This window comes from Mesocricetus auratus, unplaced genomic scaffold, assembly GCF_017639785.1.
Source record: "Mesocricetus auratus isolate SY011 unplaced genomic scaffold, BCM_Maur_2.0 Super-Scaffold_100046, whole genome shotgun sequence".
NCBI lineage: Eukaryota > Metazoa > Chordata > Mammalia > Rodentia > Cricetidae > Mesocricetus > Mesocricetus auratus.
The window spans coordinates 2,037,584-2,107,163 of NW_024429223.1; the positions used below are offsets into that span (position 1 = coordinate 2,037,584).

Sequence of the window (69,580 nt, forward strand, 5' to 3'; positions counted from 1 at the left end):
TCGCCCGCTCCCGCCCGGCCAGGCCCGGCCCGGTCCGGCGGCGGAATCGTGGCTGCAGCCGCCGCCGCCGCCGCCGCTTTCTATCTTAACCACCCCCTTCTTTTTCTCTTTTTCCTTTTTTTTTTTTTCCCCTCTCCTCTCTCCCCCCCCCTTCTCCTCCTTTACGGGAGCTGCGCGCGCGCGGCGGTGGCGACGGCGCGGTCCCGGGGCGGACGCGCGCGCGGGGCGGGCGGGCGGGGGAGGGCAGGGCAGGCCCCGGGGAGCGCGCGCGCGCGCTGTCCGTCTCCGGTGGCGGCCGGGCCGGGGGGCGGGCGCGCTGGGGCCCGGTGGGGGCGCGTGGGAGGTGGTGGAGGACGCGGGTTTAGAGCTTAGAGCCCCGGCTACACCGACGCTGGGCTCACGCCGCCGCGGTCAAGCCGCAGGGCTCGGAGGCTACTGTAAAGTAGGTCGTCGGGGAGCCCGGCGGATTCGGCGCGGGCGGGCGCGCGGGATGGGGGGGGGGGGGGAGCCGGGAGGCAGGGGGCGCGCGCACACGCGCGCTCCCGGACGCAGGGGCGGCGCATGCGCACGCCGGGGCGGGGCAGGGCAGGGCGGAGGCGGCCCGGGGCACGTACTCCAGGCCGCAGGCCCAGGAGGAGGCAGAAGGTAGCAGGCCCGACTTGCTGTCCCGTCTCCCCCGCCTCCCTTGCCCCATGTCGCACAACACAACGGACGCTTAGAACTTGTGATCAGGTGTTTTATTAGGCTTGGTGAAGAAGAGTCTCATCGGGACTCCAATTTAAAGAAGAAGAAGAAAAAAGTATAAAACCTACATACAAAACGTGGGATCAGACGACTAAACTCTCCCGACTCAGGGCCAAATTCTGTAGGAGGAGGAGAGGAAAGGTGTGAGCCGGGCGGGTGGGCGGGCTGTGGGAGAAGGGTGCGGGGGGGGGGGGTCTCAGTCCCAGGCTCACCTTTTTTCATCCGCCGCTCCCTGGAGGCCTGCGAGTCGGTCTCCGAGTAGGGCGGAGGTGCTGGGGGATAGCGACCCTCCTCTTCCTCCTCCTCCCTGTAAAGTCTCCTCTCCCCAGACCCCTTTTTCTTTAAGGCCTCTTCTAACAGTCGCCCGTCGTAATGAGGGTCCCGAGACCTGGAGCCGGCATCCCGAGGATCCCGGGACCTCTGATGGGATCTGGGGTCAGCACGGCCGTCCCTGGACCTCGAGTCATCGTAATAGTGGGGATCTCGGGAATGTGGCGAGTCCCGAGGGTCGTGGGGGTCATAGAGGTCGTCCCGGCTGCGACTTCTGGGAGGTGCGTGGGCCCGGCCTCTCCTCCCATTACTCGGGGGAGAAGATCTTCCGGATTCGGCGGTGCCGGGCCTGTTGAAATCATCCAGGGCATCCACAGAGCGGGCCCGGGGCCGCCCGGATCCCCAGCCACCCCTTGGCTGTTCTCGGAGGGGTTCCTGCTCCCACATCCTGGGACTCCGAGGTGAGTGGTGACTCCACTCCTCATCCCGGATTGAGGGAAGGGCAGGAACCCTGGAAGGCCGAGATCTCCAGTCATCTTCGTGGAGGGAAGTGACTTCACTCATGGCTGCGGAGAAGGGAGATGTCACTGGTCCACCTTTGTCGCCCATGGGCTCACCCCCTTCCCTGGGAGCACGCCAGGTCAGGCGAGGCGTGCGGGATCAAGAGCGATTCTCAGATCTGTAGCTTACCCCGTTCCACTCGGCCATTGGGAGGCCCAGGCCGGGCAGGGTCGAAGTTGGCTAGCTCCTTCTCCATGTAGTACAGGACCCTCATGGAGTCGTCCTGCTGGCTAGCCTGTATCCTGTAGCCACTCCGTACCTCTGCGGAGAGGAACAGGGTAGATTGATTGGGGGCGTGGGGGCCAACTCTTCGGGCACATCCAGGCTCAAAACCACAGGTTCTTACCTGAAGATACACTGCCATCCACATCACGCAACAGAGGTACCTGGGAGCTGTGGCCACCGACTAGTAGAGACCGGCTGTCAGGGACTGGGCACTCCCAATCTCCCATGCTCCCTTCCAGCCCCACCCTGCCGCTCTGGCTCCCCCCAGGCCTTACCTGAACTATTCCTGTCAAAGTCTGCGGGGTACCTGCCGTAGGTCGGGCCCATGGGAATCATGGCAGGCGGCGGCGGCGGGGTCTTGGCAGGAGAGAGGTGGGTGTAGATGCTGGGGGCGTAGATGCTGGGGACACCAGAGGTGGCCGCTTTGCCGGCAGCATAAACTGCGAGGGCAGATCGCCATGAGAAAGGTGGCCGGAAGCTCTGCTGCCCCGTGCTGGGATGGGACTTTGGGGGAAGTCCCTGCTTCCTATCTGACTTCACATGGGGTTCTGAGAGTAGGGGTGCACACTGGTCGATCAGGGCCCCTATTATGGTTATTTGACAACAGCTGACCTTAAGGAGGACCTTAAACTCATTCTGTAGCCAAGACAGACCTTGAACTTGTGATCCTCCTGTCTCAGCTGTCACGGAACCTAGGACTAACAAGCTTACACCTAAGGCAATAGTAGACAAAGTCACCACCTCTAGAGAAATAAAGCCCCCCCTTTCTGGGCCCACTACTGTCTCCATAAGCGGGGGCAGCCTCCTTGGACAGCCAAGTCACCTGACTGTGGAGTCCAATGAAGGCGTCCACACAGGAGTCTCGGAAGTTTCCTTGCCTACACCCTGGAGTAACACATACCTCCATGGTTTCTGATTGCTGGCCACAGCCCACCCCCAACCTACCCAGCTGATTCTAGCTTTAAGCTCAGGGGTCCTGGTGGCAATTCCTAACTCAGGTCACTGGATCCGGCCCAGCTTGGTGTTGCAGGCAGGAGGATCGCAGCATGTTCAAGGCCTGTTGGAGCTGGAGGGTGTTTGGGCTGTTTATTGCAATCATCGTTTATTTTTTTATTTTTTATTTTTTTGGTTTTTCGAGACAGGGTTTCTCTGTAGCTTTGGAGGCTGTCCTGGAACTCACTTTGTAGACCAGGCTGGCCTCGAACTCACAGAATCATCGTTTACTTTTATCGTGTATGCCACAGCGTGTGTGTGGAAGTCAGAGGGCAATTTGAAGAAATCTGCTCTCTCCTACCACGTGGGTCCCAGGGCTTAGACTCCGGGTGTCACGATTGGCGGTAGGTGCCTTTACTAACTGAGCCATCTAACCTGCTCCGCACCCCTGGAGTGCTTTGGTTTGCTTTAAAGAGTTACTTCTACTGTTTTCTGCTTGTGTGTATGGTGGGAGATGGGTACGCACATTTGAGGGTAAGTGCCTATGGAGGCCAGAAGAATAAGATACCCTGCAGCTAGAGTTATAGGCAGTTGTGAGCAGCCTGATACAGACTAGGCTGGCCTCCAATTCACAGAGATCCTCCTGCCTCTTGGCCTACCCTCCTCCAGTGCTGAGATTAAAGGCGTGCACTACCACACTGGGCTAATCTCTCCAGTTTTAAAAGGCTACAGAGCTTTAAGGCCAGCCAGTTTGAGTAATTTAGGAAGATGCTGTCTCAAAGTAAGTCCCTTGCTCCTCTGGTTGGGAAGCAGAAAACTTAAGTGCTCAGCTCAAGTCCAGGTGACTGGCTGGGTTGTAATTAGCAGTAGGGGCTGGTACTTCCTCAGAGGACAAGAACCGCCCATGGGGAGATAAGTCCCTGGGCATGTGACTTGGAATCTAGATGGATGAAATGACGTCTTGGGACTCAGCCCAGTCCTAGTGGTCTCAGCTCTCGGGGCTCCCTCCACATCTGTAAAATGGACCAACAGCCAATGCTAGCAGTCAGTAAAACCCAAGGCTTCTCCTTGAGAGCCGTTCAAGCATACGGTTTAGCAGCCTCCTCCTGGGCCCCCCTTCATGGCAGTAGTCCCTTAATGGCTGTGCCCCGAAGGGGAACAGGCTCAGGTCACACGCAGTGCACAGCAGGCCCCCTAACCTGTGCACCAGCTCATGGCAATAGCTGACAGGAACAGGCGTGGAACATGCTGTGGGGGCCCCACCAAACGCTGTGCAGAGCTTTCCAAACAGCGCTCCCAGGGAAAACTAAACGGCCAGCAGCTTTGCCCCCTACGAGGCACAGGGGGTTGGAGTTACCGCTTTGTTCTCTTCCTTCACTTCTGGCTAAAAGGGTGCCTCCTACAAACCCTGCTTGGTTCCTTTCCTTTCCATTTGAGGTTTTCCCTTTGCTTGTTGAGACAGGCTCCTGTGTAGCCCAGGCTAGCCTTGGTCTTCAGATATTCCTGTCTCTACCCTCCCACAGTGCTGGGATCGCTTAGGACAACTGCCACACCCACCTGGATTTTGTTTTTAAAGGGAGTTTTACTTTCCTGTGAAAATTCTGTAATGTTGGGCACTGTGACTTTTGGTGGTCTTGTTTTTGAGCCACAGTCAGAAATTATCTTCTCGGGAGAGAAAACTCAAGAGTTGGGGCTGCAGTTCGGTGGCAGTGTTTGCCTGGTATGCACATGGCCCTCAAAATAAATGAAATTGGACGTGACTGAGAGTGGAGAGTATCAGAATCTGCGTGGCCCGCAGTATACACTGCCTCAGCCTCCAGACCCGGAGGGCAGGCTGATGTGCGCAGTTGAGTCCCAGTGGGAGAGGCAGGGAAGGGGCACTTACGGGCCTCGGGGCAGCAGCACTTGTCTGGACAGCAGGGACATCTGACATAGCAGCAGCAGGTGTGGGGACAGCACTGGCACCAGCAGATGCCCAGGAGGAGGAAGAGGAGAAGGCCCGCCAGGCAGACCACGACCACGAAGAGCCAATCTGCAGGGAAAGGAGACCAGGCCTGAGCTGGGAGCAGTAACGGATGGGCAGGGATGGGCAGGGCACCCAGGCTCCACAGAGTGGTGTGGAACCAGCTCTAGCTCCTCAGAGAACCGGCAACTACTGCTTGGTTCTCTGTACCCAAGACCAGGGCACAGCAACAGAGGGACACCACCCCACTACAGCCAAGCTAATCCCCACGAGAGAGACCTTGTCCTGAGTTCAGACAAAGCAGACAGCAAGAGGGAGCCTGGCTGGAGCAACACAAACAAAAAGTAGCTTTCAGGGAGGGAAAGAGCCCATGCCTGAACCCCAGAAGAACACAGCAGGCACCAGTCACTTGGGTCCCTTGCCTATGCCCCAGAACCTCTTCACCAGCCCAGGCCTCCCCAAGCCCACAGCCAGGCCACTAGGTGTCACAGAACGGGCAGGTTTAGTGGAGGTCCACAGCAAGAAGTGGTTAGGGGCAGGGGGAACACTAGAAACACAAGCAATCTATCAGGCCCCCAAGAGAAGCTCTACCAAGCGTTCCTCCCCCATACCTTCCAAGGGCCCCGCCCGAAAACCAGGTAGGAGCTCAGGGGCCTCTGAGGTCCTGCCTGGAGGGACAAAAGAGAAACACAATTATGTTGGCCATGGCCAGCCAAGGCCACCACCCTTAAGAACAATCAGCTTCAGCTTGTCAGGGGAGAAAGCATGGTCTGAGCAGAGACGGTGGTGACCTACAACGGTCCCCGCGGGAAGTATATGCCGCCTTCCACCCTGCCACACGGGCCCCACCTGAAAGGTTGACCTCAGTCGGGCACTCTCCTCTCCCACCTACACAGGTCCTGTCAGGCATGGTGAGTATACTCTAGACCACCAAAAACGGCTTATTGTTTGGTTTGAAACAAGGTCTCCAAGGTCTCACACGGTGGCTCAGGTTGGTCTTGAACTTGAAGCAATCTTGCTGCCTCTGCCTCCTGAGTTCCAGGATCACAGGCAGGAGCCGCCACCACTCAGGGCTCAAAATGAGGAACTTCTGACTTTTCTTTGGGGATGTGGTCAGAGGGTAGGTTTGACCATACACTTGTCATGTGCATACAGTCAACAACAGGACTCAGGGAGTTTTTTTTTTAAAGGTGACCTTGGGAGGGGGGAGTGTGCTGGGGTTATCTGGGGCAAATTGGAAGTGGGGTGTGGGCATGCATATAACCAAACATTATATACTTGTATGAAATTATCCGAGAATAAAGATTATGTAAGTTAAATTTTGAATAGTAAATATGAAGAAAAACTTATGATGCCAAGTGTATCGTAATGAATCATCTCTATAGCAACATAATTTGTGAAATATAACACATATATGAAGTGCTGGGTTGAACCCAGGACTACACTTTAGCCCACAATATTTCTTTCCAATGTAGTAAGGGTCCATGAGGACACATTAACATTATATATGGTCCCGAGTCTGTGACCCAGGAAGGTTTGGGTTCTATTCACCAACTGGGTCACATACGTAAGTTTTAAGACCCAGGTGCCATGGAGATCCTGGCCCCACAAGCATCGTTGGGGGGGGGGGAAGGCTGGAGATGGCGCAGCAGGTTAAGAGCACTGGCTGTTCTTCCAGGGGACCTGAGTTCGATTCCCAGCACCCACATGGCAGCTCACAACTGTCCATAACTCCAGTTCCAGGGGATCTGACACCCTCACATCAATAAACAGAGTTAAGCACACACACACACACCATACTATACCACACACACCTCCCTCTCTCCGGAGCTCATGCACCTGGCAGCTGGGAGTGCACTTGGCCGAGGCAGGAACAGCAGGAGTTTCAACCAGCCTTAGCTACATAATGAATTTAAGGTTACATGAGATCCTAACTCCCAAGTTAAGAAATGAATTAAAAACCAAGAGGCTAGAACTTTACCACATGACACTAGGTATACTTCCTCTCCTCTCCCTGAGGGCACAACTAGGGTTTGCAGACTCCCTGACACACCAGCACCACCTTGGTGGCTAATATTTTGCGGCTGAGTTACCTTGGGATGTTAAAAACTTCACAGTTTCAGTCAGTTTCGACACATGCTATAATCTAAGTGCTCAAGACAGAGGAAATATGGGAGGATCGCCACTTCAATTTGAGCTACATAGTGAGACCCTGTTTCAAAAAAGTTCCTAGTTCAGTTTTAACATGATAAGCAACCAGATATAAACCATAAACATGGCACAAAACTTGTGTGAGATCCTGAATAGCTCCAAGAACCGTTGATGGCACATGCCAATAAAGGTCCCTAGGTCATTTGACGGTGGACTCCCCCACTTGCCCTTTGCCCTGTGGCTCAAGCCCTCTCTGAACCTGTTCCCACCATGCACCTGCTTGCATTCGAGGACAGCAATGCACAACCGGGCTTCTCTCACTCGCCACGCAAGACTGCAGGATGGCTTCTGATGGCACCAGGCAAGGAAACCACTTGGCCTGACTGGAGACCCTGGGAACGCGCTACCTTGCCCCTGCCATCTGCTTTGTTTTAGGCACACTCAGATTTCCACACACCGCACCACCCCCAAAAGGACAGAAGACAAACTCTGTGTTTGGACAAAGGACTCATGGTACACTGTGGCCCTGGGAATGTGACCGGAGGTTAGGTCCAACCTCAGTCCTACAACTTGCCTTCCAGATCCAGAATACATAGAAAAATGCCCAAAAGAAAATGCCCCCGGGCCGGGCGTTGGTGGCGCACGCCTTTAATCCCAGCACTCGGAAGGCAGAGGCAGGTGGATCTCTGTGAGTTCGGGGCCAGCCTGGTCTACAGAGTGAGTTCCAGGACAGCCTCCAAAACAACACAGGGAAACCGTGTCTCGAAAAACCAAAAAAAAAAAAAAAAGGCCCCGGGCTGGGGAGATGGCTCAGTGGTTAAGAGCACTGCTACTCATCCGAAGGACCCAGGTTCAATTCCCAGCACCCACATGACAGCTCACAACTCTCTATAACTCTGATTCCAGGGGATATGGTACCCTAACAGACATACATGTAGGCAAAACAATACGTAAAACTAAATCCTGGAAAAAAAAGAAAAACAGAAGAAAGAAAATGCCCCACTCCCCTTTAAAACAGGGCTCGCTATGTAGTCTGGGCTAGCTAGAAATTCACTGAGTAGCTCAGACTATCTTGAAAGTCAATGTATCCTAGGTTGTCGAGAAAGAGTCTATGTGGGTTAAGAGTGGCCTGGAACTCTTGATGGTATTGACTCAGCTTCCAAGCGCAGGGATTCCAGCCTGGGCCACCACCCTCTCAGAATACACGTTATCAAACACTAGCGACTTGTTTTCTTCCTCTTATCCTCTTGGCAACAACGTAACAGCTTGCACCGTAACATACTTGCTCTATCTGCTATTCTAAGTAACCTTGAGCAGTGGAAAGGTTACAGATTCTATCCGAACACCCCACTGTTTTCCACAAGAGACCCAGAACCGAACCCCGCAGTCAAGGAAGTTCTTACTGTCCATCAACCCTGCCCGCCTTTTTTTTTTTTTTTTTTTTTTTTTTTTGGTTTTTCGAGACAGGGTTTCTCTGTGACTTTGGAGGCTGTCCTGGAACTCACTTTGTAGACCAGGCTGGCCTCGAACTCACAGAGATCCGCCTGCCTCTGCCTCCTGAGTGCTGGGATTAAAGGCGTGTGCCACCAACGCCCGGCTCCCTGCCCGCCTTTTACTTTTTTGTTTGCTTTGGAGGCAGAGTCTCTCTGTTTTGTAGATCTGTCTCCCTTGGAACTCGCTCTGTAGAGCAGGCTGGCCTCAAACAGAGACTCACCTGCCTCTGCCTCCCAAGAGCTGGGACTAAAAGCGCTGGGCACCTAGCTCCATGTGTGTGTGTGTTTAGAATCAGAGACAAGTAGACTCGTCAATTCCCTCCACTCTGACTCTGGCTGATTTGAAATGCTATATACGGAAGGGTTCTGTCTGGGGCGCAAGGCACAGAGAAGCCCAAGTGACTGGCAGTGCCACAAAGGGAGGCAAGCAGGCGACAGGAGCCAGCTCGGCAGCTGGCTGGCGGAGAGCGAACACGCAAGAGAGAACGAAAGAAGTACTGGCTCCCACCCCCCTTCTGGGGCACCCACCCCCCTTCCGGGGCACCCCACCCCCTTCCTGGGCCTTCTGGACCCAGCCCGACTCACTCACCGAGGACGATGAGCTCTGCGTAGGCCTCATTGTTCCCATCCAGATCCTGGGCTGAGACCACAGAGCAGTAATACACCCCACTGTCCCCCCAGGCCGTCTGCTCGAACGTCAGGTCAGCATCTGTGTCAGGAGGAGACAATACGCAGATACCTCAGGGGACAGGGGACGGTGCTCCTAAGATCAACAGGGGTTGGGTGTCCGACGTTCCATGTCCCCCCCCCCCCACATTGTAGGAAGGGAGTAAGGATGCGGGGCTGCACGTGAGCCAAGTAAAAATTCAGTTATTATTTGGGACTGGAGAAAGGCTCATCTGTTAAGGGCACTCGTGACTCTTGCCAAGTTCCCAGCACCCACATGAGAGCTTACAACCATCTGTAACTCTAGTTCCGGGGGATCCAGGACCCTCCCCGAACCCCCCAAGCACTGGACACACACACAGTGCATGGACATACATGTAGGCAAAAATCACACACATGAAATCAGTAATTGTTTGATACAGTACCTCACTATGTAGCAGCAGCTGGCCTTGAACTGGAAATCCTCCCAAATTCAGTTTCCCAAGTGAGGAATTGCAGGCACTAGTCCACCCAGCTAAAGTGAAATCACTCCTCCAAGAGCATACTACTTTTTATGTACTGCTCCGAACACCGAGCACGGGTTATTCGAAACCATCTGGGAGTCAGACACGCTGGCACAGGCTGCTCGTCCTGCACCCAGGAGGTTGAGGCAGCAGGGTCTCAAGCTGAACACCAATTTGAGCTATAGCATGACCTTACCTCAAAATAAGCACAGGCCAGGGCTGAGGCTCAGTGGTAGTTGCCTAGCAGAGCCCCTGGCTTAGCCCAGCACCGACAAAAACAACAACAGCCCAAACCAAGCCTAGGAGGTCAGCATCACTGTCGCTGTGGTTTTTGGGGGCGAGACATGTGTTGTGAGTGATGACTGAATCCAGCCTGCCTCCTGCGCGTTCCCCTCAGACACCTCCTTCCTCATCAGACCTTGAGGCTGGGCGCATAGCTAAGCCAAGCTAACTAGGCCAGATCCCAGATAGGAGCCGCCTGGGCACCAAGGACTGGGTTGACAAGTATGGGGGACGACATTCCCGGTCCCAAGCCCACCCGTCCCGTTCTGTCCCCACATTCTAGGTCAGTGCCAGGGCTTGGGGACGCGCTGGTCTGAAGCAGCCTCAGGCAAGGAGCCTGCTAATTACACCACTAATGAAAGTCTTTTAGCACATCCGGTTTCCTCTCTACTCCTCAGGCCCTAATTAGCTACACCCTTTCATCCACTCAGCAAGGCAGGACAGGGAAGACTTGGCTTGGAGACTCTCCACCCTAGTGGTAAGCATTTCTTCTAGCCAATAGACCCCCAGGGGATCATGGCCAATGTCTTCCCTTCCCAGCCATAGGCTCTGCATGACCTGCCTGTCACCTGCCTGTCACCGGATTCCACAGACCTAGGACAACCTGCCTATCACACCCGTGTTAAACAGCAGCTGCCCAAATCAATGGTACCTGGCACCTCCTGGAACATCAGCTACTACGGGCTAAAGCTTCCTCAAAAGAAACCCCTTATTTATTCAGAGGCAAGGGCTGGAGAGATGGCTCAGGGGTTAAAAGCACTGGTTGCTCTTCCAGAAGACCCTACTGGAACACTCGGCAGCTCACAACTGTCTGCAATTCCAGTTCCAGGGGACCAGACAAAACACCAATGCATATAACAATAAATAAATCTTAAAACAACAACAACCAAAAAGAGCAATGGTGGCGCACACGTTTAACCCCAGCTCTCAGGAGGTAGAGGCAGGCGGATCTCTGTGAGTTCGAGGACAGCCAGGACACAGAGAAACCCCTTTCCAGAATCCATCTAGATCATGCTCAGCACAGTCCCCAGGCATGTTCTGTGGTCACCGGCTCTACGTCTTCCCCATGAGCTCACTGGCCTCCAGCCCATCCTTTCTGCCCATCTACTCCAATTAGGTTCCTTTCTCCATCCGGGTAGGTTCCTTCTCCTTACACCCCAACCTGGAGGAGCACTCTCCCTGGCCACCCCGACTCACCCCTACTCTCCTGCTGAAGCCCAGCACCCTGCTCATGGGCTAACTCCCACTTCACCACCTATGACAATATAGCAGAAGAACGGAATCAACCTCAGTCACCTCTGATTCCATGGAGGGTCATCCCTCCTGTTAGCTTGTCCCAACACTCCAGCCAGCTGGTTATCAAATAAGCAGCTGACCCATTCATCATTCAGCATTCAACAAGGCTGGGGGCATGGGGGGAGGGGGAATATCGCCAGCACTGGTGAGGTTAAGGCAGCAGGATGGAGGGTTGGAAGCCAGCCTGGACTATGTAGGGAGACCACCTCACACCCTGCCCCCAACAAATAACCAACAACAGACTGTATTGCATGTCCCAAGAAGTGTTTAAGTTACCTTCATTGAAAAGCAAAGGCTCAGCCGAGTGTGACAGCACTCTCGGACGCAAAGGCAGGAGGATCTCTGCGAGTTTGAGCCCAGCCTGGTCTACAGAACTAGTTCCAGGACAGTTAAGGGTACACAGAGAAACCTTGTCTCAAAACCAAAACAACAAAAACCAAATACAACAAAAAAGCAAAGAAAAATCAAAGGTCCAAAAAGCTGGGAGTTGACAGTGCACGCCTTTAATCCCAGCACTTGGAAGGCAGAGGCAGGAGGATCTCTGGGAGTTTGAGGCCGGCCTGGTCTACAGAGGGAGTTCCAGGACAGCCTCCAAAACAACACAGAGAAACCTTATCTCGAAAAACCAAAAACAAACAAACAAACAAACAAAACCACATACATACAAAAAAGAAATCAAAGGTTCTCAGTGTGGCCAGATACCCTGGCCGTTCCAGAGGATTCCAAGTTCACATTTAATATTTTACACAACTGACATACGACCGACCTTAACCTCTCAGGAACATTCAAAGGCATTTCCCGCGTGATATGTAATCTCATGGCAGACTAAAGCTGCTCTTGGACAATCTTGCTTCTGCTGAACCAGGCCAGGGAAATGCATAGGCATAGAAAACAATTTATCTCATTTAAATGAATTTTTTTTTCCCTGTAAAAGGTGTGTTTAGTTCTTACTGGCCGACTTTCCTGGAGAAGACGGACACAAAAGGTCTCAGAGTTCTTTGGTAATAAGATGCTCAGAGGTTCTGAGAAGAATCTAGAAACTTCCTGGAGGAAAGTTATCCTTCCAACCAGAGCTAAAGCACACCGCCTATCAGCATAAAGGACAGGACCTAGGAGCATGGATGGGAAGAACCAGGCGTGGGAGCAGGGCCGCTCAACTCTGGGAAGGCTGCCTGAGGTGACCTTGGAGGAGTTAAGACCAACTCCAAGGTCAGTCAGCCTTCTAGCCATTGTTGACTGAGGTGGTGTTAGGCGCAGATCCCCCCATCCTTCCACAAAATCCTCAAAAACGCAGTAACTTAAGACTGTCCTAAATACTAGGGAGGCCCACTGGCCGTGGTGTCCGCTCGATTGTTTTGTCGCCCGTGGGTCTGCGGATTTGACTTCTCTCCTCTGACCCATGCACGATGCAGCAGGTCCCACCCAAAGATGAAGGAGTGAGCAGGAACCCCCGCCACAGGAAGTGATCACACAGGCCAGACATTAGAACCAAGGGCCTCCAGGACCAGATCTGGGCCTCACTGTATTGTACTTGGCCCATCTGATGTTTTCAGAGCCCATGAGCTACAGTAAGCTTTCCGGCTTCTTTTGATCACTCCTGAGGCCTGGGCCCACCTCCTTCCTGTGGGTCACACCCTGTTCCTGGTCACTGCTGCCCCCCCCCCCCAAGATCACAGGGGCTGGATACTGACTCCTTGTGTGAGGTGAGAGGCTGAGATATTGGTTTCCCGTGGTAACAGAGGCTGGGCCCCTCTTCCACGGCTACGCCCTGACTCCTATTTGCACACGGCAGAGGGGGGGCGTCATGATTTCAGGTCCTCAGGGTCCTCGTCAGTGCAGCTCAGGATGGGGGCGCATGGCTCCAAGCAGCCTAAAGAGGTTAACACTAGGGCCCCCGATACAACACCCCACACCTCCCAAAGCAGGAGGAGCGGGAGAGAGGCACTGGGAAATGGACGTCCATTTTTTTTCCATCACCTTCTTCTTTTGCAGTTCCTGGGGACCTATGTCCTTCCCCAAGCTAGAAGCTGCATCCCAGCCCCTTTTACTTGTCACTTTTGGAGACAAGGTTGTACTAAGTGGCCTAGCTGGCCTTGAACTTCTGCTCCTCTGCCTCCTGAGGCCGGGGACACAGAACGCCCACTTTCGCTCTTAAACACTAGGAGGCTGGGTGACCCTAGGGATGGATGCCCCCGAGAGGCCCACCTCACTTTGTCCTCATGGCTGAAGAGGAAGGACTTTCAAGAGGATGGCCACTTACCACTGCCTAAATAAGCCAGCTGGACACACCCAGTCTTTGAGGTCTCGGGGTCATGAGGTTCCCCCAATTATCGTGATAGACATTCCTGAGGTTTTTGTATCCCTCGGAGCAGACCCAGGTCCAGCCAGCCTTCAAGGGCAGTCTCCGTATTTGTGGTATCCTGATCAGGGTCGAACAATTAGCCCCCAAGGAACCTAGCCTTTCCCCAACTTCAAGGGCAGCTGGAAACTTAGGTGAGTCTCCATGGAGATTCAAGGCAATTCCTTGGGACCTGATTCCTTGGGACCACATCTCTCTCCTGCGGCCTGATGGGGAGAGGGGCATAGTCTACAACCTGGTTTCCAGGGACCTGCAGAGAATCATCCCACCTCCCGTGCTCACACAGTCCCATACAGAATTCAAGCCAGCCCTGTAAGGCAGGGAATGGATGCACACATCCACTACCGGGGAACCCTGCACCCCTGTCCCTGTCCCCTGCCCTTTGGATTCTTCTGATCACACTGGCCAAGATGGCACTTCCGAGTCTTTCAACACACACCACCAAATGCTGTCTTCTTTGGACCTTGTAGAGCTATCTGAAATGTCCCATGCTGTAAAAAACTCCCGAGACAGTGGCTCACAGGGCCAGGCCAGCCTGCAACTTGCTACCTAGGCTCTCAGTCTTCCTAAGTCGCCTTTCCACTGCCAATGCCACTTCTAGAAGGTAACTCAGGGCAGGGACAGGATCTGGGCTGTTCTGCTTACCACTTTATTCCCAGGGCTTCCAACAGCACTTGGGACACAGCAGATCCTTGACAAACACCAAGTCAAAGGCTGTGGATATAATTCAGTGGTAGAGCCCCTGCCTAGAATCCCCCAGTGAGGGGCTGAGGGTGTGGCTCAGTGGTAGAGCCCTTGCCTAGAATTCCCCAGTGAGGGGCTGGAGTGTGGCTCAGTGGTAGAGCCCCTGCCTAGAATCCCCCAGTGAGGGGCTGGGGGTGTGGCTCAGTGGTAGAGCCCCTGCCTAGAATCCCCCAGTGAGGGGCTGGGGTGTGGCTCAGTGGTAGAGCATCTACCTAGCACATGCCAAGCCCTGGATGCCATCTCTAGCAATACCAAAGGACAAAACTAATGAATGAACAAACAAATGAATGAACGAATGAATGATTGGAGAGTAGGTCTACAATGGGAGTGAGGATGGAGCTGTTATCAATTATGTAACTCCCAGCACTTGTCTCTAGGGAACTCTGAAAAAAAAAAAAACGACAAAGAACAGAATCCTTCAAAGGCTGTGTGGTTTACCTGAGTTAATCCACTCCAGGTAAATTTGAATCAGGCATTGGGTTTCACTACATGTGGCACAAGCTGGTCTTGAATTTAAGATTCATTTGCCAGCCGGGCGTTGGTAGCGCACACCTTTAATCCCAGCACTCGGGAGGCAGAGGTGGGCGGATCTCTGTGAGTTCGAGGCTAGCCTGGTCTACAGAGCGAGTTCCAGGACAGCCTCCAAAGCCACAGAGAAACCCTGTCTCAAAAAAGACAAAGCTAAACAAAACAAAAAAAAAAGATTCATTTGCCTCAGCCTCCCAAGTGCTGGGATTACAGGTATGAGCCACCACAGCCAGCAGAAATATTATTTCTTATTGCTGGCATTTTTAGTATTAATTATAAAGTAAGTCCCCACTAGGTTTTTGTTTTAAAATTGCAAGCTTTTTACACTCTATGTTGAGCCTGTCTCCCTTACAACACTGTGAGCACCAGAGGGAGAGTGGCTTGACGTTTCATTTCTGTGTTCTCAGAGCCTGGAACAAACCTGCGGGTAGGTGAATGCATGGACAGGTGGAGGAATTGGTGTGGTTGGATGAGTGGGTGGACAGGTGGGAAAGTGGGAGGGTCCCCCTCCCTTCATTAGTCCACAGAGACACTCCAACACTCTCGCCCCACCCCCAGCCAGGCCCCGCCCCCGGCCCCGCCTACTTCCTGTGATGGTGATCCTCCTGCCCTGGTAGTAGTCTCCTAGGGTCACGGCGTTACCCTGCTTGGTGGCCACCACCCTGACAGTGCGTACACTGTCCTGGCACTCCACATAAGGGTTGTAGCCAGGGTTGCCAGCCGCCAGCTGGGCATTTATCTGATTCTCCACGCTGGCGGGGGAGAAGGCATCGGCCACGCGGTCTCTGCAGAATGACTTGTATTTCCAGATCACGATGGGGGCTGAGATGGAGTTGCTCATCTGATAGGTGCAGGGCAGCGTCACTGGCTGGAACAGGATCACTACGTGGTAGGGGTCAGACACAGTCACCTGGATGGTGCTGGCAGGGGCTGGGGAAAAAAAGAGGAGGGTCAGCCCAGCACTTGGCACACTTGATCCCTTAAGACTGGTGAGGCAGATTGGATATGCCCATTTTATACACCCTTGGGGCCGAAAAGTGATAACTACATAGCCCCACGAGCCAGGTCCCTGGAATATTCTGTCCATCGCTCCCTACCAGAGACCCCACAAAATGCACAACCAAACGCAGATAGAACCCTTCGGCCCCCACCTAAGCCAGCATTCAATGTAGGGGAGCGCTGGCCAGCGGAGGATGGCTAGAGGTTCAAAAGTCCACCCCACAGACACCCGGGAGGAGGGCGGGGTGGGGGAGTACCCAATTCCACACCCACTCTAAGCACTGTTTCTGGAGCTCTTCTTTCAGGAAACGTCTTATCTAGTCCTGGAGAGCACTATCCCCGTTACCCCAACACTTAGAAATCACGGGTGTGCCCAAGATCCCAGTGCCTGGCCTTTCCGGTGATCGGGGGCCCTTGTCCTGTCCCACAAAGGGTCCCACTCTCCCTACAAGGAGTGAAACTCTGGATCCCCAGAGTTTCCCGAGTTTCACTTCCTGTTATCTCCAACAAAGGCGGAGGAGCGGGCTCTGGACGCGCCAATACAAGAAACTCCCTCCCTCTGGCACACGGGGTTCCCCCTCCCCGCAAAGCCAGGCGGGATCTGGTGGTCTCAAATCTGTGCCTTCGAACTAGCCATCACCCCCCCTCTTGGTTCCGGCTCCTCCAGGACCGATGAAAACCGCAGCCCTCCATTCACCTTCTGGAGTGCCCTCCCGCTGTCCCACAGTACCGAGGACCCGAACCCTTACCTGGACAGTAAATGATGAGAAAGAGCCACACGAAGGGGATAGTGGCCGGGCGGTAGCCAGGCGCCCCAGAACGCGCGCTGGGCGCCGGCGCCATCGCGGCCGTCTAGCCGCGACCGAGCCCGCGCGTCCCCTCCCAAGTATCCCGAGAGTAGGGGGCGCGGCGAGCACCGAGGCCGAGAAGGGTAATTGCTCTGTCCGGCCCTTAATCCAAGTCCATTTTCCCCACACTGAAGCAGTTCCAGCCTACAAAAAAAACTTGGACGAAACTCATGCCTTCCGCTCTCCCGGGACAACTGACCGGGTGCGCGGTGGCTCTCCGGGTCACCCCACCCCCTGCGCACTCCCAAGAATGGATCCGCCCAGGTACACAAGGGTGGGAGCCCTGGGGCTGGGCTTGGGGGTGGGCGGCGGAGGAGGGGCTTGCGGACCTCCCTCCCCGGAAGTGGGCTGACTCAGGTGCGCTCCTGCCCCCAGGGCCTGAACCAAGTGACCGCTTAGCCAGGAGGCGCCGCCTCCTAGGCGACCTGTGCAGCCACCTGCTGCTCTGGCCAAAGTTGATCGGATCGCGCTCCCTGAGGACAGACCCTCTGGGGGTGCTCCACCTGCCGAGAGGAGCCGGCCCTGCCGCGCACCTGTTTGCGGCCGGCCCACACCCCTGTCCCCGGCGCCGATGGACCCGCCTAGGTGCGCCCTGCGGGGAGGTGCCAGGCCCAGCCAGGTCCCGGCTGGCAGAGGCGTGTCGGTGACGCCGCCTGCCTTCCCACTCCCGTCTCGGTGGGGGAGGTGTCGCGGGCCTTCTGGGCTCGCCAGTTGGATGACTCAAGGGATCAATGAGGTCCCCCCTAGGAGGGATGCTCTGGCCCCGCAGGCCGATGCTCGAGGGGGACAGAATCTTTGGAAAAGTTGGAATCGGACTTCGTCAGTTTCCTTACTGAACCCTTTTCCTAACTTGGGTTCCTTTTCCACCTCCCCGCCCCTCGGGCATCCCTCACTCTAGGTCAGATTTCCGGAAGTTCTGATGCTTAAAGGCGCCGAGCCAAGACTGGAGACCGGGAAACTTGTTTCGGTTCAAAGGTTCCCAGGCCGACACCTGCACCCCGGACACGACCAGCTTGCTCTCGCCCTGCTCAGCGTTACACTGCTGCTCCCTGGTGGAGCCGAGGGGAAACGCAGCTGGGAGCCCACCTGTCATTTTCTTCTCTTGTAAAACTCGTGTTAAGTTCAGAGATCTCCCGTAGTCCCTCCTTGCTCCAAACCAAAACTCAAAATACCCATACTGGCCTAATTGTCCCTCCCCAACGTCACTTTACACTCTTCGCTTAGCCACGCTGGCCTGGCGGGTCCTGAATCAGACTTCACACATGACGTGTGTCACACTACCAGAATTCCGTTCCCGCTGCGGACATCTGATCCCATTTTCCTTAGGACTGCATTCAAAGGCAAAGGCTTCTCGTAGAATTTCACCTTGCTCGTGCGCTATCATGGTTTAAAAATAGGGGAACTCTCCACAGCCACCATTTTTATGGATTGTAATCCTAAACCCGTAATATATGCTATTTTGTGTTTTGTACACATCCACTATTAACAACACGCTATCAATACCGAGCCGGGCGTTGGTGGCGCATGCCTTCAATCCCAGCACTAGGGAGGCAGAGGCAGGTGGAACTCTGTGAGTTCGAGACCAAGCCTGGTCTACCGAGCAAGTTCCAGGACAGGCTCCAAAACAATACAGAGAAACCCTGTCTCGAAAAAAAAAAAAGAAAGAAAGAAAGAAAGAAAGAAAGAAAAACCATGTTATCGATACCTAGGACTTGGTTGTTCATCACCTTCAACACAGAAAAGGAAATCTGTGTTAGATTAGAACCCACCCTAATCACTGCATTTTCACTCAATATTTGTACATACCCTGTCTCCAAACGAAGACAGGATATGTGCTCCCACATGTAAGTCTGAAAGTGGGGTTTCAGCGTGTATCCCCGGGCAGGCTTACCCCCAGCTTCCCTCTCCTTTCTCCTCTTCGAATCATTTGCTGTCGGTCTGATATTTTACCAGTCAGATTTCCACTGTCTATTCCATCCCTGCCTGAAGGCAATGTTGCTTAGTAAGTATTCCAGCCCTCCATTTATTTCCCGGCCCTTCTGTAGTTACGTGGGGCCACGTGGTCCATTACAGTTAGCGGCATCCCTCCCCCGCCACGCCAACCAGCGTTGTTTTAGCTGCCATCTGTGGGGGCCCTGTGGAGGAGCACCCTCCACTAACCAGTTCCGGGCATGAATGTGTAAAAGGATGCGGTGACGAAATAAGACCCCAGGAGGATGGACTCTAGACTGTCACCACTAGAGGGCATCCCACTGACACCAAGGGGGCTGATTGGTGATGACTTAAGGCTTGGAGAGGAGACCCTGGTCATGGCTTCCCGATGGGCTCCAGAAACAGTAGAGACCAGTATCTCTCCGTCCCGTTCCCCATGTCAGACACTCATCTCTGGGAGAAACGGGGTGTTTGTTTAATCTTTTTTTTTTTTCTGGCTCACAGTTTCAAAGGTTTCTGGGCATGTTTGGCTGGCTGCATCATTTTGGAGCTTGCATTGCCAGGTTGGTGAGGTACAGAACGAAGTGTGCAGACGGTAAGCAGCCAGGGTCAATATCGACCCGAGGACTGCCCTACCTCCTCCAGCTGGGTCCTGTTTCCCAGTGACGGCCCAGCCTGACTCCATCTTAAGATTAAAAGCTGTCTTGTTCTTGCTTTCTGCAAAACTTGGATTTGACCAGGTCTAGACCGGTTCTGGAATTTGACATGTTCCACACCCTATTCCCTGGCTCCCACCCTGATAAGGTCTTCTGCCAAATAATTTTGAGATATTTCTCCACGTTCCAGTTCCAATGTAACCAAAAATCCTTGAAAAACCCTTGGCCTTGAATTTGGGGGGCTAATATAAACCCCACGTTCTCCTGTGTTCGATGCTAAACTCCACCTTTAGAGAGATAGCCCTGTCTGGTAGAAAATAAAGCTTGCATAATCTGACCAAAAGAATTTGGGTAATGGTCTCCCCTATCGTTCGGTGGGATGAACACTAAGGTTTTCATACCATCAACATCGGCACCACCATTGGGGACCCAGATGTGTGAAGTCTAGTGGGTCTTTGGATTCAAAGCACATCCCTATCTCCATGTACTGCGTGTATGAGGGTGAATAATTCTGTCTACTTCCTGGGGATATGTAAGCTATAACTTACACACAAATACATAATTCAGTTTTTATTTTATATTCATGTGTCTGCCTGTATGTACGTCTGTACGCCACACGTGTACCTGGTGCCCACAGAAGCCAGAAGAGGGCATCAGATCCTCTGGGGTTGGAATCGCAGACACGTGGGTACTAAGAATCAATCCCAGGTCCTCTGGAGAGCAGCCGGTGCTCTTAACTGCCGAACCATCTCTCCAGCCCAAGTTTTATGTATTTGATATGTATTTCTGAAAACTCGCTGGACTCCGAGGTTTACAGGGCTTACTTAAGTACCTGAGTTCTAGGGATGACATCACAGTACCTAAGAAGGTTCTGATGTTCCTCCTGTAGTCTTCAACCATGCTGGCCACTCTGTGGCTGGCTAGTCTTTCTCTTCCCTTGCTGTGGGCCCAGAAACTAATCAACTGTCCCTACAAGAACTTGTGCCGCTACGCCCTGCTCTCAGGCAATGACGTGATCCTCCAGTGTAACTACCCCAAAGCACTATGGTATTTCTCTTCAACTCTGGAGGACACACTGTCCCTGCTCAACTCCATGCCCAACGTGAAGATTCTGCCCGGGAGTAACCTGCAGTTACCCAACCCTCAGCCCTCCCAGACGGGGCTCTACCGCTGCCTGGATGGTCACAAGACCCGGGTGGTGGAATATGAGATTGACTTTCAGGATATAGCCCTGCTGCACGTCACACACAAAGACCTGGGCCAAACACCCATGGGAAACGAGACCATGAACTTAGGAGGCGAGGTAATCGTCTTTACCCGCTGGGATCCTTGGCAAGATTGCAACCGCTGTGAGAAGCCCGGCGAGCGCAAACGTCTAGGCTACTGCTACGTGGAGGAGCCTCTAGGGAAACCCACGCCCTGCTGGCTCTACATGCGAGAGAAGGTGACCCACAAACGCCTGCGGCCTGAGCTCCAGCTGCAAGCCTGCCGGGTGCCCTGTGACACCGTCATAGAAACCAACCAGCCGTTCTTCGTCTTTGACACTCGCCAGCTGGACAAAGCCACCGACCACGTGTGGCTCAGCTGTCCCTTGGCTTCCATCTACAGGTAACTGGAGCGGGGCCATCAAGCCGGTCTCTTGCCCCCCCCCCCCCCCCCCGTCAGTCCTAGTGTCCTGGGGCTCCCTCCGTAGATAAAAGCTCTTTCTCCACACCCAGAAGCCTTCACGGCCAGTGAGAGCCTAGAGTCACTGATTTGGTTAGATATTTCCACACCGGAAATCTCCTCTGCATTGGAATCCAGGCAGGAGATGCTGAGGAAGGCGGTGACTGAAAAAAGACCTCTTCCCTGCCCACACAGGCAACTTGGAGCCAGAGTCTCAGGCCCAGGCTCAGCCAATGTAAACATGGATGTGGGTCTTGTCTGCTGACTGGCCCCTGATGAGCATGGCTTGCCCCTCGAGCATGGCTTGCCCTGAGTCTTAGTGTAGGTGCCGAGAAAACGCTAAAGGGAGACCCCAGACTCGAACAGTACGCAGGAGCAAAGAGCGTTCGTTTACCAGCGTATGTGGGGTCCTTCACCTGTACCAAAATGGTCACAACCCCCAGAGGAGCGTGCAGGCTCCTTTTAAGCACAGCTAGGGGAATTTCAGGAGCGGTTAGATCATCCCAAACATAATTGGATTAGCAAGCAGCAGTTACATCAGTATGCTTTTAATTGGTTGAGGTTTTATCTTTGGACATACTTGGGTAAGTTTCAAGAGGGTTGCAGGAATTGTCCCTGAGACACTGTGGGGCTTACTCATGCCTTGTCCATGCTCTCTCCCTCGTCCCTAAATGTAACTGGTTGATAAATGTCCCTTTGTTGGGAGAGACACCTGTTTGCCCCTCTAAAAGAACAGAAACCTAAATTCAGTGGTGAAAATGTGAACGTTTAAACTCTCCATTAGATATTCCTCTTTCTTTTTTATTTATTTATTTTTTTCTTTTTACTTTTCTTTTCTTTTTTTTTTTTTTTTGGATTTTCGAGACAGGGTTTCTCTGTAGCTTTGGAGGCTGTCCTGGAACTCACTTTGTAGACCAGGCTGGCCTCGAACTCACAGAGATCCGCCTGCCTCTGCCTCCCGAGTACTGGGATTAAAGGTGTGCGCCACCAATGCCCGGCTTTTATTTTTTTGAGACAGGGTCTCACTATGTAGTTTTGGCTGGCCTGGAACTTGCTATAGACCAGGCTGGCCTCAAACTCACAGAGATCTCCTTGGTTTTGCCTCCTGAGAGCTGACATGAAAAACACACACCACCACACCTGGAACATGTTTGTTTCTTCCTTTGACAATATTTTTATTTGTTCTTTTGTTTTTGGAGACAGGGGTTCTCTGTGTAGCTTTGGAGCCTGTCCTGGCACTCATTCTGTAGACCAAGCTGGCCTCAAACTCACAGAGATCCTCTTGCCTCTGCCTCCTGAGTGCTGGAACTAAAAGTGTGCGCCACCACTGCCTGGCTCTCTGTCACTGTTTTATGTAAGTCGACAAAGGGTCATGACATAATGTAATTATTAGACAAAGACATTTTTTTTTTTTGGTTTTTCAAGACAGGGTTTCTCTGTAGCTTTGGAGGCTGTCCATCAACAGTTGTAGATATTGCATGTAAAAACATAGACTAAAACATAGACTTACCCGGACAGCCAGAGCTATGTAGTGAGACCCTAGTTCAAAAAAGTTAATATATAAATAAAAGTAAAAAACCAAACAAGTAAAACAAAACAAACAAACAAAACCCCAAAACCTAGACTTAGAGAATTTTCTGGAAGACAGTTCATCAGAGGTTCCCTCGTCCTTGGTTATTGCAGTTGTGGATGGAATTTAGGTTCCTTTTAATTTTTTTGTTTGTTTGTTTTAAATCCTTATAAGAACCACACAATTACTTTACTTTTTTAATGTAAGATTTATTTTTCATTTTATGTGTATGGGTGTTTTACATGCATGTATTTATGTGCACTCCATGTGTGCAGTGCTCAGGGAAGAGGGCAATGGATTGCCTGGAACTGGGCCGGGAATTGAACTTGGGTCCTCTGGAAGAGCAGCTAACGCTTTTAATGGCTCGGCTACCTCTGCAGTCCTTAAATCAGTGGTTCTCAATCTTCCTAGCACTTTGATCCTTTAACACAATTCCTCAGGTTGTGGCGACCCACCACCACCACCGGAAAATCATTTCTGTTACTGCTTCATAACTGTAGTTTTGCTGCTGAGTGGTGTCTCAGTTCCTAAGACCATCAGAAATACATGCTTTCCGATGGTCACGACCCGCATGTTGAGAACCACTGCCCTCGGTGCCGGTTCCTCTATAATGAAAATGTCGACTTCAGGCACGTGAGGTTCATTAAAAGGTCCCTGTCCACTTGGCTTCCGGGGTGGTCATCCGTTGTTAGGTCTTACTTGCTCCCAGTGGGCGCTCATTCTGCAGCTGGCAGTCCCCCCACCCCCTTCATTCTGCCAGAATCGTGGTTTGAGAATGAGAAATGTTGTGACTCTCGGCCCCCAGTGGGTGGCGCTGTTTGGGCATGTTACGGGGAGGGGCGGTCTTGCTGGAGGAAGTACATCACCCGGGGAAGGCTTTGGGAGTTTAAGGCCTGGCTCCACTTGTGCTCATTATCTGCTTTGGAACGGAGGTGGGGAGGTGTTGGTTTGAAACTCTGATCTCTCCGCTTCCTCCTCCCGCTGACATGCCTGTTGCTTGAAGTTATGCTTCCCCTCTGTTGTAATTAAAAACAAAAAAAAACAAAACAAAAAACGGTTCAAGAAGGAAAGACACCATTCTATTCGACAGAGTTCAAGCGGAGGGTTTCTCTGTATTGTTTTGGAGCCTGTCCTGGAACTTGCTCTGTAGACCAGGCTGGTCTCGAACTCACAGAGATCCACCTGCCTCTGCCTCCCAAGTGCTGGGATTAAAGGCGTGCGCCGCCAACACCTGGCTAAGCAGAAGGTTTTGTTTTGTTTTGTTTTTTAAATTAGGGGAAAAGGATCACAAAAAGGGGAAGGGGGGGACTGGCCTCTGGGGGCAGAGGCAGTGGGGAGAGGTGGGGGGACAGAGAGAGAGAGAGAGAGAGAGAGAGAGAGAGAGAGAGAGAGAGAGAGAGAGAGAGAGAGAGAGAGAGAGAGAGAGAGAGAGAGAGAGAGAGAGAGAGAGAGAGAGAGAGAGAGAGAGAGAGAGAGAGAGAGAGAGAGAGAGAGAGAGAGAGAGAGAGAGAGAGAGAGAGAGAGAGAGAGAGAGAGAGAGAGAGAGAGGAGAGAGGAGAGAGAGAGAGAGAGAGAGAGAGAGAGAGAGAGAGAGATGGGAGGTGGGCAGGACCCTTTTAAAAGGTGGTGCTCTTAGTGTCTGCAGCTGAGGGCGTATCCTGTCAGGACCCCAAGGACAGGCCAGTACAGATGCCTGAATGCTGACACCCTCTGGGACCATAAGCCCAAATTAACTCTTCCTTCTTTGAGTGGCCTTGGTCAAAGTGTTTTATCATAGCAACATAAAAGTACCCAATACAGCCGAGCGTTGGTGGCACAGGCCTTTAGTCCCAGCACTCGGGGGGCAGAGGCAGGAGGATCTCTGTGAGTTCGAGGCCAGCCTGGTCTACAGAGCGAGTTCCAGGACAGCCTCCAAAACACTACAGAGAAACACTACTCGAAAAACAAAACAAAAAGTATCCAACACAGTTTGATTCCGGGAGCCAAATCGACACTTGCTGCTGAGTTCCAGAGGGATATAGTCGATTGTGGTGGGAAGGCATGGTGGAAGGCAGGGAGGGTATGTTGGCAGGAGATGTGTTGTGGAGAGGCTCCGTGGGGGCTGGGTCTCCTCACCTCATACCTTGGAATGGGAAGCAGAGAGCAGCTGCCTGTAACATATTTGGAAGCACTTGCTAGTAACTGTTTCTGGACTTAGGTTTGTGTGTGTGTGTGTGTGTGTGTGTGTGTGTGTGTGCACATAAATTTTAAATTACTTACTGAGTTAATTTCTTGAGTTGTAAATATAAAACTGTTGTCTTTTTTCCTTTTTAAATGATTTAATTAACTTTATTTTATGTGCATTGGTATGAAGGTATCAAATCCCCTGGAGCTGGAGTTACAGACAGCTGTGAGCTGCCATGTGGGTGCTGGGAATTGAGCCTGGGTCCTTTAGAAGAGTTGCCAGTGCTCTCAAATGCTGAGCCATCTCTCCAGCCTGAAAACTTTTTTTAATTGTGGTAGTGTTGTTGAATTCCCCCCCCCCAATGAATTTACTCACTCCATCAAAGAATCAAGAAGTTTTGGTTTTAGCTTATTGTAGTTTGAATAAGAATGGTCCCCATAGGATCATAGATTTGAATGTTTGGTCACCAGGGAGTGGCACTATTTGAAAGGATTAGAAGGATTAGGAGGTGTGGCCTTGTTGGAGGAAGTGTGCCACTGGGGGGTGGGCTCTGAGGTTCTCAAAAGCTCACACCAAGCTCAGATTCTGTCACTTTTCCCACTGCCTGTGGATCCGGATGCAGAACTCTCAGCTACTTCTCCCATGCTCCCTGTCATGATGACAATGGACTAAACCTATGAAACTGTAAGCCAGCCCCATTAAATGTTCCTTTTTTGTAAGAGTTGCTATGGTCATAGTGACTCTTCACAGCAACAGAACACTCACTAAGACAGGTATCTATAGCTGTAACATGTTTTCCGTTTTTTATTTTGCTTGCTGTGGTTACCAAACTCAAGGCTTTGAGTGTTCTGGAGAATACTCTACCACTAAACTACATCATTCCCAGCTCTTGGTATTTTGAGACAAGGTTTCATTATGTAGCCTTAAGAGAGCTCTAGGTCAGCTAGGGCTACAGAATGAGACCCTGTCTCAAAAGCCAAAATAAGATCTTCAAAATGGCCCCATGGGTAAACGTGCTTGCTGCCAGATCCAACGACTCGAGTTTGGTCACTAGATCACACATGGCGGAGAAAGAGAAATGACCTGGACAAGTTGTCCTCTATCCAATACACAGACACCATGCTTTCTGCGTGCCTCTAATCATGCACGTTTGTGCAGGCACACCTACTGCTGTGTAACAGTCTCCTCCCAGATTGAAACATTCTATCCTCCAGGGAAGCTCCTTAAATAGGAAAGCAAACAACTCAAAATAGCTTCAGGAAGTCCCTGAAGCTGACCAGATTCACCAGGTCCCTTCCTGCCGGAGTAAGCAATAAAAGCTACAAAGAAGATTCTGAGACCAGACCAGCTGCCTGCAAGAAGCAGAAACAGCTACGCTTCCTGGAAGAGGATTAGACCAACTGAGGCACCTGGAAAGGACACTCTCCAGCCTGTTGAGCTGCCTCAATCTGTGCCATGTGCTCCAGGTTCCCAGCTTTATGAGCTGTCTGTCACTCATGCTGGGTTAGGCCTTGGTGATGTAGCTGTCTTTGAGTCATTCCTGCTCCCGTAAGTAATCCCAATAAAAATCATTGGTTCACCAAGTTGGACTTTGATGGTATCCATACTTTGGTTGCCAGCTTCCTATCTGGGATGAGTGGATGTGTGTGTGTGTGTGTGTGTGTGTGTGTGTGTGTGTGTGTGTGTGTGTATGTGTGTGTGTGTGTGCGCGCAGTGACTCCCCAGGACAAGTTTTGTCACTTGACACATACATAAGTGAATACATGTAAACAACAGCGCAAAAACAAACAAACAAACAAACAAAAAAAACCCCAAAGCAACCAACCAAACAAACAAACAAAAAAATCAGGTAGTTTTAAGCAAAAATCTCCATAAAAGCACAGTTCTGTATGGACTCACTGTTATAATAAAGCGTGTGGGGGACCTTGGCGGATCCCATGGCGGGGGCGAACACGCCAGGCAGACAGAGCTGAAGTGAGAAGTTTTATTAGAAAGGGAAGGGAGAGGGGGAAGGAAAGAGAAAAGAGATAAAGAGACACAGAGACAGAGAGAGATCAGAAGAGGAGAGCGTCTGCCACCCGGGAACAGCGGGAAAGAGATGGGAAGTGGGTGGGCGTTTTTGTTTTAAAGGGTCCTTTGCACCCATGGAACCCTGGGCTGACTAGGGTTCTGCCTGAGTGCACTGACAGGTGACGGGGGTGGGGGGGGTTGGGGGGCCGCAGGGGGGCCCGCAGGCCAGCATGACATTAGAATGTGAGGAGTTAGGCGTAGCAGGTTAGGGAATGAGGGCGTGGAGTTCTCAAGACTCCTTCCTGCTGACCTGGGGGGGGGGGCGTTGACCATCTTTAGGGGAACCAGAGAAAGTTAAGGTGCAAGTTGCCATGTCCTGGGGTAGCTGGCTGTTTCAGCTGCTGTCCAGGCTGTATGGAACTTTCTGGTGCCTCTTAGACCTGGCAAGATGATGGCAGAGCAGAGGACAAGGTTAAGTTTGAGACAAGAATTTTTCTTAGGTCCCGGTGATTGAGGGAGGAGGATTGTAAGGTGAGGTAGGGTTCCTGAGGTGTCCCAAGATGAGGGAAGGGAGTCATGGGACCAGGGAAAGATGGAACGATCTTTATCTGTAGTGAATCTGATCTGTTTGGGTGGGTTCAATTCAGCTCCCTGGAACTTACAAGAATTCTTTGTGAAAAGATAAATTTTAGACACATTAGCATTTTGACTGTTCAATAAATTGTACTGAAATTTGCGTTGTAGAAATGGCAGTATACTCATGTCGGAAATGATTTTGGTTGAAAGCGTTAACACCCTTCCTTCCATCTGGAAAACTGGCAGATATTTTTTGCACAATGAAAGGCACCTTAACCTTGAGCTTGCAGTTATGATCGTATGGTGGAATAGTTGGTGTTTTATACCCTGTCAAAGTTGGATTAATAGCTTATCCGAACTTTATTGACTAATGTTAAGACCATGAATGGGAGAGAAGAAATCTGATAACTCAGATTTGTACCTCTTAAGTTACTTTGTTATACCTTGAAACATTTTTTAGATTCACACACTAGGCGAAGACATTCAAATGGCCAGAGGCGGTTTCCCGTAGGAGCAGGTGGGTCCACATCCATCATTCTAGGAGCTTTCTAAAGAGTAACTGCCATGGCTGACAGGGATGGTAGCATGTGACCTTGTGTGACCCTAAGGTGGCAGAAGAAGCCTCCTTCTTTTTTAAGAGTAATGGCTGGAGTTTGGTATTCCCTGAGAGTCTGCGCAGGAGATGGACCATAGAAAATCATGCCTTGTCAGGTGTTTTGTTGAAGAGAGAGGGTCACTCCAAGATGAGTGTTAGGCTCTCTGACAGCAGGGAGAAAGTTTCTGTGACCTGAACCTTGAACAGAGGCTTATGTATTGGTTGTTACACAAAAGTTGTTTTTGGGGTTAAATCAAGCTCTTCATACCAAAGCCCCTGGTCTAATCTACACTTTTTTTTCTGAAGGAAATCATCACACACCCCCTCCTGCCCCTTTAGTCCTTACAATGTACTGTTTTTAGTTCCCAATAATTCAAGATAGCTAGGTGTGCCAGGGTAGTCCTGTGACCAACCAAAGTCATGCAAAGGCTGCAAAACTTCAGGAAAACAACGCCGTACAACGATTTCATTCTACTGTTTACCCCAGATACAACGATTCTAGTAGATTTCTGCTGCCATGCCCTCCCCCCCCCCGTCACCTCAAACTTCCTGTCTGAGAAGGTATTTAGGGTGAAAGAAACAGAACCATGTGTGTTTATTTAAGATCAACTGAATTTTGCAGAAATCTTGGGGGAAGAGTTAGGGACCAACTTGCCCAAAGGTCCTGAAGCTTGCTTGGAATGCTCCGGGAAACAGGACAGATGTTAACGTGCGTGCGTGCAGTGGCCAGAGAGACACAGGGAATCAGAACAACGGCCAGCAAGGATTTGACCACTGCTCCGTCCTCGGTGTTAAGAAGTGCGTCAGGGGGCTGCTCAGTGGTTAAGAGAACTGATTACAAAAACACCCTTCCCTTCCCTTACCCTCTGTCACCTGCAGCAGGCAAGAAAGCTGGCCCTGTCACTCACCAGCTGCCGTGCACGCAGGAGAGAGCAGGCTTGGCACCTCGCCTGGGCCCCACAGCAAAGCTGACCCTGTCTGCGGGGGTGCAGGCGAGCCAGGCCGGTGGGTGTGAGGGCGGGAGAGCTGCCCCACCCCCTCTCTCGCCTGCCCTGGGGTGGCAAGGGTAATGGAAATGTGCCCTCCCCGCCGCCCCTTGCCACTTTCAAAGGGTGGGAGAGCGGTCCTCGGGGGGCGGGCACGAGAAGAGGAGAGCTGGCCCCGCCCCTCACCAAGCACAGCAATCTGGAGAGCAGGACCGGGCATCACCTCTCCTGGGCAGAGCGCAGTGGAGCTGGCCCCGGTGGCGTGAGTGGGCGAGCTGGCCCTGAGGCCGTGAGAGCAGAAAAACTGGCCCCCTTCCTTGCTGTCTGCTCTGTTGGGTGAGTTCGCCGGGGTAGGGCCAGAGAGCTCACTTGGGTGGTGACAGCGAGGGAAAAAGCTGGCAGGCTGACCGCCCCAGCTACCACCCAGGCTCAGAACCAGGACTGTGAGGTCGCCCACCCCAACACCCACCTCATCTGTGATCCGCTGGAGCACGTGAAGGGGCGGGACCTGGGGCCCAGAGCTACAGGATCTCCAAGACACAGGACAGCAGCAGGATTCCCAAGAGGAGCCCCAGTGAGGGCCCAGCATCGACCAGGCCGCAGAAGCCAGAGGCCTCGAACTCGACCAATGCCTCACGGCAATGATCACTTTACAGGTGAAGATGTGTGGAGTAAAGGGTACACTGTGTGACTCACTGGGCTGCGCTACAGCTTCCGTGACAAGATTATTTATTTATTTATTTGGTTTTGTTTGCTTGTTTTGGTTTTACTCTAAAATTTTGATTTTGGGGGGAGGTTGCAAGGGCAGAGGCAGAAGCGAGGGGAATGAGATTGAGATTTGTGTTGTGAGATCCACAAAGAATAAAAAGTTAAAAACAGGCCGGGCGTTGGTGGCGCACGCCTTTAATCCCAGCACTCGGGAGACAGAGGCAGGCGGATCTCTGTGAGTTCGAGGCCAGCCTGGTCTACAGAGCAAGTTCCAGGACAGCCTCCAAAGCCGCAGAGAAACCCTGTCTCGAAGAAAAACAAAAAAAAGTTAAAAACAAAACAAAACAAAAAAAACACTGGCTGCTTTTCCAGAGGACCCGAGTTCAGTTCCCAGCACCCACACGGAGGCTCACAGTTGTCTGTATCCATCTTCGGGAGACCCTGACGCCTCTTCTGTGCTCCAGGATCCAATACACACACGGGACACACAAAAAAAAATCACACAAACGCACACAAAAAATAAAATTATTTTAAAACGTAGAGTGTGATGGCACCTGTCTTTAATCCCCTCATGTGGAGGCAGAGGCAGGCAGAGGCTGGTGGATCTCTGTGAGTTCAAGGCCAGCTGGGGCTGCATAGGCAGTCCCAAGGGCTACCCTGTGACACAACGTGTCTGGGACACAGTCTGCACGTGCAGGAACAGTCTATTGAATGCTCACACGCGTGATACCGGTGCCACTGCCTGGGCGTGGGAACCACCTCTTGGGAATGGAGATGACAAATCACATCCCAACTTGTCCCAGAGGGAGGTGGTGGTGGCTTAAGCCCCCTTTGTTGGCCTCCCTGCTTGAGGCCTGAGTTCACGGATGACCTCACAATGCCCAGGCTGGTGGCCATGCCCAGCCCCCTCCCCAGTCCACCATGATTACCATCCTGTGGGCACTGCTCAGCCTTGCTCTCCCAGTGTCGGGACTCCGCCTCCCCATCCGATGCCCCCAGGCCCGGGAATGCCAGCTGGCCCTCCTCTCTAACAACGATGTCCTCTTGGAATGCAACGGCTCCGAGGTCGACTGGTTCTTCTTTGGGATGAACACGGATGAAGAGCCCTTTAACGCCTCCAGTATTTCCAATATACAGCAAAACCCAGAGGGTGGTCTCCTTATCCAAAACCCGTCCTTCCTCAACACAGGCCTCTACCGGTGCCGGGACAGGAATGGAACCCAAGTGACGGGGTATAAGATTGATTTTCAGGACATCACCAACCTATATATCTCGCATATAGACCTGGATCAGGAGCCCCTAAAGAACGAGACACTGAGCCTGGGCCACGGAGAGGTAGTGTATACCCAGTGGGAACCTTGGCAGAGATGCAGCAACTGTGCCAGCCCGGGCGAGCGCAAACGCCTGGGTTTCTGCTATATCAAGGAGCCCCTGGAGGAGCCTGTGCCCTGTGGGCTCTACTTGGGAGACACAAAGACATTTTTCGCCCGAGTGAGGCCTGAAATGCAGGTGGAAGCCTGCTATGAGATGTGCCGAGGCGCTCTGACTGGTGGAGACTACGTCATCTTCGATAACTTCAGATTCACGGAGGGGTCAGAACCCACATGGCTCACCTGTCCCTTAGCGTCCATCTACAGGTGATGGGGCCCTTTCACCAGCTCTGCCCCGGTCCCTAGTCCCAGGGTTCTTCGTGGTGGATGTGTGCCAGGCTAATAGGGGCGTGTTGGTAGGCCAGCCCCACTGGTAGCCATCGGGAGGCAGGGAGAGCATGGGAGGAGCCAGGGGTGCAGGGACACGCCTTCTCTAGAACACACAGCAAGAACGTGTGTCCAAAAGTACGCTTAACATCCTTAAGAGTCTCACGCTCACTGGTTTCTCTGTTGTTGGGAATAGGATTCTTTAAAGGTTCGGGGGACCGCGTTGGTCACTGACCACACGGCTTTCCAAACCCATCAGTAAACGTTTCTCTGGAATGTGAACACAGCCGATGTTGGTCATGGAGCATGTCTGAGCAAGGGGCGAGCAGGCTCGGGTCGGGGCTTTGGTGGCCGCACGGAGGTCTTCTTGTTAAGTTGCGCTTTCCCTTTCAGTCCGGTAGCTTTATTCACTCAGGCTGTGAGAGTCACAGAGGAATCTACAGAGTTAACCTCTGTGAAAACCTTTTTTTTTTTTTCTTTACCGGAGCGTTACTTAAGTGCGTGGTTGTATGTGAACTCACTAGGGATGAGGAGAGCATTTTGTGAGTGAAGACTGTGACTATCTTGAAAGCAGTGTGAACATTTTAAATTTCCTATTGCGTCCCCTTCTTTTCAATCGTATGCTATAGCTACTAGGCATTTTATTAGAACAAATAAAGTCCTTGTACTCCACACAAGGAAAAGCAGCCTCACAACTGTGTAGAATTATGTTAAAATATGTTCTAAATGGTAGAAGAGAATTTCTATTATTTGCTAATGTACTTTTGTGATATTGAAATATTCAGAATTAAGGGCAACACTAAAGTGTGTGTGTGTAATTTTTCAGAGTAAGTACAGTGTTACAGCTAAAGGGCTGATCAAAAGGGGTTGAGAGCCGGGTGGAGGCAGAGGCAGGCAGATCGCTGTGAGTTCAAGGCCGGGCTGGACCGACAGCCTCCAAAACAATACAGAGAAACCCTGTCTCGTAAGAACAAAAAAGAAAAAAAAAAAAAGCAGTGTGGAGTTGCACACTTCTAATCTCAGCACTCGGGATGCACATCCAGACAGATCTCTCAGTCTGAGGCCATCCTGTTCTACATATGGAGTTCTAAGCCAGCTAAGGCTACATCGTGAGACCCTGTGTCAACAAGAGGAGGAGGGGTTGACAGCTCCTTTAGACTAATAAAGGATGCATGAAAGACTCGCTGCTCCCATATAGAAGGCTTCCTGCCCATCAGCATAAACACCTCCTTTGTATCTGAGAATGATCAGAAAGACCCCAAGTTAACCGGATTCCAGAAACCCCTTCTTTCTTATTTGTCTTTAGTGCTTTATTTTTATTTTATGAGTTGAATGCTCTGCCTGTGTCTGTGTGTGTGCAGTGCCCTTGGGGGTCAGAAGAGGGCGTCAGATCTCCTGGAACTAGAGGTGTAGATGGTTGTGAGCTGCCATGTGGCTGCTGGAATCTACCCTCGGTCTTCTGAAAGAGCAGCTGGCCTTAACCAGTGAGCCATCCATCTTTAAAGAGTAAGAATGGATACTGCCAAATTACAGCAGACTGTTAGGTCACAGTGGTTTTTCCAGTAGGCCATTCTTTAAAAAAATTATTTTCAGGTATATTTGTGTTTTGTACAACATGTATGTACATGCACCATGTGCGTGCCTAGTGCCTAAAAAGGCCAGACAGGGCATTGGATCCCTGAAACTGGAGTGACAGATGCTTGTGACCCACTGTGTGGACCTTGGGAACTAAACCCAGGTCCTCCGGAAGACCAGCCGGTGCTCTTAACCCCTGAGCCATCTCTCCAGCTCGGTCAAAACCATAATTAGATAGGGCCTACAAGTCCCCGAGTCTGATATACTTGAGGTGTTTCTTCTCCCTAACTTGATTTTTTTTTTGTCGCCAACCTTTTTATCACTGATTTGACTTTCATTCCTCAGGTGTAGATCAGAGGGCTGAGTGAGGGTGTCACTTAGAGCAGGAATAAGGATTTCCCATGATTCTCTGTGAACTTGTTTTGTGGTGAAGTGTAGGTAAGACATTATATAACCCTGAGGAATAAAACCACAGCAGTCAGGTGCGACCCACAAGTCCCAAAGGCTTTCCCCGTGTCTTCTCCTCATCCTTAAGTGTGCAGACATAAGAAACCAAAGCAAGTCCTAGGGGTGTGACCCACAGAAGGCAGTAACCATGGAGAGTTCATTTTCCAGGAAGGTTATGTCCACACAGGGTTATTTTCCCCCTTTTTCTTTTTTTTGAGACAGGGTTTCTCTGTATTGCTTTGGAGGCTGTCCTGGAACTCGCTCTGTAGACCAGGCTGGCCTCGAACTCACAGAGATCCGCCTGCCTCTGCCTCCCTAGTGCTGGAATTACAGAGTAGCCACCAACGCCCCGCCACACAAGGATTTTAATCAGGCTTCTCCCACACAAAACCACCCACTCTGGGGGTGGCTAAAGAGAGGCAATTGGAAGACCAAGGTAGTCTGAACTGTAGAGTCCACAAAACCACAGATCTGAGCCTTGGTAGCTGGCTGCCAGAGGACCTTTAGGTGCACGATGACCCCGTAACGCAGGGGTTGAGAAATAGCTTCAAAGCAGTCACAGTGCCAGCAAGACACACCCGCTCTGTGGAGCTCAGTCCTAACGTCACGTGAACCCAGGTCACATACGTAGCTCACCTTCTTCTCTGGGCCCTTGAGATTCCAGAGCATCTGGAGGAAGGTGCTTGGAGCACAGAGGAGGTCCAGAAGGAGAGACTGATAGGAAGGAAAGACCTGGGTATATGGAGTTTGAGGTTCTGGAATAACACAAGTATAATTGCTGTGTTCTCCATCAGTGTCAGAATGTGAATGATAGAAATGTCTAGAAGAATCATCTCCCGCTGGGTCAGAGGAGCCCATGAGACAAAACCTTCTGGGTTGGTAATACTGATTCTCCTCATTGTTTTCGTTGATTTTAGCCTCTCATTGAGGGAGGTCAGGGCAGGAACCACGGAGGAAGGTGGCTTGCTGGCTCACGGGTTCATGGTTAGCTAACTTTCTCATTCAGCCTAGGACCACACACCTAGGGGATAGTGCTTCTCACAGTGGACTGGGCCCTCCCACATCAACAGTTAATACAACCCCCTGCGGGCGTATCCATGGGCCCATCTGATCCAGCAGCCCCCTCAGGTGATTCTAAGCTGTGTCAAATGGACAGTGAAAGTTAACCAGGATAGGACTCTTCACCTTAGACCTGAGCTTTTTGATGGATGCTTGAACCGATGAGATCACGGAAGGCTGGGGAGGTGACTCAGCCCGCAGGGAGGAGTCAGTGGAGACCATTTCCCACCTCCAACCTGGTTCTTGTCCTACCCGCCTCCAAGAATGGACTGGCCAAAGAGAGAAGAAAACAAACCTGAGGAACTCTATTGCCAGTCTTTTTTTTTTTTTTTTAATTTACTTATTGTGGGGGGCGTTGGTGGCGCACGCCTTTAGTCCCAGCTCCCGGGAGGCAGAGGCAGGCTGATCTCTGTGAGTTCGAGGCTAGCCTGGTCTCCATAGTGAGTTCCAGGACAGCCTCCAAAGCCATGGGGAAACCCTGTCTTGTAAAACTAAAAAAAAAAAAAAAAAAAAAAGGAAAAAATTATTTATTGTGTATACAGTCTTCTGCCTGCAGGCCAGAAGAGGGCACCAGATCCTCATTCAAGGTAGTTGTGAGCCACCATGTGGTTGCCAGGAATTGAACTCAGGACTTCTGGAAGAACAGTCAGTGCTCTTAACCGCTGAGCGGTCTCTCCAGCCCCCTATTGCCAGTCTTGAAGGGAGAAAACAATGTGGCAGCCTGTCCAGCGCAGCAGGTTTGACTCTTGGTAGCAGCAGGTGCTGAGAAGTCTACAGCACTCTCAGGTCCCTGGAGCCCCAGGTCTCAAAGCCTGGTGCTGCTCGTCTCAGAGGCCGTGGGTCTTGGCGGATGGAAAGCAAGGCAGGGCAAACTGGTTTCTGTGACACAAGGGAGACTGGGGGTCTTGGAGTCTGAGGCAGGAAATAGTCTCTCTGCCTGCAGCCACTGCCAGAGTCCTGGAGTGAGCTTCCTGCCTCGGGTGCAGGGAGCCTCCCCAAAGTCCTGAAGACAATCTTCTCCCTCCTCCTCTGTTGACTCCTGCAGGCTTCTGTTTGTAAAATGGTAGGGAAGTCTAATGTTTGTGTTGTTTTGTTTGTTTCAAAACGGTCTCTGTTTGTAGCCCTTGCTGTGCTGGAACTCACTCTGTAGACCAGGCTGGCCTCAGACTCACAGAGATCTGCCTGCTCATTAGGTACCTGCACTCTGAATGCTGCACATATACAGACACATACATGCACACACACAGAGACACATAATGCTCATATACAGACACATGCATGCACGCACACACAGAGACACATAATGCACATAAACAGACGCATGCATGTACAATCATAGACACATGCATTCACATACACAGGCATGCATTCACATACATAGACACAGATATGCACATACACAGACACATGCATTCACAAACACAGACATGCAGATACACAGAAACACAATGCACATAGACACATGCATGTACAATCATAGACATGCATTCACATACATAGACACATGCATTCACATACACAGAAGTGCATGCACAATCATAGACACATGTATGAGCACACACAGACACCACATGTAAGCACATACACAGACATGCATGCACACGTATAGACACATGCATTCACATACACAGACACATACACGTATATATACAGACACATACATGTGATGGTTTAGCAGTTAAAAGCAATTGCTGCTTTTGCATAGGACCCAGGCTCAGTTCCAAGCACCCAATATGGCTACCCACAACTGTCTGTAACGCCAGTTCCAAAGAATCCAACAACCTCTTCTAGTTTCCATGGAAACCAGGCATATCTGTGGTACACACACATAGATGGAGTTAAAACACTCATGCACATAAAGTCTTTAAAAAAGGTAGGGAGTGGTTGAGGAAGACACCAGACACGGACCCCTGGCCGCCACGTGCATATCTGTACATGCATACGTACATGCGTACATACATACATGCGTGCATACATGAACACACACATAATGGTTAAATGAACGCACTTTGCTTTTAGAGGAACCTAAACTGTTGGGAGGACAAAGTGAATTGTTACAGTTTACATACGAAGGCTCCCCTTCCCGAGAGCCCAAGTGTTAAAGGCTTGCTTGCCAACTGACAGGGTTTAGGGAAGAGATTCTGAGATTAACTCCTTGGTGGAATTATAATTTAACAGCACTGGGCAGAGAAGGTAGAAAAAGTGGGGTCTATCCTGAGGAAATAGGCCAGTGGGGGTGCCCGAGAAAGATAGGCTTGTCTCTACTTCCTTCCCATTTCCGTTTCCTGGCTCCCATGACATGAATAGCTTCCTCAGCTACCTACTCACTGCCATGATATCCTGTTTTGCCTCAGGCCCAAAGCAATGGATCTGACCATTCTTGGGCTGAAGCCTCCAAAACCATGAGCCAAAATATTCTCTTCCTTAGTCTGATATGTTGTCCCTTGATGAGAAATCTGACCAACACCGGGGCTGTATTCATTTGCAGTACAAAGTACCACAGACTGGGGGTGACTTAAGACAACAGAACTGGATGGGCGTTGGTGGCACCGCCTTTAATCCCAGCACTGGGGAGCAGAGGCAGGCGGATCCCTGTGAGTTCCAGCTTAGCCAAGACTACACAGTGAGACCTTGTCTCAAAACAACAGCGACCATGCTGATGCTGGTAATTGTTTTCTCTCACTACTTTGGAGCCTGGACGTCAGAAGCAAGCTGTCAGGAGGCTGCCCTTCGGGTGCCAGAAAGCATCCATCCCTGAGTTTTCTAGCCTTGGGGAAACCAGAGACCCTCTGGCATTCCCTGGCTGGAAGCTTCCCTCCCCATCCCTGCCTCCATCGTTTCTTGGCCTTCATCCCAGGTGTCTTTATCCGTCTTGGCTCCAAAAGGTCACCAGACATTGGACCTCAAGGCTACTCTACCCCAATATGATATCATTGTAATGCATTGACAATAACCCAGTTTCCGAGTAAGGTTACGTTCTGAGATTCTGGCAAAGGCATAGATTTCAGGTGGACATTGTCCAGCTCGAGACTAGCCTGGGCCTCGTGGACTAACTGTGATGTTTGAGAGGGCTGCTGGCCACAGGATCGTGTCCGGCAAGAGTTTTATGTTCTCCAGGAGCCTTGATACAACACTGTCTGCTCAGGATCCCCCCAGTCATCCCGTTTCTTTGGCCATGAGGACCTCATCTATCCACTCAGTAATGTTCTAGGTACCCAGGAAACAGTGAAAAACATGGCCTCCTGCTTACTCAGAAAAATTAACTATTTTTATTTCAGGACAAATAAGAACATGACATTTTAAACTCACGAGGTGTCTTTTTGAGAATGGGGGGGGTTTCCTCTGTATGTAGCCCAGGCTAGCCCCAAATTTGCCACTGTCACGCTTCAGTTTTCTGAGTGCTGGGATCCCTGGTGTGTACCATCACATCTAGCTTGAAACGCCGTATTTTACACGTTGCTAAGGGCTGCTGGCAGTTGGGGGAAATTGAAATTCTAAGTGGGGAGCCCATCGGGGAAGGCCCCTGTGAGAACTGGTCACAAGGCAGAAACAGATGAGAGAGCCCTGTGCCTTGAGGAACATTGTTCCAGGCTGAGAAGTCCCTAGCGCACTAGTGTGGCTGGGTATTAATTAAAAGTGGAGATAACACAGGAGGCAATACAGATGGAGACGATGATTTTCCAAAAACTATTTCAAATTACCCCGAGGCAGGTGCTGCCCCGATAGCCCTGTTCTAGGATGAGGAAATAGATCCTGTTGGCCTGAGCTCAGGCCTCCCAGCCAGTCAGAGGTAGACGACGTCTAGACGCTTCGCAATCCACAGCTCCCAGCACCTCCTGGTAACATTTACGGTGCTCCGTGGCAGGAACGCAGAGCGGCTGTCCCCAGCTCCCTTCAGTCCCCCTCCCCCCTCTCAGGACCCTGACGTCTGACCCTATGCCTCTTCCATCCAGGCCTGTCCACTGGGAAGTCAACGACACGGCGATAACGTGGCAGAACCAGCTCTCTGGCGAGTACGTGAGCAGCTTCATGGACCCACTGAGCGGTGGCCAGCAGCTGAAGGTCTTCCAGCCGGCCATTTACAGGTGTTTCGTGGAACAGGAGCTCATAGCCCAGTTCAACCCCACAGACCCTGAAGACGAGCTGAGAGAGTCTGAGAGACAATCCAAAGGCCAGGGGTGGTTCAGGACCCAGCCAGGCAAGGCAGACTCGGTCCTCAGGGGCTTGAAACTGATGTTGCTGACGCTGTCTCTACTGGTTGTGGGGGGGCTTCTCTGTAAGGTGGTCTTCCGTCCTGTCCGAGGCAAGAAGAGGAACCAGGTCCTCCTGGTGAAATAGGCTGAACCTCCTGTACCCGAGGGTCTCTCTCCACTGGCCCATCCTTAGCTCTATCCATACTAGCCCTGGAGGTGTGGGAGCCAACACAGACCTGTATTCAAACCCAATGGCCGCTCCTTGTTCTCCGCTCCACTTGGCCGACCTTCTGGTCACCCCCATTGCACAGACAAGGAACTGAGACAACGCTGTGTTGTCCCTGGAGAATTGGGACTCTGGGGTCCCTCGGGGAGGAGGCAGAAGGAGGGGACCCTCTCAGGGTGTGTGCTATGGCTTTCTCTGGGGAGGAGGGAACACGCATCTGTTCACCCCAGGTTGGGCACTAACGACAGACTAAAGGAGTGAACCCACCCCAAGCCTGGCTTGGTGAGCTAGTGAGTTTCCTGGGACTCCTTACAGGAGAATAAATGAGGGGGTGCTTATATGAGTGAGGGGACTCTAAAGCAGCTGCATCACCCAGAGGTCTAGCGTGGATGATGTCACTCATGAGACTCAGCACAATGATGCCATCCTGCCCAGCACAGGTGATGTCATCAGGCCCAGCACTGGTGATGTCATTAGGCCCAGCACTGGTGACGTCATCAGGCCTAGCATAGGTGATATCACTCATGAGACCCAACACAGTGATGTCACCCTGCCCAGCACAGTGATGTCATCATGCCTGGGCACAGGTGACGTCATCAGACCCAGCACAGGTGATGGCACGCATGAAAGCCACTTTCTTTTTCTTTTTTCTTTTTGGTTTTTCGAGACAGGGTTTCTCTGTATTGTTTTGGAGGCTGTCCTGGAACTCGCTCTGTAGACCAGGCTGGCCTCGAACTCACAGAGATCCGCCTGCCTCTGCCTCCCGAGTGCTGGGATTAAAGGTGTGCGCCACCAACGCCCGGCTGAAAGCCACTTTCTTAAACTTTCCATACAATTCACAGACGGCTCCACCAGAGCCTCTTCTTCCCCCAAGAATGGTTACTGTTATGCAACCGCAGGGAGGACCTTGTGAATCCCGGAATTTCCCGAGCTTCCCCAGCCTCATCTATCTGCTCTGCTTCCTGAGTCTTTTGGGTGTCCTTTCGCCCTCCCGAAAGGAACAAGGCAGCCAGACAGGAATCTTGATCACTTCACAACAGGCTGTCTGTACTGTGGTGTATTGGGGCCTCTTCATTCAAGCCTCTCTCCCAAGAGCAAGATGGGGGACACACAAGGGCATCTCCCAGGCCACCCAGCCCACGCTGGTCCCCTGATGCCTTTGCCTGCTCAGGACATGGTCCTCTGATGTGCCACAGCCTCAGACGCAGTCACACTTCTCTGCGTCCTTGTTCCGGGCCCTTGTGGTGAGGGGAGAGCCCTCCAGTGCCACCCTGGGACAAGATTATTGTCCCTGCTCAGCTGACAAGCAGGAACAGCTGGGCCTGGCTGTTCCCAGAAACCGCACACACGATTTAGCAGAACAGCCGAGCAAGACATGAAATATTAATGCATCTTATAACTCATTGCCCTAAATCTGGATGGTGAGGTCCTGACGGGGTATACAAGAAGGGCTCCTGGGGTAGACCAGGAGCCCAGGAAGATGATGTAGAGCTCTCCCTATGCGCCACACACACAGAAGGCGCTACACGACACCCACAGTGCAAAGGTTCCCCCAGAGTCAGGAACGGCTGGGAGGCAGAGGCTGACAATAGCAACGATAAAAATAGTCCATAGTTTTGGCCCTCTTCAAGTGTCAGAATGCAGACTTTTCCATAAACATCATGTCTGGCCCTGCTCCTTCATGCCTCCTCTGTCATCGCTGGGTGGCTACACGGCTCTTCCTCAGGAGGATACCTGGGCACGCGGGTGGGGAGCATCAGACCCCCTACCTTCCCAACGGGCCAGTCTGGTCATCGTCACAAGGTGACCAAGTGACCAAGTGACCAAGACAACAATCAGCTCACACTGGAGTCCCACGCAATGTCTCTCTCACCACAATCTGTTGACTAGACTAGTTATAAAATCAGTCGCAGCCATGGGGAAACGGATCCCACCCCGTGATGGACAAATGGCCAGAGTCACGGGGTGAGGCTGTATCTGGGGAGGGAGGCACACTGCAGTCGCTTTCTACAGGAAGTCAGTGGCCCAGCTGGGGCCCCGCAACCCAGAGACACACAGTCTCACCATCCTGTCACTCCCGAACTGGGTCCCTGCCCCGCCCCTCCTGCCTCCCCTGTGGTCCTTATCTGTGTTCAGAGCCCCTCAGTAGTGTTCTATATGGGTCGGTATGCATGTGTTACGTGGAACAGAGAGCCAAGCAGAATGGCTTAAGCTAAGGAGTTGCTCACAGAGAAGTCAGGAATGGATGCTGCTTCAGGCGCAGTCAGATCCAGATGCTCATATAAGGCTCTTCTGAGATGTTTCCCTCTGTCTACTGCATGTTTTCCGGCACGCCTTAGTCACTAATCAGACACTTCTCAAGAGAAGAGAAGACACCCTTTCTCATCTCCAGCTGCATCACAGCCCGGCAAGCTCATACCCTTAGACCAGCATGACCAAGCGTCTGTGACCACATCTGGGTGTTTGCTGTGTGCCGAGTACTGTTTTAAGTAAAGAGTGTTCTAGTAAAAACACTCTGACTGAAAGCAACTTAGAGGAGGAAAGGGGATGTTTGGTTTACAATCCCAGGTCACAGTCTGCCACTGGGGGGAAGTCCAGGTAGGAACTCAAAACAAGAGCTTGCTCTTTTTTTAAAAAACAAAATTATTGTTTCTTTCAAAGAATTAGGGTTTTATTTTTATTTGCATTAGTGTTTTGCCTGCATATATGTTGTGTGAGGCTGTCAGATCTTGGAGTTTGGATACTTATTAGCTGTCATGTAGGTGCTGGGAATTGAACCAGGGTCCTCTGGAAGAACAGTCAGTGCTTTTAACCACTGAGCCATCTCTCCAGCCCCCAGCCTTTTTTTTTTTTGTTACACAGCTCAGCATTACCTGCCTAGGAATGGTGCCACCCACAGTGGGCTGCTTCCACCCATATGAATTAACAATCGAGACAACCCCCCACAGACAAGCCTACAGGCCCATCCGATCTGGGCAGTTTCCCAGTCCCGGCTTCTCCTTGCAGATGACTCTAGGCTTAATTGACAATTAAGGGTTACTTGTACAAGAGTACTATTTCATTCCCATAACACATCAGAAGTGACCAGCTCGCACATTTTACAGATGATTAATAGAAACATGGAGAAATTAAATCCACACCTAAGGGTACAGTGTTTGGGAATGGTGTGTCTGGGTACTGAGCCCAACCTGGTGGCTTCTGACCCTTGCCTTCATTTGTTTTGTTGGTTTTTTGCTTCAGAGAAAGTGGAAGATGGCCCAGGGCTGCATTGAGGTTGCCGTGGAGCCTAGGATGACAGCTTGAACCCCTGACCCTCCTGCCTCCACCTTACAGACGTGCACCAGCCCACCAGTGTTAGAGTACTTGTTTTTGAGTACCATATAGTGACAGCTGAAAAACGGTCATGCTAATCTAAGCACGGGGGACATACACCTAAATTCCCAGCTCCTGGGAGGGTCAGGGTCGCAAGGTCAAGACTAACCTGGGCTACGGTGAGACTCTGTCTTACAAAAAAAAAAAAACTGGAGAGATGGCTCAGTGGTTAAGAGCAATTCTGCTCTTGCCAAAGACCCGTGCTTAATTTCCAGCATCCACAGGGCAACTCAGATCTTCCAGGGCAATCTGACGTCGTCTTCTGAGATGCCATGACATCATATGCATGCGGTGCCTTTATGGGCAAGCAGATGCACACACTCACCTACACATGAGTAAAAATAACTGAGTGATAATGATAACATACAGCATGGCGGTGAGTGCCTTTAACCCGCCAGCACTCAGGTGGATCTCATGGGTTTGAGACCGGCCTGAACTACACTGAATTCCATGCCAGCAGGGGGCTACATTGTAAGATACTGCCTCAAAATTAAACAAAACAGTCGTGGGATAATCCTTCTGTACACTGTGTGAACATATGCAGCTATGATTGGTTTAATAAGCAAGCTGATGGGCCAGTAGCTGAGCAGAATAAAGTTAGGTGGGAGAGCCATACTGAGAAATGATGGGATGAGGGAGGATGGAGTCAGAGGAGTCACCGGTAGACACAGAGGGAGCAGGAGATGAATGTGCCACCTAATAAAAAGTACCGCCATGTGGCAGAATGTAAATAAAGAAGGTTGGCCAACTTAAACTGTAAGAGCTAGTTAGTAATAAGCCTGAGCTATTGACAGAGCATTTGTAATTAACATTAAGCCTCTGAGTGCTTGCTTAAGAGTGGCTGTGGGACAGGGAAACTCCACCTACAAAACAATAGTGGCACACCCCTCTCCCATCCAGAGGAGATCCTCTGCTCCAACTCTCTGCGGAGAGCCAGGGAACCCCCTCACCCTGTCTGAGAGGAACTGTATAATTTTCTGCCCTCCACAGACGGAGCAACTGAAGCATCTGTGACTTGACCCCAGGCACTGGGGGACCCACCAGTGCTATCTCCAAGACATACTTCTGAGCGTCAGGGTTCCAGAGTTGAGGCCCACTTCTGAGCTCTTCCTGGAGTCAGATGGGAGGGGACCCCAGGACCGCCCAGACTCTCCTAGAGTAGTGTGCTGCCTCCTGCTCCACTCCCCCCTTCCCTCCACTTCCCTCCCCTCCCTAGTGCTTGTCCAGAGTCTCAGGACTTATTTGTAGACAGACTGACCTAATGCAGGCTGGGCCAGAGGGGTGAGTTCAGGCAACTGGGCCAGAGGCCCAGCCTGAGTCACTGGGCAGGGCTATTGCCAGGGCTCAAAGTGCTGGTGGCAGCCTGTGCCTAGGAGGGACATCACCTGCACCTAGTTCCAGTCCCCACCTTCTCCGCTGCTGGTGACCTCGAGGCCAGCAGACCCCCGCAGTGAACAGTCCTCACCCACTGCCCTAACAGGAAGCCTGGGCAGGACTCCAAGTCATATTTAACCCGTTTATGAGAACCAAGACGTGTCTATTTATAGTCCTTTGATTTGTCTGCCAAGCGCCAGCTGGGTGGACGCTGTGGCATCTCCGTGTGGAAGGCCGCCTGCTGCTCCACAGGGACAAGAGCGTGTTCGGCTGCACGGACTCAGAATTCTCCAGCCATCCTGCAGACGTGGAGACTGTGCGGCCTCTGCTTTCCAGTGGAGAAACTGAGTCTCGGAGAGGCATGGCTGCTTCCTCATAGCCACGTGGTGACAGGTTGGTGAAGCAGAAATCACACACACCCATAGCCAGCAAATGGCCTCTGATCACCCAGTAACCACCAGCTCCTTGGGGGGCCGAAGTCGTCTTTCTCCCAGAATTCTCTGGGAGGAGCAGTCTACGCATGCCAGGCTTTCTTGTTTTCCCTCGCCTGTCTTCCGCCTCCCTCCCACCTCATCTTTCTCCTCTTTGTTGATAAAATTATATATATATATATATATATATATATATAATTATTATTAATTTTTTTTTGGTTTTTCGAGACAGGGTTTCTCTGTATTGTTTTGGAGGCTGTCCTGGAACTAGCTCTGTAGACCAGGCTGGCCTTGAACTCACAGAGATCCGCCTGCCTCTGCCTCCTGAGTGCTGGGATTAAAGGCATGGGCCACCAACGCCCGGCTTATTATTATTATTATTTTTGAGTCAAGGTCCCACGCTTTGACCTTAGATTGCTCTGGCCTTAACCTCTGGCATGTTGGGGATCACAGGTGTGTTTTACCACATCTACACTGTTCCTTGACTGTTTAAATAGGGTTTCCTTATGCTGCCCATGGTGGCCGCCCACCTCCCAGCTCAAGCGATGCCCCCAATTCACCCCCAGAACAGTAGATACAACTCCAGGTGTGGGCTGCTTTCCCCGGCTTACTTATTTTATCGGGGTCAACGTCCTGTTTGCCACGCATCTGGTATTCCAGGGGCTCATGGTTCTCAGCTCCTCCCCAGGAGGAAGTGAGGCTGGCTTTGGTGGGTTCCGCAGCAAACAGCACTGGTAAGCCCCGCTTTATAGGTGGAGGCCGGGCAACACACACACACACACACACACACACACACACACACACACACACACACACACACACTGCAACCGGGCAGCCACCGTGTGGCGCATCCTTGCTGTCTCTGGTGCCCTCAGAATTGCTGCACCGAGGTTGCTTTCACCAATGCCAGGTTCTGTGTGCCTGAAGGTCGAGAGAGGGCGTGAGCCGAGAGTCAGCAGTCCCCGCCACTGGAGGAGAGGGGGTCCTGATGCTGGCGGATCCTCCGTGGCAGGGTACATGGAGGGGTCCCTGGTACAACGGCTTTTTTTTTGTAGCCTCATCTACTTTCTTTGTCTCTGAGTTTCGACTGTGAAGGAAGATTAGCGCCTGTTCTTGCTTCACCCTCTGGTGAAGGGAAGGAAGGACATACATGTCAAGTCCTAAAGCTGGGCGCTGGCATCGTAGAACTTTCCGGTGAGCTGCGGCTACTCAGCCTGGCTCTGGAGAGCTGCCGGGACACTGGGGAAGGCTCTGCCGAGATGGATATGCAAGGAATATTCCAGGCTTTGTGAGGCTGCGTGTCTGAGCTTCCAGGCTGGTCCTCAAAGCCTCCATCCTCACTTCTGATTTTCACGTCCCTGGCTTCAGCCATCATCAGGAGGACACGGACGCCTGAGGAGTGAGGCCAAGGCTGAACCAGGCCTGCCGGTTCCAGGCCTCATGACCTAGGCCTCCGGTCCTTATCACACACAGGGCACGCCACCCCATCTCTTTCCTAACCACCCTTTCCTTCCTCCGGGACCCAACAACAGGCCCAGCTTCTGTGGTGAAGAGATTTTCGCAGCAAGATGTTTACACCGTTGGTGTGTGATTCATCTGTTACCCACATAGCCTTTCTTTGTTGACTTCCTGTTTCCGAAGGCAGGTTTCCATTCACTGCCCAGCCCTTCCCATGTTACCCCGCTGGGGCACAGTGTCTGCCTCTGTGGAAGACCCGCACTCGCCTCCTAGGTTAGCCGTGAGGAGAAACCAGTTAGCTCACACGAACCATCTTGACCACAGCTGTGCTCCATCGTCATTTTTTTTTATAAATGTAAAACACTACAACCATACTTCCATTTATTTATTTAACTCAATTCCACTCTGTCCGTTTCCCTACTTCTTCTAAGCAGTTTCTCGGGTCTTGTTCCTCAGGGTAGGTAATTAAGCAGGGGGAGGAGAACCTAACCAACACCTGCTCAGCCCAGAAAAGGAACCCAACACAGACTGAAGTCCAGCTTGGCGAGGTAGTGATCCGATTGGGGCCACTTACAGGCGCATGGGTGACTCAGAGGCAGCTGCCTCACTGCCATTCCGGATGATGACTACAAAAGCTGTAACCCTGGAGCTCTCTGCATGACCTGCAGAGGACTCAACGGGTCTGAGAACCCCCTCTCCCCAGCATTCTTACCGCTTATGACCTGCGGAGGGTGTGGGGAGGGACTTTTGTATCTGGTCGCATTCAGGAACTTCCTAAGACTTTTGAGTTGTTGCCGTTCTGAGTCATAAGAAGTTTCCTTCCAGGGCTGGAGAGATGGCTCAGCCGTTGCAGGCTAGGCTCACAACCGAAAATATAAGAAGTCTCCTTCCAGCATGAAACGTCTCAATTCAGAGGAAATCGCTAGGCAACATGACGGGGCAGCTTTGAGGACGGGTGAAGCTTGCAGATGTCCGCCGCCACTCCCAGATCAGTGAGACCCTGTCTCAAGGGAGTAAGGTGGAGTTCGATAAAGTGTGCCTGGCGTCCTCAGGTCTCTGCACACATACCCACCACAACCCACACAACCACGTTCTTTGTAGGCCAAGGGAGCTTCAGGGGCTCGGAGCATCTGGTGAAGGGAAACCCACACTTTTCTGAAGCCGTAATGGGAGTAACTGTCTTTCTTCGTAAATATTGCCCTGATCATAACACTGAAGTGGATGTGAGACTCGGAAGGGAAAACGTTAGTGGGTTTTTCCTTGATATTATTATTACTAACCCCTCATTGCCCACACAGATGGGAGAAGAGCAGAGATGTCAGTCTGAGGTAGCGGAGGAGCTGCAGAGAGCACCACAGCAGCAACTGATTCATTCAGGGCCGTGCGGTTGCTGGGAGGGAGGGAGAAAGGGGAGGGAGTAAGGGAGGGAGGGATAGAGGGAAGGAGGGAGGCAGGGAGGGAAGGATTTCTTTCTTTATGGTATGGCAGATTGAACCTAGGACATGATCAGTGCTAGGCAGGGGCTCTACCACTGAGCCACACCCCAGCCCCTCAATGAGGGATTCTAGGCAGGGGCTCTACCACAGTCATACTTTCAGCCCTGTTTTTACTTTCTCTTTTGAGAGTCTCACTGTGTTGCCCAGACTGGTCCTGAACTTGTCTTGGACTTGAAAGTGCTGGGATCACAGGTGTATGTCACCAGACCCGAATCTCTCTTTTTTTTTTAAAGATTTATTTATTTATTATGTATACAGTGTTCTGCTTGCATATCAAAAGAAGACACCAGATCTCGGTATAGATGGTTGTGAGCCACCATGTGGTTGCTGGGAATTGAACTCAGGACCTCTGGAAGAGCAGTCAGTGCTCTTAACCTCTGAGCCATCTCTCCAGCCTGACCCGAATCTCTTATACTACATTTTAAAAAAAGATTTCTCTCTCTCTCTCTCTCTCTCTCTCTCTCTCTCTCTCTCTCTCTCTCTCTCTCTCTCTCTCTCTCTCTCTCTCTCTCGTGTGTGTGTGTGTGTGTGTGTGTGTGTGTGTGTGTGTGTGTACAGGCACCTGCGGAGTTCAGAAGACGGAATCTCCTGGAGCTAGATAAAGTAATAGGTAGTCAGTTGTGAGCCACCCGATATGGGTGCTGAGCACTGATGGGAACTGAACCCGGGTCCTCTGCAAGAGCAGTTGGCACTCTTAACCGCAGAGCCCTCTCTCCAGTTATATTACTTTTTAAAAGGTGAGATGTATTTACTTATATTTTATGTGGATTAGTGTTTTGCCTACATGTATGTCTGTGCGCCACATGCATGTCTGGTGCTTGTGGAAGCCAGAAGAAGACATCAGATCCCCTGGAGCTGGAGTTACAGATGGTTTTACGCCACCATGTGGGTGCTGGAAACCAAGCTTGGTCCTCTGGAAGGGCAGCCAGTGCTCTTAAAGACTTAAGTTTATTAAGGCTCTTAAGTCATCTCTCTACACAACCCCCACCCACACACACACCCCCATTACTTTTTACAAACAAAAACATTATTTTCCTAAAGCTTCCCGCCCACCAGTCCCCAGTGGAATTCCCTCCCATTTTCTTGACAAGCACGAACGACAGCCTTTTCCAGAACCAATCCCCACCAGGGAGACAGCCGTGTGAGGTAGTGATCTTGAACCACGCAGGGATGGAAACTACCTTTCCTGAACGGTGGCCAGAACTAATAAGCAGGCTAATAAAGTTAGGGCCGTCCCTGCGAAGAAGACTCAAGGAAAATGGATGTGCTCGTTAAAGATGCAAAGCCAGCCCCACCCCACCCGCTCCATTCTGCCTGGCAGTCCCTGGCTCAGGTCTCAGAGAACCATAGTCACTGCAGGAGGAGTGGTTTCCGAGAGAAGGAAGCCTCCGCCCACATCCCTCCAGGGCCGTGCACCTCAGCTACATCATCTGCAGAGCCCTAAGACTGTATCAGACCCGTCAGGAAGGATGGAAACCAAACGCAAAAGGGAATGTTTGGTTCTTATGGAAGACTCGGGAGCATAGGTCTCAGGGATGGCTGGATCTGAGTGTTTAAGTAATTCACTGAGCCCTCTCCTCACCTCCCCTCTTTCCTCCTTAGCCCCCTGGTCCCTCTTTAATATTGGTTTCCTGTGTTTGTATATTCTCTCCTCCTAAAGGCAAACATGACCTCCAGCAACCCCAGCCTTACTTTAGCAGCAGAAGGAGAACGCCACTTTCTAGATCTTTCCTGAAGTTATCTCTCCCACTGGCTTAACTTGAACAACCGTGCTCATTTGGGCACACAGGGCGTGGGGCTGGTCATGCCCAGGTTACACAAGGGAGGAAGGCTGGGAGGAGCGAATGCATGAGGTGGGCAGCCTTCTCACAGAGACAGCCCAGGCTGTGTCCTGTTTGAGCATGAAGAGCTGGCAGGCACGTAGGACGAAGGTAGCTGCAGTGGTCAGGGAAGGCTTCTCAGAGGAGGCGTCACAGAAGTGGAATGAAGAGTCTTTCCGACGAAAGCACCCCAGGCCAAAGACCTGTGGAAAATCAGTAGGGGGTGATCTATGGGAAAACATGATGGGTGGTGCATATGGATGGATGGATGGAGGGATAATGAATGGATGGATGGATAGATGGATGATGGATGGGTGGATGATGGATGGATGGATAGATGGATGGATGGGTGGATGGATGATGGATGGATGGATGATGGATGGATGATGGATGGATGGATAGATGGATGGATGGGTGGATGGATGATGGATGGATGGATGATGGATGGATGGGTGGATGGGTGGATGGATGGATGGGTGGGTGGATGATGGATGGATGATGGATGGATGGGTGGATGGATGATGGATGGATGGGTGGGTGGGTGGATGGATGGATGAATGGGTGGATGGATGGATGGATGATGGATGGGTAGATGATGGATGGATGATGGATGGATGGATGGGTGGATGATGGATGGATGGATAGATGGATGGATGGGTGGATGGATGATGGATGGATGGATGATGGATGGATGGGTGGATGGGTGGGTGGATGGATGGGTGGGTGGATGGATGGATGGGTGGGTGGATGGATGGGTGGGTGGATGGATGATGGATGGATGGGTGGATGGGTGGGTGGGTGGATGGGTGGGTGGATGGATGGATGGGTGGGTGGATGGATGGATGATGGATGGGTGGATGGATGGATGGGTGGGTGGATGGATGATGGATGGATGGATGGATGGATGGGTGGGTGGATGGATGGATGGATAACGGATGGATGGATGGGTGGATGGATGGCAGACGGATGGGTGGATGAATGCCATGGCCTGGAACTGTGCAGAGATCCTTGACTGCTCTGAAGGAGCTGCTGAGCTGAGTATAAAGAAAAGCTAAAGGGGAAGTGGTGAGAGCAGACACAATTTTCTGCACGGACAGGAAGGAGAGGGGGTGTTCTTCATTCTCTGCCCTCCCCCTCTTCCTGTTCCTTCCCTTCTTCTCTCTCTCCTCCCCTTCCCTTTTTTTGAGACAGGGTCCCGCCATGCAGTCCAGGCTGGGGTCAGACTCACACTCCCCTCCCTTAACATCTCAAGTGCTAGGATCACAAGTGTGTATTGAACCTAGAGGCAGCTGAGCTACCTGGAGGAGAACATCCTTTGTAAGTTCTCCTCCTCCCCTCCCTTCTCCTCCCCTCCCCTCCCCTCCCCTGCCCACCTCAGGCTCATTTCCTTTTTTTTCCTGTTCAAACTCACCACGCTCCTTTCCTGTCTGGCCTCTGTGCCTCTGTGGTTGCTGCCCCCTCTGCCTGGAACAGCCCCCTCCGAATGTATTAGTCCGGCTCGGTCCCGCCCCCCATCCCCCCCCAGAGCCACACCCCTGCCCCTGAAGCTCTTCCTTCACAGGTCACAGCACCCGGCTTCACTTCCTCTGTCACTGGAAGACGTCGTGTGGGGGCCTGCTGTTGTCCTGTGGGGGCCTGCTGTTGCAGCTCAGAGCTGTCACCCCGGGATCTGGCGGCAGCAGCATGGGGGGGGGGGGCAGAGAATCAGCAGCTCAGAGCTCCTCCACTGCAGGTCCCTGATCCTGCGGCCGTGTTGCTTCCCAAGTGGTCCCCTTGCCCTCTGTGCCTGTCTCCTCCTCTCCAAATGTGTTTTTAGTCATGCACGCACACACACACGCACACACACACACGCACGCACACACACATGCACACACACGCGCGCGCGCGCGCACACACACACACGCACACACCCACACACGTGTGCCGCTGCATGCATGCGGAGGTTAGAGGTGTGGGATCCGGGAACTGAACCCCAGGTCATCAGTTGCGTTAGCAGGTGCCTCTCCCCACTGAGCCATCTGCTCTCTACAACAGGCATTTAGAAGCTGCTTTTTATTTTTTATCTTTTGAATAGGAAGTGACAGACCCACAAAGGCCACTATAGCAAGGCGAGGTCAGCACCGTCACCCTCTCCTGTGACCCATCTCTGTCTGTCTGTCTCCGTCTCTTTCACTGACACAGGCTGTGGTTGCAGGCTTAATGACCTCACACAGACACCAGTCTGCTGCAAGATTCTGGGTGGAATATAAAAGAGCGATTTACGATGTAATTAGTTCAGCCAAACACAATCTGCGGAGAGTTCCGAGAGTTCCCGGCAGGGCGTGACTTCACTCACGGCCCGAGCTTACCTTCTAGCCTCCAGCCTCAGTGGCCAAGGGTCAGCTGCAGGCTGTCCCCTGCCTGCTCCCCAGTCCACCTCGATGTCCTCATGTGAGGACAGCCAGATGGAAGCTGACCCCACAGCTCTCGGCTGGACACTCAGCTCAGGGACTTCGGCTGGGGAGGCAGCCTGCTGGTGGCATGGGGAGCGCCATGCGCTCCTCACCAGCCTCTCTGGGAAACTTCCTTCCCGAAGCTTGGAATCTCAGCGGCCTCCCCCACCCCCAAAAAATGGGAGGCATGGACCTACGAAACGGACTCCCAAACTCGTTGGCCCCCCCCCAGTATGTAGCCCAGGCTATCCTTAAACTTGTCCTCTTCCTGCCTCAGCCTTCTAGGTGCTGGGACTATGGGTGAGACCTTACGTGCCACAGTTGTACACAGGGACATCAATCAGAGAACAACCTTCAGGAGTTGGTTCTCTGTCTACACCACATGGGACCCAGGGAGTGTTCATGCCGTCAGGCGTGGTGGTAAGCCAGCCTCTCTATCTGTTGAGCCCTCTCCCAGGTGGGGATTACCCATCAGCCCCTGGGGGGATCTGTCTGCTTCTTCTGCTACCATCTCCTCCCGTCAGCCTTCTCTGTTCTTGCTTCTGCCACTTACTAAAGTTCATCCCGTTTTGTCCGAGGCCATTGAAACCCCAGCACCCGCTTCGGGATGGGTATGCGGTACTTGTTGGAAATGCTATGTCGGTGCTTTTGAAAATCCGGTTGCATCCAGGCATGGCGGTTCATGACTTTAATCCCAGCACTTGGGAGGCAAAAGCTGGTGGATCTTGGTAGATCTCCGAGTCCAAGACTTGGCTGCTCTACAGAGAGAGTTTCAGGACATCCAGGGCTACATAGAGAAACGCTGTCTCAACAACAATAACAAAAAAACCTAAATAAATAAGTAAATAATAAACAAAACAGTTTCAGGCAGATGAAAGGGATCTGTGAATGTACACACAAGGAAAGGTGCCTCCACTGTGAGGAATCCACTCCCTCCCTCCCTCCCTCCTTCCTTCTTTCCTTCCTCCCTCCTCCCTCTCTCTCTCCCTCCCTCCTTCCCTCCCTTCCTTCTTTCCTTCTTCCCTCCTCCCCCTCCCTCCTCCCCCTCCCTCCTCCCTCCCTCCTTCCTTCTTTCCTTCCTTCCTCCCTTCCTCCCTCCCTCCCTCCTTCCTTCTTTCCTTCCTCCCTCCTCCCTCTCTCTCTCCCTCCCTCCCTTCCTCCCTCCTCCCCCTCCCTCCCTCTCTCCCTCCTCCCCCTCCCTCCCTCTCTCCCTCCCTCCCTCCCTCCCTCTCTCCCTCCCTCCCTCCCTTCTGACTCAGCAAAGTTGTACCGGGTACTGGAAAACCCCAAGAAGGCTCCCTCAGGGCAGTGAAATCCACTTGAGACTTGAAGGATGAGCAGATTTTAATGAGATAAAGAACGCAGGGAAGCCAGGTGTGGTGACGCGCACCTGTAATCCCAACACTCAGGAAGTAGAGATGGGAGGGTCAGGAGTTCAAGTTCATCCTCGACTATGTAGCTGGGCTAGACCGGGCTAGCCTGGGCTACATTGAGACCTTGTCACAGAAAGCAAAGGGGGCTGAGGAGTTGGTGGGCCAGTGCAGCATCTGCCGTACAAGCCCGAGGGACTGAGCTCGGCCCAGCATGTACGAAACTCAAGGCCCTGCATCGCCCACAACCCCAGCACTGGGAAGGTGGAAACAGGTGGGTCCCTTGGGCTCATTAGCCAACCGGTGTAGCCAAACTGATGAGTTCCAGGTTCGCTGAGAGACCTTCTCTAAAAGGTAACTAGTTAAGAGAAGGTGTGGGCTCCCTGTGTGCAGTCAGCTTAGATGGCCCTGGATGAGAGGCCCCGCACTCCCCCACCTCCACAGGGACCAAGCCTGACCCTGAGCAGGAGCTGAGCAACTAAACAAACAAGGAATCGCTCCTCTCCCTGAGAGGGACGATGGAAGTGTTTGTTTGTTTGTTTTTCCCCTATGGGTGGCCTGGCAAAGCTGAAAGGATTTGGGCTCCCAGCTGGAGGAGACACAAATCTTAAGCCGGGTAGGATTAGGGTCTCACACCAACACAAGGAAACAAAACTGACAGAAAAATCAACCGGGGGAGGCCACCACACAGTCATACACCTGAACAGACAGAGGGACCCAGTGACATCCCACATGGATCGTGGATACGGGATCAGCAGCCCTGTCTGACCTCTGCTACGCGCTCAGACAGAAGGCGCCTTAAACCAGGCTCACCGACGGGCGGCTTTCTGATTTGTTTCATTCTGGGGTGGAGGCGTCTGATCCCTCCACAGTATTAGTTGATTAAAGGGAGCCTGGGGGGGGCCTGGACTTCACTCTTCCTTATTCCGAGGGCCCCTGGGACCCCAGGGTCTCGAGGTCTTGTTCTGGGGTTTCAGTAGGACCTCCTGAAATGTTGAGGGTGCATCCCCCAGGGAAGACTGCTTGGACATGGGTTCAAGTCAATAGAAAGTCTCCATTAGCCAATCAGCAACCATGACTGGTGCTCAGGACTCTAGCGTAGCCCCAAGCCTTTCCCAGGGTGAGCTTGTAAGCACAAAAACCATGTCCTGGGTTGACACACTTCCGTTAGCTCGAGCGGGTAGCCAGAAATGGAGTTACAAAGCCGGGCGTTGGTGGCGCATGCCTTTAATCCCAGCACTTGGGAGGCAGAGGCAGGTGGATCTCTGTGAGTTCGAGGCCAGCCTGGTCTACAGAGCGAGTTCCAGGACAGCCTCCAAAGCCACAGAGAAACCCTGTCTCGAAAAACCAAAAAAAAAAAAAAAAAAAAAAAAAGAAAAGAAAAAAGAAAAAAGAAATGGAGTTACAGACGCCAAAAAGCAAGCTAGAGACTGTCCCAGAACTATGGGCTTTGATGGGTTAGACCTTTGTTTTAGTTTTGGCAGGTGGCGCTGTCTGTGCGATGAGTTTTATAGCCTGAACCGATAGAGTCAGCCTTGCTAGTTCTGGGGCCCCTACACTCTCCAGCGCAGGACTCCGCCGCTAAGCCGTCTCTACCCCCCCCCCAGAGCATTCGTTCTGCTCTGAGCAGCCCTGGGGAAGGGGGAAACTCCCCCTGGGCTGTTTCCAAAAGAAAAGAGAAAGTTCCCCTTCTCTGCTTCTCTCCTCCTTCATGATTTATCTCTTTACCAACGATCCCTAGAAGCGAACAGCTCAAAACACACCATTCTCCAAACTAAGGTAGAAAAACCAGTATTGCTTCCAGACAACAAAGCCAGGACAGAACAGGCTTTTCCCTCTTATCCAACACTGACCAGGGAGACCTTAAAATGTTTTCACTAGGTCCTTTTTTAAAGGATTAAAGACAGCTGCTAAAAAGATGTCCTTTGTCACCCAGTCAGCCCCAGATATTAGGAAAAAAGTTATAAAAGTTAAAAAAAGAAAAAAATAATTTAAAGGCAGAAGTAGGTCGCAGTGGCTGGAGGTAGCTCGAAGGCGTTTAACAGCAGAGACCTTTGCATAAACCGAAAGTCACAGTCACCTCGGACGATGAGACACAGTTGGACTCACAGACACCCAGAAAAAATTTGGTGTCTCACCTCTATCAAAAGAATAGAAGCTAGAAGTTCTGTCTTCAATCAAAGGCTACAGTTGGACTATCTCTCAGACTGACAATGGAGATTCGCAGGGGTGTGGACAGAAACCAGCCCCCCACCTCCCATCCCCCACACCCCACCCCAGGACTGGTCCAACACCAAGCTCTCAAAATTGTTCAACCAACCAGTTCAGCCATCCCCATCCAGATTAAACAATACTCAATGACCCTGGAAACAAAGGGGGGGAAATTGCCATCCACACTGCCTGACTTGAAGAGATAGGCATCCTGTCACCCTGCCAGCCACCCTGGAATAAAGCTCTCCCACCTATGAAGAAACATGGGACCTCTGATTCTCATGAGTCTGATTCCTCCAGAGAATCGGGTGCACGCTGTCTTGGACCTGAAAGATACATTCTTAGGCCTCCCATTGGCTGGGAGGAGTCCATCCATCTTTGCTTTTAAATGGACAGACAGACCCGGTGGGGGATTACAGTGGGTATCATGCCTAGACTAGGTTGCCCCAAAGATTTTAAAAATTTGTCTACCCTGTTGGATGAGACACTAAGACTTCCTACCCTTCTGTGAGTGGTTTCCTGGGCAAATAAATTCTAACAGCCACGGAGGGACTGTTGCAGGAGTTATAGACCTTGAGCTATATGGTATCAGCTAAAAATTTCCAGCTTTGTACATCAGAGGCTACCTATCCTGGTCACCATCTGAAGGGAGGTAAAACAAGCCTGTCTCAGAGCAGGACTCCTTCCATCCTTCAGATCCCAACTCCAAAGATTAAGAGACAGGTTCAAGGGTCCCAGGGGCGGCTGGACATTGCTGCCTCTGGACACCAGAGTTTGTGGAAATAGCAAGGCCAATATTCACCAGCACAAAGGGGGGGCACTGAGCCCCTAACCTGGACTGAGAGTAAACAAAAGACATTACAAAAAAGGGGTTTAACCTAAACTTTGGGGCCATGGAAATGCCTTGCGACATACCTGTCCAAATGACTGGACCCTGTAGCCACAGGTGGCCCACCTGTATAAGAGCTGCGGTGGCCACTGCTAGTCTAAAGCAACTCTGCGTCGAGATCTTATAACTCACTGCACATGGCGACACCATTTTCTTTTTTTTTTTCCTTTTTTTTGTGTACACATTGGTTTTATTGTAACAAAGCAGCTTGTACACTTCAACATTTAAAAATGAGCATCTTTTTCCTTCCAGTGAAAACCAAAAAAATAAAAAATAAAAAAAATTAAAAGTTACAACAGAGAATGTCAATTCCAAATAAAACCCTACAGGTTCTGTTGATTCTCCCATTGAGTGGCAGGGCTCAAGTCATCGTTAGGAGAGAATTTTATTTTAAAAGTATCACCTTAAACTGCAAGGATGTCTGTTAAACATCACAATTAAACATGCCAAAGGAGAAGCCATGTTGTCACAATGCCCACTTACCCCCCCAGACACCTCAAACCCACCCTTGCTGACCTTCTATACCCCCCTTTTTTTCTTTTCTTTTTTTATTAAACAAGAGAAAGTAGACAGATACATGTTGGTAAATGCTAACTGTCTGTATTCACATAGAGACACAGTGTAATCTCTGAGCCCAATATACAGAGAAAGGAAAAAAGCTAGAATTCTATGCACTACTACACAGGGGCCTAGCACCCCCAGCCTCCAGCAGAGCCCAGGGAGCCAGAGGACTTCTCTTTTTTCCCCCACAGAGCACGTTGGTGGTGTTGAAACCATAGTCTGAGACAAGGATAAAAATGAATCTAGAACAGAAGAGTGGAGATTCTTTTCTCGTTGTATTTTGCTCAAGGTATTTCCCCCCAAGTAAGTTGAGAACCATGGTGTTGAGAAGAGACCTCAAAAACAGGGCGACTGAGCACAAGAGGGATTGGGGAAGGGAGGGGAGGGAAATGACCACAACTTGCTCCCAGGGACTGGAGAAAATTAAAAATAAAAGAAAATAAAAAAAGAGGGTTGGAATCCATCAGTCTTCTGTGCTAGTCATCCTCGCCTTCATCCTCCTCTCCTTCTTCCCCTTCATCATCATCTTCATCTTCTTCACCTTCATCCTCATCCCCTTCTTCATCGATATCTTCCAAGCCTTCCTCTTCTTCATCATCATTGTCATCATCTTCTGCCTCTCCTTCTTCATCATCCATATCAGGAACCAAATAGTACTGCAAGGGGTTTGGCCAAATATCATCTTTGATGACCTCTCCTAACTCATCTGCACCCGCGTCAGAATGGTCAGTAAACCAGGTCAAGAAGCTCTCTGGCTCTTCATGCTGCCTCTTCCTGCTGGCCTTATTCTGTGTTTGACTTGAGCGTTTTGTCAAATCCTTTCCAGATTTCCATTTGATTTCAGTGGACTTTGATGATGGATCACCACTCTCATTCAGATGAAATTCTTTGGAGAGAACTTTATTTTCAAAGTAAGGATTTTCATCAAAATAAAAATCTATTCTGTAACCTGATTTAATGTCTTCAAATTCTGTCACTTCAGCTCTGGTTAAGTAATGCAGAGCCTCTTCGTCTTCCTCCCCAAGCAGTGCAGACACTTGTGGATGGTTGACAAATGTTGTTACCCAAAAATTTGGGATTTTGGCGATCAATTCTGACCTCTTCTGAAAAAATGGCTGGCGGAGTTTGTTATATTTTTGTTCTACTTTCAAAATTTCCTCACTGGCTTGTTCATTAAGTCTGTCTATTTCATTTTGTACTTCGTCAATGTGTTCAATTGCTTCTTGCTGTTCTTTTTCTGAGGTCTCGTCGGCCCCATCGTGGTTGGAGTTGAGCTCCTTTTTACTGGTTTTGGCCGTCGGCGCCGACATGGTGCCCTCCGCGGTCGGGGCGGGGAGCGGGGAGGGGGAGCGAAGGGACGGCCAAGGGGGCGGCAGCGGCTTCCCCTCACGCCACACGCGCGGTGCCGCTTCGGCGACACCATTTTCAAAGGAACACCAGAATGCTGACTGTCCTACTCCTGGCCCGCCCTCAAGTCCAGTTTGAGAGTCCCACTGCCATCGATCCTGCTACCCTCTTGATGACAACCCACAAGCCTTCATCCATGGCTGTCACAGAGAATGGAAGATGAAACCAAGTACATGGGACTCGAGGTAGTTACTATAACTGAAATGATCCGGGCCTAAGCCTGGTACCTCAGCCCAGAGCACAGAACTCATCGATCTGACCCAGGCTCTCAGGTAGGGGAAAGGGTTGTCCACAGTATGTTTTATAGTGAAAGAGGCCTTCTCACTCATGGGGAAAAAGACAGTAGAGGCCATTTGGCTTCCCCTACAAATTGCTTTCCTCTGTTGCTGGGTTGCTGACCTGGCTGCCTGACAAATGACACTAAGACCAGTGGAGCCTCTTGAGATATATATACATATATATATATATATACATATATATATATATATATGGTTTTTTTTTTTTGGTTTTTCGAGACAGGGTTTCTCTGTGGCTTTGGAGGCTGTCCTGGAACTCGCTCTGTAGACCAGGCTGGCCTCGAACTCACAGAGATCTGCCTGCCTCTGCCTCCCGAGTGCTGGGATTAAAGGTGTGCGCCACCACCGCCCAGCGCCCTTTGATATTCTGATGATATACCCCAACCTAGTGCTTCCTGAGACTCCACAGTGAAGAAGAAATGGGCAGCTCAAACACACAGGTTGATGGACACCAGAGGAAAAGACCATTCTCCCAGAAACAACCCATGGGACTCTCTCGTATCTGACCTTTTCCAGGAAACTCATGTGGAGTCCATAAAACTTTCTGAGTTGCTCAGACCAAGGTGTGCTACGCCTAGACAGGACAGCCTAGCACAGGCTGTCTCAGCCAGATGCCGGGGGCGTGTGCAAATGAATCAGAACAGATAGCTCTTACCCAGGAGGGGATCCAGAGAGACCAGCACCCCCAGTGAACTCTGGGAAACTATTAGGGTTACTATTGCTATGATGAAACATGAGCAAAGCAACTTAGGAAAGAAATGGTTTATTTGTCTGGTACTTCTATATTATTGTTCATCATTGAAGGACAGGAACGCAAACAGGGCAGGAACCTGGAGGCGGGAACTGATGCAGATGCCCTGGAGGTGTGCTGCTTACTGACTTGCTCCCTATGGCTTGCTCAGCCTGCTTTCTTATAGAACACAGGACCACCAGCCCTGGGATGGCACCACCCACCATGGTCTGGGCCCTCCCCCATAAAACACTCGTTAAGAAAATGCCTTACTGGCTTGTGTACAACCTGAATCTATGGAGGCCTTTCCTTAAGTGAGATTCCCGCTTCTAAGATAACTTTAGCTTGTGTCAAGTTGACATGAAACTATCTGTTGTGGGGTATTTACCAGAGAAGACTGCTTGGACATGGGTTTAAGCCAAAAGAAACCCTTTGTTAGCCAGCCAATGACTATATTGGGTGCTTAAGATCCCAGTGTAGCCCCAAGCCTTTCTCAGGATAAGCTTTTAAGCACAAAAACCATGCCCTGCATTGACACACTTCAGTTAGCAAGAACCATTAGCCAGAACCAGAACTACAGAAGCCAAAAGGCAAGGTTAGTACATTTTTGAGGCTGTCTACATTGATTCCAGCTGTCCCCTGTCATAGTGAGTTTTGTTAGTCAATGGGCTGCCGGTCTGGTTGGTTACTGTCCCTGTGTAGATCAGGGGTGGCAGATCTAAGCATGGCCAGCAATCCTGGCTGGTCTCTGGTGGTAACAATTAACTAAATGGTGGACTTTGTTAAGAGTGAGAAATAGAGCCGGGCATTGGTGGCGCCTGCCTTAATCCCAGCACTCGGGAGGCGGAGGCAGGTGGATCTCTGTGAGTTCGAGGCCAGCCTGGTCTACAGAGTGAGTTCCAGACAGCTTCCAAAACAATACAGAGAAACCCTGTCTGGAAAAACAAACAAACACAAAAAAAGAGTGAGAAATAGCAAGGGCATCCCTCAGCTTCCTGGATAGGAGGTGGAACTCCAGCCCTAGGTGTGGAGGGGAGAGCTGGCTGGGGCTTTGGCATGGGAGAGAGAATTCTATTAGGACTGAAAGTCTGGAGACCTGGAAGGGCAGGGTTTGCTTATTTGTTTGTTTGTTTTTTATAGTAAGAGTCCATTCCTATGGCATAGAGTCTAATACCCTTGTTTTTCCTGCTTCCCAAAGGCCAGAATCTTCCTTCCAGACATTTAATTTCATCACCATTGGATTACATGTTTTATTGTGTTTTGGGGGGGGTTCTTTCTACATATATGTATTCATCTGAGTGTTTCCAGGAAGCCTCTGCCTCACAACCCCAATTTTGGAATGGAAACTCTCGTGTTCCCAGCAGCTAGGGGCCCAGCCACAGGCTTGCACAGGACCGTAATCTCCATATTCCTACCTCGGAAGACACACCGCAGCGTCTTTTCTTCCTCCAAACCAACAAGACAGGTAAAGTGGGCAGCAGGGAGCAAAGGTCGATATGGAATGTGGCTGGTCTGTAGTCACACTAGCCAATACTGTCCCCGTGTCTGTCTTCCCCAGTTTCCAGCCCAGGCCTGAGGAGGGTGGGTGCTGCACCCTGATCATACCAAACATAACACTCAGGAGGAGGAGGTAGAGGGCAGGAAGTGGAGGAGGGGCCGGGGCCAGATGAAACCTTAATCTCCCGTGGTCCGAGACGGTCCATTTGGCAGTGGCATCTGTGGCTGCCACGCTCCTGACTTGGGTACGGTGGATCCGTGGTATGTGATGCCAGCCACCTTCATAGCCACGGCGGAGAGAGTCAGCTTGTAGGGCCCCTTCCAGGTTAGTTCCAGCGTCCCTTTGGCTGCCTGCCTGACGCAGACAGTGTCGCTGGGCTAGAACAAGGGGAAACGGTGGTGGGATCGGAGGTCGGCGGTGTCTCTCAGAAAGCTTGCTAAATAGCCTGTATGGAGGGCTGGAGGGCCTGTAGTGATCTAAGAAAGGGATGGTTAGAGACTTCTGCCTGCCGACTGCTGGGCTCTGAGCCTGGGAAGCAGTGGGTGGGGGTCTTCCAGGTATAATCTCATAGCAGGTGAATCGCTCCTGTGGTGGTTTCAATAGGAATGGCCCCCACAGACTCTTGTGTCTGAATGCTTGGCCCGTAGGGAATGGCACTATCAGGAGGTGTGGTCTTGTCAGAGTAGGTGTGGCCTTGTTGGAGGAAGTATGTCACTGCGGAGGCGGGCTTTGAGGTCTCATATATGCTCAAGCCACGCCCAGTGTCTCAGACCACTTCCTGCTCAGATCGAGACGTAGAACTCTCAGCTCCTTCTCCAGCACCGTGTCTGCCTGTGCGCTGCCAAGCTTGCCACCGTGACGGTAATGGACTAAACCTCTGAAACTGTAACCCAGCCCCAATTGAATGTTTTCCTTGTAAGGGTTGCCGTGGTCGCGGTGTCTCTTGACAGTCGTAGAAACCCTGACTAAGGTGCCGCCTTAGATGGGGTGCAGCTGGCCAAAACAAAACGAAGGAGAGAGGCCTATCCACCCTTCGATGGGCTCTAGAGAGTTCTGTTAGTTTTTCTTTTGCTTTGCGTTTGGAGACAGGGTCTCTCCACGCAGCCCTGGCTGCCCTGGTACCCACTCTGTAGACCAGGCTGGCCTCCCCCCTTCCGGCCACAGCTCCGAGGTTGATACGCACAATGAAGTTTTGTTTTGTTTTTAATGTTGTTTTTTTTTTTTCAGTTTAAATTTAGAGTGCTTCACAAGTCAGGTCCCTCTCCCTTTCCCTCCCCTCCCCCCAGCCCCCCCATTATCCCTTCATTTCCCCAGGGAGGGTGAGGCCCTCCATGGGGGTGTCCATAGTCTGCCATTTCACGCACAATGAAATTTAAAGTTTTAGTTATTGAGAGGTTTGGGCTAAGAACCTGGGCCACTGTCAGACTCCACTGGCTAGGAGGAGGCCAAAGTTCCGGGAGTAGCCTTTAAGCTACTATTTGAGTAGTTTGAGTCCCAGTGGAGAACACTTTTACCCACCTGGAAAAAAGGCACCTATAAAAACTAGCATATACTTTTAACCTCCCCCAGCAGGCCAGATCTTAGTGAAGTCAGTTTCCCAGAGTTCACTGGGGGTGCTGGTCTCTCTGGATCCCCTCCTGGGTAAGAGCTATCTGTTCTGATTCATTTGCACACGCCCCCCGGCATCTGGCTGAGACAGCCTGTGCTAGGCTGTCCTGTCTAGGCGTAGCACACCTTGGTCTGAGCAACTCAGAAAGTTTTGTGGACCCCAGAGGAGTATCCTGGAGAAGGTCAGATACAAGAGTCCCACGAGTTGTTTCTGGGAGAATGGTCTTTTCCCCTGGTGTCCATCAACCTGTGCGTTTGAGCTGCCCATTTCTTCTTTACCATAGAGTCTCAGGAAGCACTAGGTTGGGGTTTTATAAACTCCTGCCTGCTCCTGGGGAGAAAAAGGAAACCCTTGGCCCTTTAGTAACCAGCTCATAGGATAGTTATGAGGGTTTAACAGACCCTGTGATGGGTTTAAAGAGTGCTGATGTGCAAGACATGCTCATACTGTATTTCTCTGTGTAATTGTCCCCAATAAACACCCATTTATCACTTATCTTGGGTCTAGTGATATAATTACGTCCTCGCCTTCAGGAGAGATAGATAGATAGATAGATAGATAGATAGATAGATAGATAGATAGAAAGAAAGAACATTGTAGTAGCTGGGGAAGAGAAGCCTTCCAGGTGGAAGGAATTTAGGGTAGAGGAGGAGGTGAGAAAGGCTAGGATGGTGAACTTTGAAAGGTGTCATAGTATCACAGAAATGTGATACTGAGGGAGCCTGGAGACTAACCTGAGCTCTGATGTGCTAATGGGCACCACAAGGTGCCCTAAGTCCAGAAGTAAGACAGATGACTCCTTTTGGTAGAGGGGGACCAGTTTCACAAGTTCCTGAGGAATGCTGCCTTTTATCTAGCCACCAGAAACCCTCCTATAGTCCTGGTTGAGTTTATTCCTGGATATTTGGGCTGCATTTTGCAGTTTAGAGAACTGGACTTTCTTTTGGAACTAACAATAGTTAGTTAGGCTTACGGTTCCAGAGGATTAGAGTCCATGTTGGTGGGACAGTGGGAGCCAAAGTTACATTTTAAATTTTAATTACTATGCCTTACTGATCTATATAACAAAATGCCTCCGTTCTGCAAGCCCCTTGGCCAAGGAAAGATAGTTTCTGAAATGCTGAAAGGCTATTATTTATGGATAACAGCAAGTCACATGTTCTCACTCTCCTGAACAAGTTTATCTGACCCATCTGTACCAGATGTTGTGAAAACAGAGGTGACATTTTTCTTTCCTGACAGCCAAGTCCCAAATAAACACACAGAAAGCTTATATGAATTACAAAAACAAAAACAAAAAAAATGTTCTGCCTATAGCTCAGGCTTATTACTAACTAGCTCTTACAACCTAAGTTAACCCATTTCTGTTGACCTGCGTTTTGCCACATGGCTCATGGCTTCTCCTGCCCTCTAGCACGTCTTGTTCCTCTGGTGGCTGGCTCGCACCTCTCCCCTCTGACTCCACCCTTCTTCCTCTCTGTATTTTCTTTGGATTTACCACCTAGCCTCATTCTGTCTTGCTATAGACCACATCAGCTTTATTATCAACCACTGAGAGTAATGCATTTTCACAGTGTTACACTACAGCAAGACGTGCTTGATCCCACGTGGGTAAGAGGTACGTAGGCAGGAAATACGTCAGGATGTGTGCTTGCTCCTGATCGGAAATGCAATGAACATGGATTTACCTTCTTAAGCCCTTGCTATACTTGATTCTGGGCCATCTCCCAGGAACCTGGATGAACCTGGCCAGAGCCCATCTACCTGGTCAATATTTAATTAACACTTGCTTCAAATTTGGCTTTAAGCTGTGGTAGCAGTGGTATTAGCAGGAAGAGGTGTAGCAGCAGGAGGAGGAGGAGGAGGCTGGGGCTCACATCCTGAACTGCAAGCATGAAGCTGAGAGAGCAAACTGGAAAAGGCCTGAGTCTTTAAGTGCTCAGTCTGCCTCCAGTGACACGTCTCCTCCAAGGCGGCGCCTCCTAAGCCGTCCCCAAGCAGCGTCACCAACTGAGGACAAAAGTATTCAAATGTCTGAGATTATGGTGGACATCTCATTCAAAACAGTACAGTGTGTGAGTGTGTGCATGCATGTGTGCGGAAGCCTGAAGGAGTGTGTGTGTGTGTGTGTGTGTGTGTGTGTGTGTGTGTGTATGTGTGGATTCAGGGCTTCCTTAGGTCCTCTGTAGGATAGGCTTTCCCTAAACCCCAACCCAGCGCTTCCAATGCCCCCACTAGCAGATCACAGTGACACTTGGTTCTCTGGGATTAGGAGGCAGTCAGGCCCTGAGTCCAGTGACCTTTGGAAAGCGGAATCATTTCCCTGTCTCCACTGCACAGCCCCGCTCGGGATGCCTGCCGCTCTATCTGGAGAAGCAGCATGTGAGAGGGAGATCAACAGCACGACGTTTGGCAGCATACCAGATTTACCCAGCCTCCCCTTCACTCACAAATCCAACTGCAGGGAATGACTGAAGGCTCCGATTCTGGTTTTGCTGTTTGGATCGTATTCCGAGACTCTAGACCCAAGATGCACCCACTTGGATGAACAAGACTCAGTAAACTCGCATGGGTTTCCTTTCTAGGAATTCCTTACAAGCCCGCAAATGCCAAGCGCACCTGTGAGTCAGAGTTCTCTTGCTGCTATTTTGGCTTCACTCCCCCACTGTAGGAACCTCGCTCACCCGTCTCTGTGATGACGCACCTCACAGCCTAGCATAGTGGTGCACGTGTTTGACCCCAGAACTCAGGAGGCAGGGGGGTGGGGAGATATGTGAGTTCGAGGTCAGCCCAGTCTACAGGGCGAGTTCCGGGACAGCCAGGGCTGCACAGTGAAATCCTGACTCATAGAGTTAAGCAAACAAATTGGTAAGCAGAGAGCCACCAGCACCTTTGGCATCTCGGACTCCTATCTTGCTTCTTGCGTTTAAAAAAAAATTCTCAGGTCAAAGGGCTGGCGAAATGACTTGGTGGGTAGGAGTGCTGTGTTCGCCTGGTGACATGAGTTTGACCTCCAGAGAGCCCATGTAAAGGTGGAAAGACAGCACCAACTCCACAGAGGACAGACACAGACGGACAGACAGACAGACACACACACACACACACAAATGAAACATAGCTCATAGGGAGTGGCACTATCAGGTGTGGTCTCTTTGGAGGAAGTCTGCCGCTGAGGGGGGGCTTTGAGGTTTCAGATGGTCGAGACAGGCCTGGCTTCGCTCTCTCTCTCTTCCTACTTCTAGATGTGAAACTCTCAGCAACCTCTTCAGCACCAAGACTGCCTATGTGGTACCCAGCTTCCCATCATGACGATAATGGACTAAGCCTTTTAGCTATAAGCCGACCCAACTAAATGTTTTCCTTTGTAAGAATTGCTGTGGTCATGGTTTCTCTTCACAGCAATAGAAACCCGGACTAAGGCACAGGGTTTCTCTGTGTAGCCCTGACTGGCCTGGAACTCGCTATGTAGACTAGGATGGCCTCAAACTCACAGAGATCCGCCTGCCTCTGTCTTCCAAGTGCTGGGATTAAAGGTTTGCACCACCACACCTGGCCATAAAAAAACTAAACTAAACAAAATAAAACAACAACAACAAAAACAAACAAGCAAGGTGGACAGCTCCTGAGGAATGGCATCCAATGTTGACCTCTGGCCTCCGTACTCATACGTATGCATGCGTTCACACACACACACACACACACACACACACACACACACACACGCACACACGCACACACGTGCGCGCACACACACACACCCATAACCCCACCACCACAGCCACATTGACACTTGGCTCTCTGGGAATAAGAGGCATTCGGACCCTGAGTCCAGTGATCTTTGGAAAGCCTCCATACTCATACATTTTGTTAGACTTTCTAACACACAAGGACTACCTCAGAGCTGTCAAAGATGCCTGTGACTCACCTTCACACATTTATTTATGAGCCTCAAGTGGAAACTGGCCCCTTAGCCATTCTGGTGTGTGTGTATAAGTGAATCTAAGATGACAGAGTCACCGTCATCCTTTCCAGTCTCCCTCAGCCTTTGAGTAGAGTCAAACCTGCAGGTTTAAGGAAAGGGGGGAGAATGAGGAGATGTTTGAAAGGGGAAAACTAAACTCAAGGGCTTCACTTCTAACAATTTAGAAATAAAGGGACCAGACCTTCCTTCACTCAGCCCCTGCTTTAGCAGCCATGACAGGCTACAGCTACAGAAAAGACACGTAGGCCTCTGACACAAGGAAACTCCAGATCCTCTGGCCTCCGGGAGCCTAGGGCCAAAACTGAACACAAAGAAACTCCAGATCCCCGCCCCCAGCCTCCAGAAGCTTGGTTCCTTGGAACTGTTTGGCCACAAAAGAAACTCCAGGGGGGACCAAAACCTCCCCTGTAGTCTCTAGGATATAGTTCTGAAAACTATTGGTAATCTATGTACAACAGGTCACCTGCAAGTAACAAGACAATGCCATAGAAGCCACAGAGTGTTCCCTCTCAACACTGACCAATGAGAATAATTGGTACACAGGTATTTCATGCCAAAACATGAAATGTCAACCAACCCGTACCTACTTATGTAATCCTGTAACTTTTGTCTTTAAAACCTAGCAGTAGACAGGGAACCTCACTCCCTCAGGAGGCTGCTGCGTCAGTTTGCTAGACGGGGTCCCTGTCGTGGTTGAATGAACAATTAAAATCTTGCTTTTGCGGTTTAGTGGGTCTGTCTTCCTGGTGGTCTCTGGGGACTTTGCAACTTGGGCACAACAGTCCTCAGAGCATCAGCTGCACCCCACAAGGCAACTACTTCAGGAAAACCAGGCCACAGCACCAGGCAATGGGCGACACATCTGTATAGAGAGAAAAAGGTTTCTCCTATCCAAAGGGAGGTGGCATGTTGTGGAATATCAGTTGAAGATGTGTTACTTTCATTTATGCCGTGGAACACTTGTCTAATGATGCAAAGATGTTGTATCTGTTTAACTCTGTGAAACCGAGTTACTTTGCCTGTCTAAAACACCTGATTGGTCTAAAAAACCAAGCTGAACTGCCAATAGCAAGGCAGGAGAGGAACAGGTGGGCGGGCAGGCAGAGATAATGAACAGAAAGGAAATATGGGGAGAGAGAGATCGGGGAACAAGAAAAGGACAAGGAGAGAAGGACTCCTGGGGCCAGCCACCCAGCTACATAGCAGGCCACAGAGTAAAGAAAGGTATATAGAATAGAGAAAAAGAAAAGCCCAGAGGCAAAAGGTACATGGGATAATTTAAGTTTAGAAGAGCCGGCTAGAAAAAAAAACAAGCCAAGGCTGGGTATTAAATAAGTAAGAATAATCTCCATGTGCATATTTATTTGGGAGCTAGGTGGCGGCTCCCCAAGGAGCCAAAAATGGGGGGAAAGCCAACTACAGTGGCAGGATCTAGGGGTTCGTGGCCCCTGGGGGTGGTAGTTTGGATGGGAAAGGCCCCCATAGGCTCTGAGGCTTGAATGCTTGACCCCTAATTGGGGGAACTGTTTGGGAAGGATCAGGAGGTGTGGCCTTGTCAGAGGAGGAGGTGTGGCCTTGTCAGAGGAGGAGGTGTGGCCTTGTCAGAGGAGGTGTGGCCTTGTCAGAGGAGGTGTGGCCTTGTCAGAGGAGGTGTGGCCTTGTCAGAGGAGGTGTGGCCTTGTCAGAGGAGGTGTGGCCTTGTCAGAGGAGGTGTGTCGCCAGGGTGGGCTTTGAAGTTTCACAAAGGTTCAAACGTTTCAAAAGATACTAGTGACTGAGTAACTAGTCACTTTCACGCCGGGCTCAGTGCTCTCCCTCTCTCTCTCTCTCTCTCTCTCTCTGTCTCTCTCTGTCTCTCTGTCTCTCTCTGTCTCTCTCTGTCTCTCTGTCTCTCTCTGTCTCTCTCTGTCTCTCTGTCTCTCTCTGTCTCTCTGTCTCTGTCTCTGTCTCTGTCTCTCTCTCTCTGTCTCTCTCTCTCTGTCTCTCTCTGTCTCTCTCTGTCTCTCTGTCTCTCTCTGTCTCTCTCTGTCTCTCTGTCTCTCTCTGTCTCTCTGTCTCTCTCTCTGTCTCTGTCTCTGTCTCTCTCTCTCTCTCCCCCTGCCTTCAACATTTTCAGTTCAGGATGTGAGCTCTTAGAGACTGCTCCAGCATCACCCCTGCCCGTCTGCCTGCCGCCATCTGAAACTGTAAGCTAGCCCCCAGTTTCTTTTTTTTAAGCTGCCTCTGTCACGGAGTCTCTTCACAGCAACAGTACAGTAGCTAAAGCAAGACTCCAGGCATTCTGGAATCTGCTCAAACGCCCCACACCTTCAGGCAGGGTCCCGTACCCTCCCAACCCCTGCCCAGACCTTTTAACAAACAATGTAGCACGCTTGGAAGTTCAGGTTTTGCTGTGAGTGAATTATCCTCAAATTCAGACCTGGCGTTTTCATCTCGGAACTGTCTTAGAAGAGACACCACAACCACAGGCAACTCATAAAGGAAAGCATTTAATTGGGGCTCGCTTACAGTTTCAGAGGGTCAGTGGATTATCATCATGGCAGCGAGCGTGGCGCTGACAGAGAGAGGGAGAGAGAGGGAGAGAGAGAGAGAGAGAGAGAGAGGCTGGCCCTGGCAAGGGCTTTTGAAACCTCTTCAAAGCCCACAACAGGGGCACACTTCCTCCCACAAAATTCTACCAGTTCTACATCAGCAAAGCTTAATCCTTCTTCTAATTCCATCAAAGAGTTCCACTCCCTGGTGACTAAGCGGTCCAATATATGAGCCCATGGGGCCATTCTTAGCCAAACAGCTGTAGGAACCCATAGCCATGCGACTCTTGGAAACACAATTCATGTACTGTCGGGAGCTGCAGGTCCTTCATGGAGCTCCTGAGCTGGGTGTCTGGGCATATGACCCTGACCTCTTCTGGTCCCCAAAGCTAAGCAGGCTTGGGCGTGGCTGGTACCTGGATGGGAGAACTTGAGCAGGAACCTCAGAGCTCTGAGCTCAACACTGGTTCCTTAGGCCTTCCCCGCAGTGAGACATGATGAAGCAGCCCCCACACACCACCACTCATTCCTGCCGCAGGGTTCTGTGGGGGCAAAAGTTCTGTCACACAAAGCGTTGCGGTCTACAGGAACTCCATAGAGGAAGCTACTGGCGACTGAGGGACCGTTACCCGCGCTCACGCCGTGGGCCATCGCCGTCCCTGTTCTCACTGGAAACAGGGTAATGAACGAATGCTTTTAGAGCTAATTAGGTCAGAGAGCAATTCCAGAAAACCCAAAACTCATTTGTGAGTTTCTCCTCCTCCACTTTGCTCCCCCCTCCTCTTTCCTCTTCCTCCTCCTCGTCCTCCGAGGGCGATGCTGGAGATGGAACCTAGCAATGCATGTTAGGTGAACATCGCACCCCCAAGCTCCACTTCCAGTAAAATCCTGTTCTTCTGAGCCACTCTCGGGACCAAATTCTGTGTCAGCAAAGCTTAGTCTCAACTCACTCACAGACAGAAACACACACATACACACACACACACACACACACACAGATACACTGTACACAGACACAAACACAGTATTTATGCATAAATACATATATACACACTACACACACATGAACACACAGACACACATAGACACACATACACATATATAGATATACTACACACACATGTATATTTATGCGCACACACGTACATATATACACACATACACGCTGTGCACACACACATGCACACTCTACACACACAGACACACAGCTCAACCTCGAACAGGTGCTGCAGCTGGTGAGACCCTCTTTAAAGCCGTGGTCCCTGGGCCTGATGCTGGAATTCAAAGCCCACAGGGCAGATCAGGGCAGGGATATGGAGCTGGAGTCAAGGACAGGAAAGAATGGCCCAGAACCCACAAGTGCAAGAGGGATGAACTCAGCCCCTTAGGGTGTTGTAAGAGGCCTTACAGGCAGCTGCTGCTAAAGTGACAGCTCTTCCCAGGACCGGAGGAGACTTATCTTTCTCAGACATAGTCTCTGAGCAACAGG

The 69,580-nt window shown here is 51.1% G+C and overlaps 3 protein-coding genes and 2 long non-coding RNA genes across 8 annotated transcripts; 2 read left to right on the plus strand and 3 right to left on the minus strand.

Annotated features, from left to right (window-relative positions):
• Positions 1-722: 722 nt before the first annotated feature.
• Positions 723-16,777, minus strand: Lsr (lipolysis stimulated lipoprotein receptor). 2 transcript variants are annotated; one of them, XM_040735433.1, is made up of 10 exons: positions 16,467-16,777; positions 15,304-15,648; positions 8,930-9,049; positions 5,308-5,364; positions 4,619-4,765; positions 2,076-2,240; positions 1,922-1,981; positions 1,705-1,836; positions 960-1,580; positions 723-865 (listed from the first exon to the last, which is right to left on the minus strand). In XM_040735433.1, exons 1-10 carry the CDS (start codon positions 16,558-16,560, stop codon positions 828-830), a joined length of 1,779 nt encoding a protein of 592 aa, XP_040591367.1. In that variant the 5' UTR covers positions 16,561-16,777; the 3' UTR covers positions 723-827. The 2 variants fall into 2 exon arrangements, with proteins under 2 accessions (XP_040591367.1, XP_040591368.1); XM_040735434.1 differs by lacking the exon at positions 5,308-5,364 and having other exon boundaries at positions 16,467-16,774.
• A 3,245-nt stretch (positions 16,778-20,022) lies between these two features.
• On the plus strand, positions 20,023-38,650 carry Fam187b (family with sequence similarity 187 member B). Of its 2 annotated transcripts, none has more exons than XM_005081792.3 (2): positions 20,023-20,761; positions 38,159-38,650. In XM_005081792.3, the coding sequence occupies exons 1-2, from the start codon at positions 20,052-20,054 to the stop codon at positions 38,541-38,543; spliced, it is 1,095 nt and encodes a 364-aa protein (XP_005081849.1). In that variant the 5' UTR covers positions 20,023-20,051; the 3' UTR covers positions 38,544-38,650. The 2 variants fall into 2 exon arrangements, with proteins under 2 accessions (XP_005081849.1, XP_040591459.1); XM_040735525.1 differs by lacking the exon at positions 20,023-20,761 and adding an exon at positions 30,328-31,064.
• A 4,728-nt stretch (positions 38,651-43,378) lies between these two features.
• LOC110343037 lies at positions 43,379-51,840 on the plus strand. Of its 2 annotated transcripts, none has more exons than XR_005873130.1 (3): positions 43,379-43,763; positions 51,285-51,427; positions 51,586-51,840. It is a non-coding gene; the product is annotated as an uncharacterized LOC110343037 (long non-coding RNA). The 2 variants fall into 2 exon arrangements; XR_002385227.2 differs by lacking the exon at positions 43,379-43,763 and adding an exon at positions 49,530-49,892.
• On the minus strand, positions 50,613-51,666 carry LOC110343038. The gene is made up of 2 exons (XR_002385228.1): positions 51,561-51,666; positions 50,613-50,809 (listed from the first exon to the last, which is right to left on the minus strand). It is a non-coding gene; the product is annotated as an uncharacterized LOC110343038 (long non-coding RNA).
• A 4,454-nt stretch (positions 51,841-56,294) lies between the features above and the next one.
• On the minus strand, positions 56,295-57,414 carry LOC101831694 (protein SET). Its single transcript, XM_005081865.4, has one exon. The coding sequence runs from the start codon at positions 57,346-57,348 to the stop codon at positions 56,515-56,517; it is 834 nt and encodes a 277-aa protein (XP_005081922.3). The 5' UTR covers positions 57,349-57,414; the 3' UTR covers positions 56,295-56,514.
• Positions 57,415-69,580: the final 12,166 nt, after the last annotated feature.

Coding starts and splice junctions, on each gene's coding strand:
- LOC101831694 (XM_005081865.4), bottom strand. CDS start 57,348: ATGTCGGCGCCGACGGCCAAAACCAGTAAAAAGGAGCTCAACTCCAAC.
- Fam187b (XM_040735525.1), top strand. CDS start 30,349: ATGATTACCATCCTGTGGGCACTGCTCAGCCTTGCTCTCCCAGTGTCG. Junction 31,065..38,158: donor CCCTTAGCGTCCATCTACAG/GTGATGGGGCCC, acceptor TCTTCCATCCAG/GCCTGTCCACTGGGAAGTCA.
- Lsr (XM_040735433.1), bottom strand. CDS start 16,560: ATGGCGCCGGCGCCCAGCGCGCGTTCTGGGGCGCCTGGCTACCGCCCG. Junction 1,982..2,075: donor CTTTGACAGGAATAGTTCAG/GTAAGGCCTGGG, acceptor GGTCTCTACTAG/TCGGTGGCCACAGCTCCCAG. Junction 866..959: donor CAGGGAGCGGCGGATGAAAA/AAGGTGAGCCTG, acceptor TCCTCCTCCTAC/AGAATTTGGCCCTGAGTCGG.